This window comes from Papaver somniferum, chromosome 6 (assembly GCF_003573695.1).
Source record: "Papaver somniferum cultivar HN1 chromosome 6, ASM357369v1, whole genome shotgun sequence".
In the NCBI taxonomy this organism is placed as follows: domain Eukaryota; kingdom Viridiplantae; phylum Streptophyta; class Magnoliopsida; order Ranunculales; family Papaveraceae; genus Papaver; species Papaver somniferum.
In genome coordinates this window covers 140,036,011-140,108,099 of record NC_039363.1, presented here as the reverse complement: position 1 = coordinate 140,108,099, position 72,089 = coordinate 140,036,011, and the positions used below count along the sequence as shown (strand labels likewise).

The following is a 72,089-nucleotide window of genomic DNA, read 5'->3' as shown; positions in this document are numbered from 1 at the left end:
CGTCTTTATTCATTTTGTACTTTTATTCTGTTTTATTATTACTCTTAAAAAAAATTTAGCCTGTTTCATAGTCATGTCTCAAGATTCCGGTCTTGTTAGTTGGGTTGGGATTGATCCATTGGGTCAAATCTGGCTCAATAGAAGCCCGAATTTTTGCGGTCGTGACATTTTGGTATCAGAGCATGGTTCCGATTTACTCGGACTGTGCTTGTGTATTCACTAATTTTGAAAGTTTTGTTAAAAAAAAAAACTTGCACTCTGATTTATTTTTGCGACTTTTGATTCAAAATGATTTCTTTTTTGAAAAGTGTGTTATGTTTTTATTTTATTTGGAAAATTAAATTTATTTAGTTTTCATCGGATTTTTGGATGTTTAATTTACATTTGGGGTTGGGGTAAATAACTAAGAGCCTTATAAAATAAAATGTTGTGTGTATTAGTTAAGTTAGGTTTTCGACTTAGATATTAACATTAGTGCGTGTTTCTCTTTATTTAGAAGATGTCGCCTCGCCGTGATGTCAACGGTCCTCAACCAAATGGAGAAGAGGGAGAGGACAGAAGGTAACGCATGGAAGCTACCCTTGACCAAGTTGTTGGGTATTTTTATTCATTATCATTTTTATCATTTTCTTGGATTTGTTTCAATTATTTCATTAAGAGACATCATTTCAGTTTAACCGTTTTTAAATAATTTCTCTTACTTTATGAGTTTCGGAAGAAAAAAATTTGGTGATTATTATTTCGAACCTCTTTTATTGGAATTTAATTTGGAAAGACATTAAGTTATGCGTCTTTATTCATTTTGTACTTTTATTCTATTTTATTATTACTCTTAAAACAAAAATTAGCCTGTTTCATAGTCATGTCTCAAGAATCCGGTCTTGCTAGTTGGATTGGGATTGATCCATTGGGTCAAATCCGGCTCAATAGAAGCCCGAGTTTTTGCGTTCGTGACAGACAACGAGTGCGACTGCTTGAGCTACCATCGCTTGGTGTAGTCATCAATAAATTCTACACATGATATCTCTATAAGCGTTGATAAGTTCATGTAGTTGTGCGTATTTGGACTTGTACATATCCTATTTCTTAAAATGCTCTATAGAATCATCTATATTCTCATAAGAAGTGACTCATATCCACATTTAGACAGTGAGTCCGGTCAAGAGTGTTTCACACTAAGACTTTTAAAAAGTTAACCTTCACATGCAGTCACATAATCACATCTACGCCATAGGAAATGACAAACACAACAAATCAATTTTCTCATTTGAAACCTTGATCTTGGGATCTCTAGTGAGCAATGTCGAGTGTCCTTCATGAACAGTTTATTTCATGAGCTGAAGTCTCATCCCCTCGATGCAATACTAACTACCTGAAATACCTTTCATCAAAGGGTTGCGAAATTCTCGTTATACTTCATAAACTCAATAGAAATAACGCCGATTGAGATTTGGTGTTTTAGGGAGTTGTATCTTCTACGAATATATATAGACTTCCCATTACGAACATTGTCTTTAACTCTAGGTATAACACTTTTCTATCACAATGTATAGACATAGGTAACACATGGCCTATATTAAAGACAAATGTCTCCTAAAAAATCATCTTAGCAACTCGGCTTACTCTCTTGGTTTATTAAATGTTATAATCTTTGATTTCATAGTGTATTGAACAATTTAACCTCATCAAAGTTCGTTCTTCCAAGTGTCGTGATGATGGAGCGTCCATCAGGCCACCCAAATCATAATTTTCTTTGTCGGAGAGATGTGCGACCGGAGGTGCCTTGTCAGTGATCATCTTATTAACATGTATCCATTTTCGTCCAAGAATCATGTCATATCCTAGATCCTCCCTGATTAAGTCAAACTTGGTTATTGTCCAAGTTGAACCTATCTTTATCTTGAAAGTGATGTAGCCATAAGCATCTCTATGCGCTCCTTCATGGTCTCTAATTGATATAGGAGCGTGAGTAGCTTCTTTTCGAGTGACGCCCGCCAGCTCTTAGGGTATTCAACGGATAACGTTGACATCAGTACCAACATCAATCAAAGTTCTTCCAAATTCATTTCCTTTGAGATGGACTATGGTAAACAGTACCTAGTCATGCATAGTGGATGAAGTCTCAAGAGGCATTTCCGGGATAGATAGACATCTTCATGACACGATGTGATTCAAGGTTGTAAACATATATTCCGTTTGCATTTTTGACAAATAGAGAAACTCACATATATGTTCCACCAAGGATTGAACTGCTTCGTTGACAGGTTGCTCGGAGAGAGTAATAACCTGAATGGGAGAGGGTCCCTGTGCACTCCTTCAGTCCCCAATTGAAGATCTTCAATACGTTTAGTCACTTTTTGGATGATTGATGAACCTATGAAGGCGACAATACCTGAGATTCTTCATTTCTTCTTCAGTTGGCTCTCATCTGAAAAATTTGATTGCACCATCTTTAATAAAGACTTCTAGTAAATCGATCACTTCTTCAATGGGATGAGGGAAATTTGAGTCTATCTGATCATTTCCCCGTTTGTTGATGCTAGATCGAGGTTTGTGCATTTCGAGATTGGTTATCCTTTCTTTGCGCTTTCGGAGGATCCTCGGATGTTGTATGTTTGAGATGTTGTGCCTCTTGAGAGGTGGATTTATTTTTACTTCATTGAGAAACAACTTTCATGGAAGGTTGGACGTTGTATTGTCTGTTAATGAGACGATGAGTATCACGAGGATCTTAGTCTAAGTTTTTCCGGTAAAGCAGGTGCAGTAGTTGATGATCGTTTTGTTGCTTCATGAAGTTCCGATAAAATTTGGAAACAGAGATTTTCCAATAAGTCTCTATAGCCTGGGATCCTTCTATTGATGCATAAGTCTACGAGTTGTTGTTCAGTGACATTTAGATCATGACAATCCAAAGCTCAGACTCTGAACATTTTCACATAATCAATAGGGTGTTCAATGCTTCTCTGAAATACCTTCCCAGATCGGAGAGGATGGCTTATTCTGAAACAAGAAAGTACTTTCTGTAGAAGGCGTTAAACATCTCACACCAACTGGCGATGCTCCATGGTGCGATGTTGTTGTACCATGTGTACTCTCTGCTTGTCAGAGACTTTGAAAATTATTTTAGACGGACAACGTGGTTGTACTCATCCTCGTCCAATGACTCCAAGAATCGTGAGACATGCTCCCGGGTGTTGCTCATTATATTATAGAGTGTGAATGTTGGAAAAGTGTAACCTTTGGTAAGAGTAACTTTCTGCACACCATAAGGATATGGAGGTTGGTGAAGGTGGACCGTTTATGTCCTATGTTTCCCACGATCCTCCAAAAAGCGTTCCAAATCTTCACAAGTGATAAAACTTGATGGCTTCTTTGCTGGTGGAGTGTATGCGGTGTTGTAGACTTTATCATTTCCCAGAACATGAATTGGGGAGATTTCAGGATCAGCGACAGAGGGAACTTCCTTAGCTTTTCCATTATCCCGTCGACGTTGGTCAGACGACAATTGCTCTGTCAAAGTATTCAGATAAGCGAGAAGATATTTATGTGATGTAGCCATATCTTCTTTTTTGTGCCAAGAGGTTCATATTGTTCCTCAAGGCATTCCAGGATCTGGCATCAGAAACGAAAACTAAATATTCAACGGAAGCTAATGCACATAGAACACACAAGACACAGAGATTTACGTGGTTCGGCAATGGCCTACGTCCACGAGAAGCATAAATTCACTTTATTCATATATCAGAGAATACGCAATGCACATGACACTCAACACCCGTTCTTCTTCTTCACATTCTTAACTCACCTTCAAATCTTTCCAAACTCTCCCATCCCCAAAGTCATGACAGGATCTACATCTTTCTAAAGGAGAGATTACTTCTCTTCTTTGTGAGGAGATGTCTACAACCTAAGGGTTTAGACAAGATTTATGTAGATGATGTAGATGCCTATAACCTAAAGGTTATGCCTTTATTTATAGGCTTACAATACTTCGATTAGAAACCAAACTTTACTCTAATTTAGGAAACATAAACTAGCTAAGATAGGAAAACCTTGTTTAGATAGAAGTCTAAACATAATTCTAAAAAACATTCAAAACTGATTTAAGAAATCACACAGATGTTTCCTAAAATCTAGCCAATATCCAACAATTCTCCACCTTGGCAAGATTTCTAGGACAACTTCAACTTCACTATTCTCTTATTTCTCCACCTTGGCATGAAATCTCGACATTCACCTTCCACGCCTTCATACTCTACTTCCTTCAATCACCCGAAGGTGCCAATCATCTGTAGATGCTTCAATTCCACTAAAGGACTTCAATACTTCACTCACCCATAGGTGTCAACCATCCGAAAATGTTTCACTTCCATAAAAAAACTTCATTTCTCCAATCATCTAATGATGCTTTCATACTTCAATCATCCTAAGATGTTGAGTACAACTTCCAAAATCCTTGTGTAAGGTTCAAATGTGTCAACTGACACCAACACACCGTAAGGTGTTTCAAATACCTTTTAAGTATGCAATGTGCTTCAACATGTGCTTCACAAATTCAATCCCATAACAGGGCTGCAACTGTGTCTAAAGACACCAATACACCAAACCGGTGTGGCAAACTCAAAAGACATGATTAATTCCAGGAAGGCCTTACCCGAATTCCACCATTTCTTTTGCTACTTTGCTAATTTCTCAGAAAATCCAATTATCTATGAATTCTTGACGCGTCTTCAGCTTCATAGATTTTCACATGCACATATTCTTCAAACTTGCAAGATTCGATTTTTGCACATTTACTTCAACTTGTAGGATATACTCTTTGACTTCACCCACCACTTCACTTGTCAAATTGAGTTCTTCCTCCATCCTATTTCTTCAAATTCCAACACTTCGTCTTTCAATGCGGAGTTCAATATTTCATCACATGCAAATGTATGGTGTACCCCCATACCTACGAAGTTTTCTTCAAAGATGAAATAATTCATACCTTACAAAGTAAGTTCCTAAACATATGTGTGAATACATTCCAGTATTCCATATGTGGTGATATTCATGATATTTTCATATCTTCAAAAAACTAGAACTTTCTACTCCAACTCTAAGATTTATTCTTTCTCCACCTTCACACAATGTTCACAAAATTCTAAACTGCGTGATTATGCGTTCTTCAACTTCATGCCTTAACTGTACGATTTAGTCTTCAAATGTATTAGCGCACTATCTAATACTTCTACTTCCATATTCGACAATACAGATTTCCATTCTTCAATCCTTTCATCACTGCAACCGCATTGGAAAACTTCTTCAATACTTCACCATTTAAACAACTTTAAACCCTACGGAGTTAAATGGATCTAATGATTTCATATTCTTATTCAAAATTTGGTACACACCGAACAACTTCAAACTTCTCGAGTTGCACCTAAGTACTTCAAACGAATGCTTAATATCTTCAACTTCAAACTCCAACTCCTAAAAGTCAGAAACCATTCCCTAGAGGATGAACATGAATACATGATACACAAGCATTCAAACACTCGATAACTTCCACATATTCTTCATCTTCATGTTCCAACATTCACGTCTGAACTTGAAACTTTTTTTCTGTTTTCCAATGCTTTTTCTTATGACAAAAAGAGATTCAATTCACATACCGCATTCTTCAAATAGTTTGCGATTTCTTCGCTTAACTAAATTCTTCACATGTAGTATTATTGTACCTTACAATGGTGAAGTGCTACAATGGTACCTTGTTCCTTGCATCCGATTTTTCACCTCAAAAACATAACATATCTATATGACCAATTTGTTTTTTTCACCATGATCTTGTACTTCTTCAACTTGATGACTTCAACGGGTAAACACCTTAATTCTACGCCAAATATCATCCAAAAATAAAGGTAACAACAACCCGCCTACCTCCTCTTTTAAAAAACAGTAAATCAAAGAGGTGCCTTCAAACATCGGAGTGGATGATTCAGAATGTACCATATTTGCGGTGTTCAACGGTACAAAAAACTCTGCTCCTATATTGTTGTGTAATCAACAAAAGCTTGCAGAAATTCAATGCTCATAAGCTTACTCTTCAAAACAGAAAAAGAAACTATAGCTCCACCATACGCAATATCTCCATATAGGAAAACCAATTTACCGAGTCTCCAATCGATCATTAACAATGCAATATGCTTATAGCCAACTGCTTCAAGCACTTCTTCGTGAGAATCAAACTCTTCAACAAGAATTTACCAACTCTCTACTAGTGCTCTCACAACACTAAGACATTCAAATGATTGATAATTATCACATGAAACCTACTTATAGGTTTCTGCAATCCTCTCTACACCATGCAACTAAGGCAAACTTGAGTTTAACTTCTTCTTCAATTCCTTCGACTACGTCAAGGACAACATAACCGAATTAATGACAACCGGTAACATTCACAATTGTTCCCCTTGGTACCTCGAACAATTCAAAGGATCTTTCAAGTTTTGCATCTTTACCTCTTCCAACGTACAAACCATTCAATTTGTACTTAAATCACAATACTCTTGTTTCCTTACAACTTGGCTTGCAAAGCAAGCACATTCAAACGGAAAACCAACAAGGTATTCCCAAATAATCCACAAAAGTATCAAACAAACAAGGTAAAGACCAAAAACAACCAAACACCTTTATCAAACTAGTTAATAAGGTTATGAAATCACTTACTCGAAGCTATGCAAAAAAACATAGGCTTTATGCCTGAAGAAGTATACCAACATCAAATCCTCCTTTCAAGTAGAGATTCAACTTCAAAAGTATATCAATCAACAATCAACAAATGTGAAATACTTCAAATACATACGTTTATGAGTAATTGGTATTTCAAACGATGCTTGTCAAATCAAAAAATTCACCTCTTCACCTTGATGCAATTCAAACGACCTTGTCTTCAAGATTCTTCACATGAGGTTTCACAACGACTTCCTGAATTCCAAAATAACTTTGATCTTCCAACTAACATAACTTGATTCTATAACATGCCTATTGATGCATCTTCTTCTAGGCTTTTACTTAAATCTCTAAGTATGTCTTCTTCCACAAATCCACCACTAATTCAATGCACCCACATTTTTCCGATGGAATGGCTGCAACCTTGCACCACAATTCTCAGAACTGTTGCGATTCTTCTACCACAAATTTCAGTCCAAAAACGTCACCTCGTCTTTGTGTTCTTCTTCAAATTTGACATCTTCTTTGATATCTTCACATATCGTTTCCGACCCATTTCAAACGAGCAAACCCTAGATTTCAAGAACCTAGACCTAAGATATGATACCAGTTTGTTGTGCCAAGAGGTTCATATTGTTCCTCAAGGCATTCCAGGATCCGGCATCAGAAATGAAAACTAAACATTCAACGGAAGCTAATGCACATAGAACACACAAGACATAGAGATTTAAATGTTCAGCAATGGCCTACGTCCACGGGCAGCATAAATTCACTTTATTCATATATCAGAGAATACGCAATGCACATGACACACAACACATGTTCATCTTCTTCACATTCTCAACTCACCTTCAAATCTCTCCCAACTCTCCCAGCCCCAAAGTCATGATAGGATCTACATCTTGCTAATGGAGAGATTTCTTCTCTTATTCGTGAGGAGATGTCTACAACCTAAGGGTTTAGACAAGATTTATGTAGACGATGTAGATGCCTATAACCTAAAGGTTATGCCTTTATTTATAGGCTTACAATACTTCGATTAGGAAGCCAAGCTTTACTCTAATTTAGGAAACATAAACTAGCTAATATAGGAAACCTTTGTTTAGATAGAAGTCTAAGCATAATTCTAAAAAACAGTCAAAACTGATTTAAGAAATCACACAGATGTTTCCTAAAATCTAGCCAATATCCAACACCCTTGAGTCTTGGCTAGGGTTTCTTGCACCTGCATAAGATCAACAATGATAGGTGGATTATTCCTTACTTCTTCAGCAGTCCGTTCAAAGAGAGGATTGTTGAAAGTATTGGTGTTAGCATTAACTCCAGTATTGTTGGTTGGAGAGGTGGTATATTTAGCACCATAGTTGGGAATGGATGGAGTTACGGAAGTACCACAATTGTTGCTTGTGCTAGTATTGTTCGAGTTAGGGTTAGGATTTGTGACTGAGTCAGACCTAAGATCGACCATTCTTGACGAATTAGGATTGAAACAGAGAGATTAATCTCCCACTGTGGTCGCCAATTTGTTGATGGGTGAAAACGATTTTCTGGTTTTTGAGGAAAGGTGGGGAGATGAGTGGTTCCTCATCGAGAAAATTGCTTAAACCTTTAGCAAACAGATACACTGCACGAAATTGTTTTGAGTTCTAGAGATCAATCTATAATTCTCCAGCCTAAACCAAGACCATGGTCATTCCAGAGTCAATTCGGTCACAAAGAGGAATTAGGGTCGATTTAAAGGAGGAAGCTGGGAAGTGTGTGAGATCGATAATGATCAAAGGATTGTGGATGTATTGGAGACTTTTGCAAGTTCAGTGAACTGTTGATTTCAGATAAGATAAGTTTTAACCGATTGAGTTCTTGTTGCTCAATTATGGATTGATGAACATATTTATATTGCAGAAATAGTAAACACATTGATCTCTGGTAAGTGTGACGGTTGTAGAGGGGTGAAAGAATGGGAAAATGGAAAATCCTGGATAAACCAGTTCCACATGCGTAGGAGAATTGGTTGATTGTCCATCCACTACTTTTCTAACTCCTTCAATTTCTTGCACGACTTACTCACATTTCTCATCATGGGTATACACACGTGCCGCAGGTCGCCAGACCAAAACCCTAGTATATATTTCCCTATGTGACATGATTGGTGTCTCATGAATGTGGATTCTGCAAGGTAGACGTTTAGTTAGTCAATTGTTGACTTGGCTAGACCATGAGTCTTAGACTTGATAAGTCGAGAATAATGGATGAATATGGTATGTACTACTCAGGTGTTCGTAGAGACAAGTGTTTGAGGACGAAAACGGTTTCTGCTTATTTTGGTAATTTCACGTGTGTGGGTGAGAAACGGTTCTAAACCCTAAACAATGTACTGCACGGGAGTACTTTTGATTCGAGAGATCAATCTGTACAAATCCGGCCTAAACCAAGAAATGTCCGTTCCAGACTTGCTTCGGTCACAAAGTGAAGGAGAAGGGTTGGTCTTAGGGAGGGAAGCGAAGAAAGTGTTGAGACCAGAATAGTTGATTATGAAGGTATGGATGTTTTACGACTCGTATCAGAAAATTGGACTGGCTAGCTGAATGAAAAGCTGTCAGGTGATTTCTGAATGTAGTATTTTTCTCCTGACCCCAAACTTCTGCCTTGGTGGAAATAGGTGAGACCTATTTATACAAGTCGCAAAAAAACGTACCCTGATCTCGTAGGAAGTGAAAGCGATTGAGTGGTGGAAGAAGAGAGTAAAGGGTAACGCCTGGAATTTATGTTTCCATAATGAAGGATACGTTTCACCATTACTTCTTTCCATTACTAACCACCCCGCTTTATGACACTTTCTTGTAAAGGGCGTATTGCACGCCGCACGCTGTAAACCGCCAGACCAAGAGACTTGCCGTAGGAAAATAGCATGTGATTATTCTTGTCTTGACTGGTCGTCTGAAACTTGCCACAAGTCTGCCAGTTCGGTGGCGAACTTGGATGGCTGAGATTGCATCTCATCAGGAAGGGTAGCCGTTGATTATGGCTACCTTCTGTTGGCGCCTGATGATGGCATAGTGGCGCTTTGAGCGCGCGCCAGTGGGATTGCGACATGGCTGGCATGAACAAATCGGGATTTGGTGCCGTGGACATAATTAGGGTTTGGCACTGTGGCCGAAATTAGGATTTTGGCATTGTGACCGAAATCATAATTTTGGCACTATGGCCGAAATTAGGATTTTGGCACTGTGGCTGAAATTAGGATTTTAGCACGTTCGGCATGTCGATTGGCATGTGCGCCTGGCATGCGCGTCTGGCATGTTTGGCATGCCGATTGGCATGTGCGCCGGGCATGTGCGTCTGGCATGTTTGGCATGCCGATTGGCATGTGCGTCTGGCATGTTTGGCATGCCGATTGGCATGTGCGCCTGGAATGCGCGTCTGGCATGTTTGGCATGCCGATTAGCATGTGCGCCTGGCATACGCGTCTGGCATGTTTGGCATGCCGATTGGCATGTGCTGCGCCTGGCAGGCGCGTCTGGCTTGTGCGCCTGGTATGCGTGTCCGGCAGATTTGGCAAGCCGTTAGCATGTGGGCAGGGTTTTGGGAGGCCAACTTTAGTAGGGCAAGTTTTCTGTTTTTGCACCCGATAATCCGTGGCGGATTACTTGCTTGGTTACTTTGAGCATAATTTCGACCAGTGGTGTGGAATTGTACTGCGCAGGGCGCAAAAACCCTAATTTCTGCAAATTAGTCAGGTTCATGAGCCTTTTTTGAGTTATCACAATAATTGGCTGGATTTTGTATGCTGCCACAAAAATCCTTGTTTACTGAATGCAGCATGCTTTCCATCTGAGCATTTTGTGCAAGGGCCTTTGCTTTGGTACTTGGAGGTTCATGTTACTCTGTCGCGAGCGAACATAAATCCGTCATGTCATACCGATGTTAAGGGTTATGATGTGGAACATAGAACAAGAAAAGTACTCAGCATGCTCCGGTATTTGTGAGTTATGCAGCTAGGAGCTTATACACTCATTAGGCTCTATACTAGTGAACAATTCATATAGGAGCTTGAGTCTTGCATTGGCGAGGTGCTGAAATTTACAGGTCATCTGGGATGGTTTCTATATGTCCAGTCTAAATAAATTTCATGTAAATATATTGAACTGGTTCAATATGTGTGCTGGTGGAGAGGTTGACACTTATGGCTCCGTTTCCTTACAGAGTGACGTCACATCAGATGTAAGGTTTTATAATTTTAACCCTAAGCTAAAAACCACCATCAATATTAAGTCCCCTGCTTAGCTCGGAACAGTGGCATTATTGCGGGGTAAGTATAAGATGGTAACGGACAAGGATAAAATCGAAACGGCAATTCATGAAGAGATTGTCAGGAAAATTTGGCTAACCTTTGTCGGGAGGCCTGAGGAATTTGTGACCCTTGCATTGGTGGCTTTGCATAAATTCGGCTAGGCCATGGGTGTTGGCATCAGTGTTGCATCTTTGGCTTGCTTATCGGCAGAGGTGGCACTGCAGCCTGGTCCACGGAACGGGCACTGGCTGGCTCAGAAGGGTAGATGGCGCTGGCTATGGAGCGTACTGCTGGCTAGGACGCGGACTGCTGGCGCTGGACATAGAGCGGAATGATGGCTAGGACACGGACTGCTGGCGGGATTGGCTTGGGACGCAGAATGTTGGCGCCGGCTTTGGACGCGGAGTTGTTTGTTTGGCTTGGCCGGGCGCGGGTCCGGTTGCTTCTTTCCATGCATGTCCCAAAAATAAGAAACCTTCCCCTATTCGAACTCCAAAAGGTGACATGCCTATAAAAGGCGTCACCCATCCTCTTTACCTCGTATTATTGGTTTTATTTCCACATTGGTGCTAGTGGCAGAGCGGTAGCAATAAAGCAGGCGAGCATATTCCAGGTATGTATTCTAGCGTTTCTTCTTTAGCTCGTTCTGTGTAAACCCTAGCAGGCATATCTTTCGTAAGTTTGTATAAATACTTCACTATGAATGATGCCTCTTTACCAGTAGTACCGCAGTAATATTAGCCACCTCATTAGTAACGAAGAAAACGAATATTATGCAAAGTAGGCATGCACAGGCGGATGACTGCTATTAATTCTTTTCCCATGAAAACCTATCTTTAGGTTTCTCTTTTCTTTTGCGGTCGTGAGCATAACTTCCATGGTGGGTTGCACTCTTCCCTTTTACCGAGAGAACACCTCTTGTTGCTAGACACGACTCTGGATAAGGGCGTGTTTTCCGTGGAAAAATACGGCTTGTTGAAGTGAGCATCTGTCCCCATTCCTTCGGCTATGCGTGTTCCTTTTGGCCATGTGTGCTATGACTTGTGACCAAAATAAATTGGCATGTGACCAAAATAGATTCTCCGCCGGTGATAAAGTATGCTTCATGCACTCTCCTTTTTTTTTTAGTAACTTTTCTTCGTTTTGCTCCGTTGTAGTTATTTTGAAGGCAAAAGCAACATAATAAAATTATGTTAGGATGTCACCTGAAGATAGTCCCGTCGCCATGTCGAAAAACGTTAGCAACTCCAAACCCAACATGAGTGACAAATTTTTTACAAGGTCCGCCACAGTTAAGAGAAACCATCCCAAATATGTGGCTATCCTTCTGGGTGGTTCAGAAAATAAAGAAGACGCCCCATCGGTTCTGTCAGGGCGCGTGATACGATTTTGTCTTCTGAAAAATGAGTATCCTGATTCTCCTATTGACTTCAGGGCTTGTCAGAGTCCCATGTGCTCTTTTGAGGAGTGGATGCGGTTCATGATAAGTCAAGACCGCGTAAGAGACAGTCTGACCAGGGCACAATTCCTCGATGCAGTCATGGCTTCTTCAACACTTCAAATCAGGAAGGACATCGTGGGTTTGGTCGTTTTCATATCCAGATGGTGTCCGGACACTCATACGTCCATATGCAGGTGGGGCGAAATGACTATTTCTTTAGAGAGTGTAGCCGTCCTGCTGAATCTTCCAATAACAGGGAATCTTGACATCACCTTGTCTGATGAAGAAGAAGAAATGCGCGTCACTCTTATTGCTAATTCGGTAGGGTTTGTTCGGAAAGATTACGAAACAAAGTGCTTCTACATTTGGTGGGTGTCTGAATGGTTCTCGAAAGACTCGGAGCCGGATCAAATGAACAGTACACTCCACGTTGCGGAATTTATGGCTTTGTGGTTATCTAGAGATATTCTTGATGACGGTTCCGGCAAGAAAGAGATAAGACATGAGCTCATCAAACTGGATATCAAATTGGCGAAAGGTGTCGTCCTCCCTATCGGTGGTTTGTTTCTTGGATCTTTGTATACCCATCTGGATCACTTGGTCGCGGATATGTATGCTTCTAACGATTACATGAAAGTAGAATCATATGTCCACATCACCTTCCTCCAAACGTGGTTGTGGGAGCATTTCAAAAATTATGCTCCCAAGCCGCTGGATTCACTTCCTGAATCCTATGGTGGTTTCAGGATACTCCGCTGGTTGAACAAGCGTCCGAAATTTGGATCGAATCTCGTCGACTTACTTGATAATGCATATGCAGTTAGCTTTCGTCCTTGGGCTCCGGTCCATGCGTCCATAGTTCATCCGAACACTTTTGTTGTTGCCCCAAATATGACTTTGCTTTCTGCTGGAGAGAATATGAGCGTGGGAGAAATCATATTCATGCGAAGCTGTACGCCCGGACATGTGCCATCTTTCTTCAGAGGATCTTATGAGGCAGTCCCCTATAACATTGACAGGGCTTCTCGGCATATGGGTTTTTACCAATTCTTCGTCAGTTGGCGGCTCCGAAAGAATTGTTGTCAGATTCTCTCGATGTCAGTGTCCTTGCGCCGGGTAGAGGCCTCCGTTTTCTGCTCTCAAAACGGAGCCCATCAACGACCTCTAAATACAATGTGTTCCGGAAGGATATGTTTCTTTCCATTCATGGATTTGTGAATGACGTGGTGAAAGATTCTCGCGGCAAGCCTTCTCCTTCAATTTTAGCGGAACATCCATTGTTGAGGGAACCTTGCTCAATCAAACGAAAGTCCCCTATCCCGGACGCAGACCGTCCCTAGGTGAGGGAGAAAACGTCGAAGAATCGTACGGGCGATTTTCGGTCGGATTCGGCGACACTCGTGACTTTCATTTCTTCGAACATTCGGGTATGTATCACTTTCTTGCTGACTTGCCGGATTTCATAAATCTTTCATTCCATTACTAACGTCTGTCCTCGTTCCTTACTCAGGGTCTCAACAGTGTGAACGCCTTTACCAAAACTCGCACGTAGTCAGAAGAAGGCGTCTCTCGAGGTGGAGGGCGGCAATGCTGAGTCTTCCCATGGTGAAGAAGAATCCTAAGAGAAGGAAAGGTCGGAATCCAATGATGATGAGAATAACTCTTCTGACAGTAGCGCCGAGTCTTCCTCCAACGGTTCCGAAAATGAATCAGTGAGTCTTCCACATATTTTCTCCTTCTTCTCTTATCTTTTTTATACTGGAATAGATGTCTAATCCGTGATATCATAGGGAAAATACATTTCCGAAGATGGCCCCGAGATGGAGACTCGTGAAGATACAGCTTTGTATCCAACCGTGGAATCCGCACCTGGCGATCTGGAAATGAAGATTGATCAAGACAAAGATGTTGATGCGTCTCTAGTGGTGAATACTACTTCCAACACTGCTGGAGCGATTGTCGTCAAGGATCCTTTTACCGTTGTAGGCTCTGTTACAGGCTCCATTTTCACTCCTCCATTCCTGGTTCCTTTCCCAGGTCACTATCTGGTCGGAGGATTTAGTGTGCCAGACGAGTACGCTGCACTGTACACCAATATATGGGGAAGGTATGGACATATCGCCACAACCAGTAAGATCACTAGCCGGTTCGCGATGGTTAAGCGTGTTGAAGAAGCCATATCTTCGATCCATGAAATGTGTAATGTGACTGGTCATACCGTTTCTGACTTGAGCTGGGAGTTTCACCGTGATATGTGTGTAAACTTTGAGTTCAACGCCTCCTGGTTCTGCGATGTTTTTTCCGAGATCCAAAGGTTGCAAGATGAAGTGGTCGAAGGTCCTTCTGCAGATGTGATCAACCGACAGGAGGCATAAATCGAAAGGTTATCTCAAGAGATGAAGCTGAAACAAGCGGATCTTCAAAGCGCGAAGGATGATTTCTCCGAGAAGAACAAATTGTTGATGGATGATTTTCCTTGAATATTTTCTGTCTTCTGATCTTCATTTGCTTAGGGTTTTTTTTTTTGAAAGGCAAATGAAACGCCTAGTTCATGGTTTGATTTTCTGGATTTGATAGATAATTGTTATCTATTTGGATTATTATTTGAAACGAGTTATTTTAGAATAGTGCCTTTTTGATTATGACTACAAGTAGGACAAATATTCCAGGAGAGTCACGGAAATGTGAGTGTTATATGACAGTGGAAAGTATGGGATGAAATTTGGGGGTAACATGGTTACCGGTTTCTATTATCAACACGTAAACCCGAAGTAACAGGTCATGTATTTTGACAAGACTTACTTGCTTTTAGGGTTTCTCAACAAAATGGATCCTCTGGGAGTAAGTCCAGTCTTATGAGCAATGTCGTCCTGACCGCAAGAAGTCCCCAATCATTCCTCGTCGTGATGATGACTGATAACTGAGTTGATTGATAACTGAACCGTTTGATGACTGAGCCGTCATCCCTGAGCGGATTGTTTGCTTCTATCGTCCCGAGACCTGAGTTAAAAGATGAAATCGGGTATTGAAGATTGATATTGTAACCGAAAGATTAAAATCCCACTGTGGTCGCCAATTGTTTGAGGGTGAAAACGGTTTCTGCCGATTTCGGTAATTCCATGTGTGTGGTTGAGAAACGGTTTTAAACCCTAAACAATGTACTGCACATAGTACTTTTGATTCGAGAGATCAATCTGTACAAATCCGGCCAAAACCAAGAAATGGCCATTCCATATTTTCTTCGGTCACAAAGTGAAGGAAAAGGGTTGGTCTTAGAGAGGGAAGCGAAGAAAGTATTGAGACCAGAATAGTTGATTCTGAAGGTGTGGATGTTTTACGACTCGTATCAGAAAATTGGACTGGCTAGCTGAATGAAAAGCTGTCAGGTGATTTCTGAATGTAGTATTGTTCTCCTGACCCCAAACTTCTGCGTTGGTGGAAATAGGTGAGACCTATTTATACAAGTCGCAACAAAACGTACCCTGGTCTCGTAGGAAGTGGAAGAGATTGAGTGGTGGAAGAAGAGAGTAACGGGTAACGCCTGGAATTTATGTTTCCATAATGAAGGATATGTTTCACTATTACTTCTTTCCAATACTAACCGCCACGTTTTATGATACTTTCTTGTAAATGGCGTATTGCACGCCGCACGCTGTAAACCTCCAGACCAATACCCTAATGAGTATCCCCCAGTTTGTGACATGTTTGATGTCTCGAGTGTTTTCTGTGGAAAACATGTAGAACCTTGCTACGTGTGGCGAGCCAAAATCAAGAGACTTGCCGTAGGAAAATAGAATGTGATGCTATTAGGCTTGTCTTGACTGGTCGTCTGAAACTTGCCACAAGTATGCCAGTTCGGTGGCGAACTTGGATGGATGAGATTGCATCTCATCAGGAAGGGTAGTCGTTGATTATGGCTACCTTCTGTTGGCGCCTGATGATGGCATAGTGGCGCTTTGAGCGCGTGCCAGTGGGATTGCGACATGGCTGACGTTACCAAAGTCGGGACTTGGTGTCATTGCCAGAATTAGGGTTTGGCACTGTGGCCGAAATCAGGGTTTGGCACTGTGGCCGAAATCAGGGCTTTGGCACTGTAGCCGAAATCAGGGCTTTGGCACTGTGGCCGAAATCAGGGTTTTGGCACGTTCGGCATGCCGATTGGCATGTGCGCCTGGCATGCGCGCCTGGCGTGCGCGTCTGGCATCTTTGGCATGCCGATTGGCATGTGCGCCTGGCATGCGCGCCTGACATGTTTGGCATGACGATTGGCATGTGCGCCCGGCATGATTGGCATGCCGATTGGCATATGTGCCTGGCATGCGCGCCTGGCATGCCGATTGGCATGCCGATTGGCATGTGCGCCTGGTATGCGTGTCCGGCAGGTTTGGAAACCCGTAAGCATGTGGGCATGGTTTTGGGAGACCTACTTTAGTAGGGAAAGTTTTCTGGTTTTGCACCTGATAATCCATGGCGGATTACTTGCTTGGTTTCTTTGAGCATAATTTCGACCAGTGGGGTCGAATTGTACTGCACATGGCGTAAAAACCCTAATTTCTGCAAATTAGTCAGGTTCATGAGCCTTTTGTGAGTTATCACAATAATTGATTGGATTTTGTATGATGCCATAAAAATCCTTGTTTACAGAATGCAGCATGCTTTCCGTCTGAGCATTTTGTGCAAGGGACTTAGCTTTGGTACTTGGAGGTTCATGTTACTCTGCTGTGAGCGAATATACATCCGTCATGCCACACCGATGTTAAGGGTTATGCTGGGGAACATAGCACAAGAAAATTACTCAGCAGGCTCCGGCATTTGTGAGTAATGCAGCTAGGAGATTATACACTCATTAGGCTCTATACTAGTGAACAATTCATCTAGGAGCTTGAGTCTTGTATTGGCGAGGTGCTGAAATTTACCGGTCATCTGGGATGGTTGCTACATGTCCAGTCTGGATAAAATTCATGTAAATATATTGAACCAGTTCAATAGGTGTGCCAGTGGAGAAGTTGACACTCATGGCTCTGTTTTCTTACAGAGTGACGTCACATCAGTTGTAAGGTTTTACAATTTTAACCCTAAGCTAAAAACCACCATCAACAACAGGATAATGCACATATGTCAAGTCGAGTCTGATGAATTGTGGTGTATCATTTTACCAGTTGAGGCAATAATGATGTTCTGATAATTTGGATCGACGAACGTCCGATAATATTTCTTAATCATGGACTTATTCTGATATGTCGAGCATTTGACAGGAAATCAGATGTTATTGAGTTATGATTTATGTAGAGTGCTCATTCATGATTTATTATGTCATGAATTGTCGAATGACAAAGTAAGGATTAGAGTATTAGTGAATATTAGACGATCAGACGTCCAATTGGATGATCGATGGAAGTCTCATGAAACATTATCGTACAAGTAGATAGCCGTTCAAATGATAATGCTCTCGTACCGTTGAGAAATCAAAATGTTTCTTGCAAAACTGAACATTGAAAATATTGATTGCTGAATCAATATAAAATTTATAGACGTTTATCGAATTATAGTAAAATTCGAAACCCTAATTTTAGAGAACCCTGAATAATGAAGATGGAGAGTTGTCCAATGTGGGTCAAGGAATATGACCAACCAATGGGCATGAGTGTCGGCCATTGGTGGTGGATGGACGTTCGAGCGTGCGGCGAAATGTCCATGAACGAGGATTCATTATTGGAGTATTCTAAAAGATATGAATTATTATTTAAATAATAATAGTGAGAAACGACCGGCCATGATTGCAAGGGATCGTCCAGGTCCGCTCATGGTGGTGCACTGGCCACCATGTCCCTCGTGCATCTATTCCTGAAAGTTTTAGGTGTTTTGTTGGACTTTTGTGCAATATTTATATTTTCATAAAGAATTTGATCTTGACTGAAACTCTCAATTTTTGCATGAATGAGCAAGTAGGACTTTGCTCGCACGTCCAAAAAATTTAGAATACTTTAACGATAATATTTTAATATTTGTCATGAGAAGCGCAGACGGTCGTGGGACCATTTGACTTTTTTTTGAAGATTTGAGAAATATGGAAACTAAGGGTTTGCTCGGACATGGGAGTTTCAACAGATGTGGGAATGAATAATAATAAAATAATAAAAAGGAAGGGTGGAGAGGTGTGGGGCCGTCCACGGCCCGGGCATGGCCGGCCGGTTGGTCTGGTCATGTGCACCTTTTATTCCTATTTTTTTTTTAATATTATTATTATTTTTTATTTTTTTCCCTTTCCTATTTTGCAGTCTCCATATATCCTTGTTCGTCCATATTTTTGGGTGCTTGTTCGTGGATATTTTTGGGTGCACGTTCGTGTATTATTGTTAAGTACACTCGCAAGATTTCCCGGGGCTTACTCGGTAATGGACCAAATGCCCGAAAGTAAATATTTATTATTAACCCATAGAATTCTGCTGGGAAAAACCATGAATTTAAGTAATAAAATATTATGATAAAAATAGAATATTTTCTAGGAACTCAATTGATGACTTTTACACTAGAATTGATTAACTGGTGGCTCTATACTAGCAGGAGATCTATGTAGGAGCATTATATTTATTCGAGAATCGAGGTATGAGATAGTGGAAGCATCATACTCGTTCTGAATGTTTATTATGCATAGTCATGGAACACTTGCGACATCCTGAAGACGTTATTGCTCTATTCTAGTGGTCAATCCATCTAGGAGTCATCCAATCATTCTCGATTCTATACAGAAGTGAGTACTGGAATTACTCGATGTAAATGATGAAATACATAATATTGAAAGCTCAACTGAGAGGCTTTAATGATTGCATATGTGTGTTATGAGAGGCTATACACTCAGTCAGAGATTATCGTGGCAAGAGCTTTATGAATTTCACATACTCGTCCAAAACTAGGTCAAAAATATGCAAGTTTATGATTTTAGCCTTTGTCAAAATCCACCATCAATATTAAGTCCCCTGCTTAGTGAGGGACAATCATGTTCCGCAGTAAGCACTAGATAGTGATTTTTCTAATTATAAACAAAATAAGTAACTGAACTTAGTCGTAAGAGATGTTACCATAATTCTCTGATTTGTTTCAATGATGACATGTTCGAGCAATATCTTGGATGAAGATAGTGGAAGTATGACTCATGGTTGTCCGGTGAGGGTGGATTGATGAGGCTCCGCTGATTTGGGTGGTAGAACGTCCAATCTTTGTGAGTTTAGCACTTACGGGCCGATGGACCAAGAAAGAAAATCCTTGTCTAATTAGTTTTAGGAAATAAAAATTAATATAAAGGCGATGAGACATCATTTTTTATTTTTTTAATTTCCCACAGCCAAGCATCCCACCTCCTTCACGTCCGACCAAGAGGGAAAAAATATTCTCCCATTTTCCGGCGCTGATCAGGTAAGTTATTTTTCTAAAAGATGAACATTCAATAAAAATAATTTTTTTATATACAAGTGATCTTTCACTAAAAATTAGGAATGGACGTCCATACGTCCATTTTCGACAAACGAACGATTGCCCATAATGTAAGAGAGATTTGTTTGCCTGTGAGCTTTCACATATTTTTTTTTTTAATATGTGAGCTTTCACAAATTTTCGAGAATGGGCGTCTGTCCGTTTCAAAAGGTGGACGCTCATCCGAAAGAAGAGAGTTTTTTTTTTAATTCACGTGAGTTGCTCACGTTTCAATTCTTGTTTTCTTTTTTTTGAATTTACGTGAGTTGCTCACGTTAAAGTTTTTCTTTTTTAAAAGAAAAAATCAAGTTTTGATTTTGAATAATGAACTTCGCTCGTTTTTGTAGGTGTTTCAAAGAAACTAGCAAGTCCTTGAAGCTTCAAATCTTGTGCTATAACACAGAAAATCCCAGGACCTAATCCAGAAAGAACACTAAATTGTATTAAGCTGCTACAGTCACTAGCCTACTATCAGAACTTCGGACTGGAATGTAATTGTGCCCGAATCAAACCGTCACAGCAATTCAGTTACAGTCGCGCTCCTTACGCCTCTTGAATCCAGCCGGACTTCGCGTTGTTGATTCCCTTAGATAAATTACTTTATATCCTAAGATTTTCTTCAACTCAATTGAAGACTTTAAACCAATTTTCCTCCCACAAATAAGCTTATATGTGATTTCCGTTCTGATCAAAGATCAATGTAAGGTAGGAAATCGATTGCAATAGACAAAGTCTAGTAAACCTCAAAATCTGGTTGTATGACTCCCATAGAGCATCTAGAATCACCTCACAAGTCGAAACTTGTGGAATCACAAAGCCTAAGACGAAGATACTTTGTGATTTCTATCTATCTTGTTTGTTCGAGCAAGCTCACCAATCAAAACAAGATCAGGATACACAGACTATCAAGATAAAGATAGTTGGATCTGGCTTCATGAATCCCTAGGTGAAATCTTTTTAGTCGCTAAACCCTAGAAAGTTTTAAGGAGAGGACGACTCTAGTAATACACATAAGAATAGTTTCAGGGATTCACAGATCCCAGATGTTAAAGGTTCTCCTTGTATAGACTTTCAAGATCAAGGTTGCTTTAGGTTGAAGCTAAGATAGCTTTGGAACCAAGCAATCAATAATCACCTTTAGATGAAAAACTTGACATGAGATTAGCATAGCAGAATATATACTCTGGTGAGGATGGACCATAACCGAACCGTGTACAATGACCTATTTATGAAGGTTAGCGAAACTAGCCAATTGAATAATAAGCTTAACCATTTTCATGTAACACTTCAAGACTTTTCTTCAATCACACGTATGATCAAAAATGTCTAGATAATGTTTCTAAGGAGTTAATGCCGATTATCTCACAAAAATAATTTGGATGCATCTATAAATATTCGACAGGGTAAGTACTGTACCTAAGACGTGTACTATACTTGTTCATCAATATCTTTGTCATAGTACGTGTACTAGGTATAGATACCCTTAAGACAAAAACGAGTTCAGGAACTCACAAATCTTTTATGGTTTGCATACTGGGTATGCGTACCGTTTTCAATTTTGAAACCAACAATTTTTTTCCGGTTTGCATACGGGGTATGCTTACCTTTCCTGGTACAAGATCAACAGACTTTTTATGGTATGGATAACGGGTATATATGCATACCAAAAAGTCGATGCCGAACTATAGCTACGCTGATACGTGTACTGGGTACATGTACTGCGGCTCTGGACTTATAACAGTTCTCCAAGTATGTGAACTAGTATGCATATTGTCCTGTATCCAGATTTACATTAGTTTTGTATCTCTTTAATAATCAATTCGAAACATTACTAAATAAAATAAGTGACACATATCATTGTTCCAGGCTATTTTCAAATGATTAAATCTCGTGAAAAGACGAGGGTACCCAAATACACCACAATGTTTTTGTTTCAACCTATAAGTCCTCTACCGAATGTGATAGTCTATGGACAAAGTCGAGATATGTTACAATTCGGTTCACACTTCATGTGATTGTCTATGGATACGAGATCGAGACAATACAACGACAAGATAACTTGTATGGTTGACTATGGAGACAAGATCGAGACAATACTACAACAAAGTGTGTTGCTTGATAATAGGCTCGGTAATAACCAAACTCTATAAGATCACTATCAAGTATTATGGATTTAACGTATATGTGTATTTTACTTTATTGTAATAAACAATTATAATGCAAAAATCAAAGTAAAGGACACATCAAGATTTTGTTAACGATGAAACCGCAAATGCAGAAAAACCCCGGGACCTAATCCAGTTTTGAATGCTCTCAGAATTAAGTCGTTGTACAAAATCGAATACTAACTTCGTATAGTTTAGACCAAGCAAACTACCCTTAGCTACTTAGTTCCCTCAGTATCCCTGCGCTTTCGACTTCTAGTCACGCACGTGAATAGCAAGTCCTTTGGATCGTATTCCAAACATCAAAGGAAGAATTTGTTTGGTGACCACTCTAATCAATCTTGCTAAAAGATTTATATGAGTTGTTTGAAAAAGGCTCTTACTTTTGATCTAATAAACTCTTTTGTCTGGTTAGATCAATCTAACTTTAACTACCGAAATAGTCAAGTATAGATTCACACTCAATCAATATAAATCTCAAAGATAAATATAGAGAATGTCGATCTCATACAACTAATCAGTCGAGTAAATGTGATTCTAATTGGATCCCAGTCGATCAAGGTTTGTGCACAAAAATTCACAAGATACGAAAACTAATAACAAATCTTCTTCGTCTTCAAATCTTCTTTAATCTTCAATAACCTGCACAACACCACTTGAATCTCTTGTGATCAAATACGCACAGAAGGGATTTTGTTAACAATGGATTATCACAAGATGTCTTTAGATCTAACAACAGTTCTAAAGATCCCGTCGATACTCTGATCTAGTTTGAGTGAATCTTATATTAGACGAGAAGATTCTCAAGCATAAAAAAACTAGGTGCAATCAAAGTTTCAACAAACTTTAGTCAATCAAATCAATCGAAAATTAATAACACTGCAATTATCTAGTTTCCCACCAACAGTACTCGTAAAGTTTCTTGATCCCATATAAGTCTTTAAACGAGCGGTCATAAGAGATTTAACTTAATTATGATACTTTCCTCTCCGAATAGACGGCTCCGCCAGAAACAACAATAAATGAAGTTTTCCTGGCTCTTAGGATAGTTTGCTAGAAATGCAAACTTAGGTATTTATAGACCAAGGATGTTTGGAAATCAAGGAATTTCCAAAACTGAAAGTATTCTCAAGATATGAAATGAATGGCAAAATTCGGTTTTCCTAATTCCAATAAATTCTTGTCAAATATTTCCGAAATCTCTCAATAAAAGGTTGGTAGGTCGGGAAACAAGCCCACAATGACTTCAAGCGCACAGTGCCAATTGTGTAAGGTGCAAATACAAGACGATCCTCAGGGACAAGGTGGATGTAATGTGAAGCCTATGATCTTACTACTACTGAGTCAAAGTGAAAGTAACAACAAGGGGCTTTGTTTGTGTCGAAACCACGAGATGTTGGTGAAGATTACAAAAGAAAGTAAATTGAAGTAAAATTTGCAAATAACACAAGGTGTAAACACTGAGAATGAAGATACTAGGATTATCAAATCCACCACTAATTCACACTATATATTCAGCTAATCATACTACTCTTGTCCTTGTAACAGATACGGGAGAAGTGTCAAGTCTACCACTTACCTAAGGTGTTTCACCAATGGATAATTCAATCACAACTAAAGTATCAATCCGGAGCACTAACTGTCTAATTAAGCACAACTAGTCAAGGGATTAACAATAATCCATCAAGCATGAGTTGCAGCACAATCACCACAGTTTTTATTCTAACTACAATGGATGCCTGACATACACTGTGAGAGCAAAGTATTGATCACTAATATTGAATCTATCCTAGAACAGTTTAAGCATTCAAGAGCAACACAAATAACATGAATAACATAGCAGGAAGCTAGGGCTTCATCTAAACCCTAGAAAGAGTAATTAGAACATGATAAACATAATACTGAAAATAAACTACTAGCAAGAGTAATTAGAACATGATAAACATAATACTGAAAATAAACTACTACAGCTTGGTGCACCGGCTAATCCGGGCATGAGTTTTACATCACATTCTCATCCCTATTTATACATGAATTTCTCAATTCGACTTCAATTTGGGAATTAATGGAGATCCAACTCACCAAAATGCGTCTCCCGTCTTCAATTCATCTCTGCAACTTCATTAATTTGATGTTTCCTCCACTGTAGAAGATAGACCCTAACCCTAGCTTTCTCAATCTGATCTTCTAGGTTTATTGTTCTTGATAAGGGACGAGATAAGATAGAGAGAGACAAAGGTTATAGGCTTAATTGGTGTTTATGGTGGTGGTTGTGTGCAGAGGCGCAGGGGAGATGGAGTTATTGAGATGAAGGTATTGATGGCTCTGTGAATGGAAGAGGAGAAGAAATGAAGGTGGATATGTTTCTGGTCGAAATGGTGGAGAATAAAGGGAGATAGGGTGTAAAGCAGTTGTATCAAATATTGATGTACGAGGAAGATGAGCCGTTGGATCTGAGCAACTGAATAAAATCTGACGGCTTAGGTTGGGAACGGGTTTGGATCTTGGGTTTGGATTATGGGTTATATACCAAGCCCATGACTCGGTTTAGGCTTTGCAAACGGCTTGCGAAGCGATTGCAAACGGATTGTGGAAGCTCTTTACGCGTTGTTCCTTCGCGCTTCACGGCCTTCTCGCGAGAGCTTTGCATTGTCTCTCTTTTGTAGGCGCTAGCCACCATTCCTATGCTCTTTTGGATTATTTATTCATCCAAGCTTTATTTAGTACCTAAAAATACAAAATTAATTAGTACAATTATTTATTCTTGAAAGCAATGAAAACTCCAAAAAATGAGTTAAATACCAATAAAAAGGTGTAGAAATATGCTCTATTTGGCACTCATCAAATACCCCCAAACCTGAATTTTACTTGTCCTCAAGTGAAACGGAAATTAATAAATACTAACTATACCACTGTCACTGGTCTCTCGAATGCATTTAGCGTATGCACTAAGATTTTAAACCCTTAGGTGTCCCTAGTTGGACGAGTTGTAGTCTCGTGAGGTCCTACCAGAGGTGTACCCACAAAACCTTCTCCAACTTCAGAGCGTAATAGAGTCCCAAGCATCCAAGGAGCTATGAGGACATAGAGTTTCTGCATGCTAGGAACACGAAGTTAGAAATATCAAAGAACGCATTCTCATCCTTAAGATTTGAGCGAGAAATAACCATACATATGAAAGAATTTGGGTTCGAGAGTGATCAAAAGCCTTGACTTATGCCTCACCAATAGGTTTTTATGATAATTGCACTCAAAAAGACCGCTTTTCTAGTCTCCCACGTTTGCAGATAGGAGTAAAGAGTGAAATTCTGCACACGTTGAATGGTGGGAAGGATAACCTTCCGAAATAATTTCTGGAGACTCCACAAAATTGTGGGAAAAAGAATCTTTTTCTAATGATCTCTAAGAAAGGAAATCAATCATTAGCAAGGATGGGAGTACTCACTTAGCTTCACATTTGATCGGCAATTAACACCACTCTCACAGCATCCATAGAAACGTCTTTGTCTTCGGTCTTCAACTGTTGATGGTGAACTTCTGAACTTCGTGGAACCTTGATAATTTCTGATTTTTCTCTTCAATTTCCTTGTTGCTTGAATTTTCCTCTTAAATACTTCTTCTTTACCATGGTGTTATTTAAACAAAAATTTTTTAAAAAAAAAACTGTATTTTTTTTTCTCTTTTTTTTTTTGAATTACATGAAAATGACAAATTGAAAATAAATAATGAAACTATTAATGCCATGGAAGAAGGACTTTATAACTTGATTCTTCACAACCTGTATTGTCTTGATTTCATAAACTTCATTGATTCTCATATTTTTCTGTTTTCTTTGCTCTTGTAAAATACCTCTTCGAATGTGTATAGAATTCTGCTCTTGTACGGTATCTTCGCTTTGAATAGGAACTTTTTACTTTTCCTTGTATTGTTGCATGTAAACCTTGGACTTTCTTCAACTTTCTTCATAGAATCTGACGTCACGCTGCTTGTTGATGATGATGTGTTTCTATGGATCTGTTGATGTTGTCGAGTGAGAGAGAATGGTGTTAACTGCAAATCAAACTACAAGAAGGAGTTTTCATCTTTAGACGTCATCCTCATGATTGACAAAATTAGCACTCAAGAGATCAAAAATAGTGCTGAAAGTGGTGGGAAGTTGGGTAGCTCACTATTCCTACCCGGATTTACGTACGGTGACACACTCTAAAAAGGACTTTTTAGAAAGTCACAAAAATTGAAGGTTGGTGCCTTGCTTGATGTAAAAATAGGTAGTCTCCACTAAGGGTGATCACAACTCTACTACCAAATATCTTTGCAACACCTAATTTTCCCACCGGCATGGTTAAATCCAATTTTAACTCTCTAACAACTAAGAAACCCGATTGTATTCTCCAGTATTACCAAGTTCAGTAATCTCGGACAGACTATCTATGTAAACATAGTTAGAAGCATGCTAGTGACTCTAAGATCTCTAAAAGTTGAAGGTTTTATGCAAATACTTACAAAAAAGAATTATTAATATTTTTTTTAATGCAAAAGACTAAAAACTCTATATCCCAAATACTCCCCCAAACCTAAATCTAACATTGTCCTCAATGTTTCAAAATAAGAGCAGAATTACAACAACATACCATGATGAACATTGCAGAGTAGAGAAAAGGGAAGAGATTATCGGATGCCGGCGAAAGCAAGATAAGGGCTTCATTATTCATGGGTAGAATCCAACGGTAACTCAGTTACTGTCACATTGGATTAGCACACATATATACAAGAAGATCTATAAAATATAATTATCTATTGGATTATATACAAGAAAAATTCACCATACACCAACAACCTAAAGAGTTGAGGATCAACCCAAAAGACAGAATGCAAAAATAGTGACAGACTCACAAATTCATAACAAGACAAGAATTTAAGCGAGGCTGTCAAACCAAATGAGTCACCCCCAAACCTGAATTTTATAGAGATATGGTAGTCATCAACAGTTATCAGATCTTGAGGTACTTCCTGCACAATTACAAAGTCTAAATTGACATGTTCAGGGATGGGCAAAGAAACAGGAGGAGATTCCAGATATAGCCTCTCAATGACATGATACTTAGTAGACAAAATGTCCAAAAGAATTTGAGATGTACATAACTCTAGCCTTGTGTTGGGAACCGTCAACAACATGGATTTAGCATATTCTAAGGGAGCACTCCAGGTCAGAAGCAAGACCATCAGTTTGTGACTTAGGTATGGAATCAGATGTGTTTACGATATGCTCATTCTTGGGCTTACAAATATCACTACACAGTCTAGTTTTTCCCCAGTCGGAAACAAATAAATCATGTTCACTTTCATAGAACGAATCATAAAACCCCAATTCAGAAGCATGATCATCCAAATTTTTCATCTCAAGCATAGGATTGTCAGAAGAGACATCATATTGTGACTTAGGCATGGAATTAGACATATCAAACTTATCAGGAAAAAGCTGCGTATTATGCTCCCTTTCACAGTTCAATTGCACAATATCTAAATCAGTAGCCACATCATCCAGCAATTCAGTGTTACGAATAAGAAAATCAGAAGAAACATCATTTGTCAAAGTCACAGCAATGGAGCCTAATGTCTCAGAAACAAAAGATTCCATAACAACATTTTCAGAGTAAACATATTCTTCTAAATTATTACCATCATCATCATCATCGTAACATGAGTAGTTTATCCCATCAAAAATCATAGTATTTCCAGTCCATTCATTTGTTTATAAAACAGGTTCATATGCAATATCAGTTGCACGAGTAAGACTAGACACACTATTTTCACAATTTATTTCATTAGGACAATCAAACACTTCATCTTGAAATTCCTCCCTTCCTACATTTTGTAAATGAATCAGATTCATCCTTAATATCATATTAAGTTGTTCAATGGAAGGGGAATCTTCAATAGTGGGTATCCTTGTTTCATATGGATATTTAGTACATGGTTGAGCATGAGGTTCACTGCCGAAGGGAAATTCAGATGTGTTGCTATATGGATGATCATGCAATGCTTGTAATTCAAATCTGGCATTATTTTTTTCAATCAGTTTAAGGTTTTCCATCACAGATTGCATACAAGGGCTCATGGGAGTACAAAATTGTTCAACATTCCCTGGTGGTGGATGATACATGTGTGAATAGTCATTAGGGTTTGTATATTGAGGCTCAGGTCTATGAAAATGTTCATAATGATAATCCCTATAACTATTGACATCATGGTCTACTGGAAACTCATAACACGAAACAAGTTCTTGTGCAGGTTCTCTAATGTGTTTTGTGCGATGAAATCTCATCCCTAGTTGCAGACCAAAATGGAAAATAAATTTGAGGTGAGACAATACATGATGTCTGAATTGTTCTGGTGGGAGACATGTACTCATGGAGAGTATGGGGTCGATCGAAAATATCTCCATTGTCTCAACTTGGACAGGGTGTCGACAACTGGAGATGGGATTTCAGATGGGCAGTGTTGGTGAGGGCTAGCTAGACAATTAGTTTGGTCACAGAACCACTACCACAGCCTAGGAGACACACCGTTCAACATGTTGCAGAGGCCACAACAACAAACTCAGGCCAGAGATGATGCTCATAAAAATGTTAAACATTGTATGCAGACACAGTATTTCAGAGACTGGGAAAAGCACAGCGAAATGACAAGTTCAGCGAGCAAAGATGTTATACATAAATCACAGAATCATGCCCATACAGACCTTACGTTGCAGGATTCGATAATGCTACATGAAGTACTAGTTCAGTTGGAAAACAAAGTTATTCAAACAGTACGGGGATTGAGAGATGCATCCACAGAGAGATGACAATCACATCAGGTAAAAATTGTCATTCAGATATCACATGTTTGTAGGGATTGGATAATGCTACATAGAGCAACTGATTCTGAATCGAGAAAACATGGTATTGACAGTAACAACATTTATATTCAGGGTTCAAGAGGAATACCGCCAGTATAGGATCGGGTGTATGCACGACAGGTAAATGTATTCTGCTCCTTTTCCTTCTTTGCCTTACTTCTGCATCAGTATTGCAGGAACCCGGCGAGCTCAAGGAGTGATTTCAATACCCAGAAATGTATGAAAACATAGAACAATGACAGAGTCACAGAAGTTTAGTGCAGATGGCTCATAAACTAGAAAGCACTGAACATGACAGACAAACCAAACAGCTGAACAAGATGAAGTCAATTTTATTTAAAAAAAAAATGAACTACAAAACAAGTATTTGAGCTGGTATTTACAGGGATGTGATGATTACACTACTACAGGGTTATTAAATGAGAACTAAACACGAAATGTAGGTACATCTACAAATGATATGCGAGAATGAGAGGACGGATATATTACAGGGAATGAAAGTCTAACCCAGCAAAACTGGATTGTGCAAATGTTTAATCTATGAATCTTATTAAAACTACAAAATCTAAGTTGAACTAATATTATTCAAAATGCTATTAGATGATGAGAAGTTATAGATGGTGCAGTTTATGCAAATGAAATGCTTGAAATTTAAGACTCACAGATGCAGGGTTAAGGGAGATGCAAGGTTAAGGGAGATGCAGGGCATGTAGACAGATGTACTAAAAGAATGCAGACTAAAATGGAACCACTGGAATTAAAAGTTACAACCTATATACAGGGCTAAGATGTAGGTGATGAAAACGCAGCAAAACAGCATGGAAGTAGTCTGAAAAGATGATGCAAAAAATGGATGAAGTTTACAAACTAAGTTACAGAATGAGGCTAGTTGCAGATGCAGACAATGATGCATTTTATGCGAATGAGATGACTGATATTTACAACTTACAGTTACCGCTACAGAGCTAAGATTACTACAACTATTTATGCTAATACACTACAAGGAATAACAGTTACACAACACCTAAAGCTACTCAGAATTAAAATTGTTACAGAACTAAGATGCTACTAAGTTACAGCTACAGGTTCTAAGTCTAAGTGGAAATAAAACATGTGATGAAAGCTAAAGTTACAGTATTAATAAACAAACTAAGCTACTGCTAGCACTTCGGAGAACTGATGAAAAGTATAGACAGATGGATCAAAACAACTAAGTTATAATAATGACAACAGGAAAATAGAAAAGTCTAAACACATATATACAAACAACAAACTAAAAATCAGTAAAGTGGAACCAACAGATCAACTACACCGCTACCGAGTCCCCGAAAGCGGCGCCATAAAAGGTTGGTAGGTCGGGAAACAAGCCTACAATGACTGCAAGTGCACAGTGCCAATTCTGTAAGGTGCAAATACAAGTCGATCCTCAGGGACAAGGTGGGTGTAACGTGAAGCTTATGATCTTATTACTACTGATTCAAAGTGAAAGTAACATCAAGGGGTTTTGTTTGTGTCGAAACCACGAGATGTTGGTGAAGATTACAACAGAAAGTAAGTTGAAGTAAAAGTTGCAAATAACACAAGGTGTAAACATTGAGAATGGAGATTAGGATTACCAAATCCACCACTAACTCACACTATATATTCAGCTAATTATACTACTCTTGTCCTTGTAATAGATAAGGGAGAAGTGTCAAGTCTACCACTTACCTAAGGTGTTTCACCAATGGATAATTCAATCACAACTAAAGTATCAATCCGGAGCACTAACTGTCTAATTAAGCACAACTAGTCAAGGGATTAACAATAGTCCATCAAGCATGAGTTGCAGCACAATCAACACAGTTTTTATTCTAACTACAATGGATGCCTGACATACACTGTGAGAGCAAAGTATTGAGCACTAAGATTGAATCTATCCTGGAACAGTTTAAGCATTCAAGAGCAATACAAATAACATGAATAACATAGCAGGAAGCTAGGGCTTCATCTAAACCCTAGCAAGAGTAATTAGAACATGATGAACATGATACTGAAAATAAACTACTACAGCTTGATGCACCGGCTAATCCGGGCATGAGTTTTACATCACATTCTCATCCCTATTTATACATGAATTTCTCAATTCGACTTCAATTTGGGAATTAATGGAGACCCAACTCACCAAAATGCGTCTCCCGTCTTCAATTCATCTCTGCAACTTCATTAATTTGATGTTTCCTCCACTGTAGAAGATAGACCCTAACCCTAGCTTTCTCAATCTTATCTTCTAGGTTTATTGTTCTTGATAAGGGATGAGATAAGATAGAGAGAGACAAAGGTTAGAGGCTTAATTGGTGTTTATGGTGGTGGTTGTGTGCAGAGGCGCAGGGGAGATGGAGTTATTGAAATGAAGGTATTGATGGCTCTGTGAATGGAAGAGGAGAAGAAATGAAGGTGGATACGCTTCTGGTCGAAATGGTGGAGAATAAAGGGAGATAGGTTGTAAAGCAGTTATATCAAATATTGATGTACGAGGAAGATGAGCCTTTGGATCTGAGTAACTGAATAAAATCTGACAGCTTAGGTTAGGAACGAGTTTGGATTATGGGTTCTCTACCAAGCCCATGACTCGGTTTAGGCTTTGCAAACGGCTTGCGAAGCGATTGCAAACGGATTGCGGAAGCTCTTTACGCGTTGTTCCTTCGCGCTTCACGGCCTTCTCGCGAGAGCTTTTCATTGTCTCTCTTTTGTAGTCGCTAGCCACCATTCCTATGCTCTTTTGGCTTCTTTATCATCCAAGCTTTATTTAGTACCTAAAAACACAAAATTAATTAGTACAAGTGTTTATTCTTGAAAACAATGAAAACTCCAAATTTGGGATACAATAGAGAGTTAGAGCACAAAAAATAAGTTAAATTCCAATAAAAAGGTGTAGAAATATGCACTATTTGGCACTCATCAAAATTCTCCAATTACTAAATGCACGTTACTAGTTTTTATTCTCTAGAGATATGCATTAATTGCTGGTAATCAAAGCATAAAAAACCAAAAACCTTAATTAAAAGATTCTTGATTTATTTCGCCACAGGATCACCTTAAGTACCAAGGAATATCTTTGAACAATAAATGATAAGAGTTACTGCTCGTGTTCAAAGGATGTTGACATATTTTCACTGCAAATCCTTATATCATATTTACATGGATTTGCATTCTTGGAATCGGTCACACAACATTTCCAAACATGTTTAGAATTGGTTCGCCTGTTTTCCAGGAATACTATGTGATTTATCAAATACAATCACATACATGGGTTCGACCGGTTTTACCAATCACTAGGATCAATTATACCTAAATATGGAAACACTTGTGATCTGTCACACCAGTCACTAGGATTGGTTACACTAGTTACAAGGATCGGTTCTATCTACACATGGTATTACTTGTGATCGATCACACCAGTTACCAGGACCGGTTACACCAATTATAAGGATCCGTCACACCAATTACAAGGATCGATCATACCATCACATGGTGATTACTTAGGATCGGTTACACCAATTAACAAAAATCAGTCATACCAAATCATAAGTCAGGCATTGTGATTGGTTATACCAAGATACATAACCTAAGTTAAGATCGATTCTACTATCTCACAGATATTGGTCATTTAAATATTTGCAATGAATAGCCGGACCAATAAGCCTATTGATTTCCCTTCGATTCACGAGACAAGTTCATGAATGTAATTCCTTTAAGAAAATGTAAAACATTGTTTCCTAGGATGAAATCTTCAACATAACCCATTCACATAATCATAACACTATATACAAGATTATGTCGATGCCATATCTACGAAGTTCAAAAGATAAGCGTTATACTTCGTAGTCTAACCCCTTAATACTACGATCATACTATTATGATCATGTCACATCACTAGAGTATCATACAATATGTACAATATATACAGCTTCGCAGTTATGTTTTCAATATAGCACGATTTGAAAGATGCGTTAAGAACGAAAAAGTTTAAGCCAATATTACTAACCTAAAGTAGGAGGATGATGTCGTCGTTGTAGTTTTTTACTTCTTCACATTCTTCAGGTCTTCGGAGTAATACTTGTATGTCTTAACATTCCTAGACTTTCTAGTCTAGCCTAAACGAAGTTGACTCTAGTATTTAATCAAGCGACTCTATATGACTTTTGATATTAGAATATGACAACCAAACTTGACATACCAACGCTTGGTAAGTTCAACCGAGTTATGTTCTAACATCTTGAACCCTGATTAGGTTACAAACAATAAATTGTTCTAAACCAAATTCATCAAGTATGAACAAATGTTCTTAAGCGTATATAGTCATATTTTGAGAACAATGTTTAAGATAAACTTGACTCGAAATTTCTACTATGTATGTACCATCTAATTTAGTATGCGACAATGTCTTATAGATATAAATGTAAAAACTTGATCAATAGGTGGTTCAGTCTTCACTTAACTTTTGATGTTGAAGTTCTCCAAAGCTCTTGTTGATATTCGCCTTCAATTGGTAGAACACAGTGATATCAGATTCTCAACCACACACTTCTATCCTAATCCGATACCTGACTAAATATAGACTAGAAATCAAGATATAGTTTTGAAAATTAAATTTTACAACAAGCTTGGGATATCAACACTTGTGAGTTTGACCGAGCAACGCTATAACAATATCCCCCTTTGTCAACTTTAGTGTCAAAAATATTAATACATATGGGTTAAAGAATAAAGTTTCAAAACTCCAGAACCCATCATGCTTGATTTCCTTGGTTCTTCGACTCCATGAATTCTTCGTGACTTCAAATTGAAATGATTTTGAACGTGTTCAACTTAGCATCGTTTTTGTTGAAGATTCGTAGCGATAACAACTTTGAAAACAAATATTCTCGATTTTCGTTATACATAAACATAATATTATTATCTTCTCCAAAGTTCAATTGTATCACAACTTCGAAGTAATAATACAATGATATGTTTCTCCCTCTTAATGTATACTTACATCTTGTGCATAATAGGTGAAAACTATATATATTAATTTACTCCCCCTTACATAATAATCTGTAACCAATATGTATGTAGTGCGAAACTAATAATTAATTCCCTCTCTTTTTGTCAATAAAAATTGGCAAATGTACCAAAAATATGGGATCGTAATGAATTCAATGATATGATATTCGAGACTTAAAGGAAATACATATCAACTTTTATTTATATGACATCACAGAGTATAAAATACTTAGCGCTCATCTGGGAGATTTAAGATACAAGCATCCCCTGTAAATTCCACATCTACTCTCCTCACAAAGATACAACAATTAAGCACAAGTTCAATTAGGAACTCTCCCCCATTTGTTATGTCATTCCCAAGAGAACAACATGAATGACCTTATTTATATGAAAAAAGAATTTTGTCGGACATTAAATCACTTAGATTTGTATCCTGAACATCGACATAAATTAATCTCATCGCTAGTTACGAACAAATATATGATTTTAATAGGTATGACTCAACATAAGAAAATATTATAGAGTGGATAATGCAGTAATTCTCACGAGTAGATCAATACTGCAAAAAATTCTCACGAAGTTTGTTCTATTTTTAGTTCAGAAAACATAATAGATTTGACTTTTGAGCATATATGAGTATCAATTCAATTCACATAAAATAAAGGACACATATATCTCATAAGACTTTGCAATACATTAACCAATAATGATTAAATATTGCAAGTTCATATTCCAAAAACTTAGAAAATAAACCTAAAAATATGCAAGATGAAAAGTGTTATACCAAATCCTAGTTATCCTTCTCGAACACAAGAATAAATTCTCACAAGAAATTTTCTAGTAGTTAAAATCTTTGAAAAATCATTTATCATCCCTGAACTCTTTATCAACGACATGCATAGGAACATACGGTTCATGAATGAAGGAGTTAGTTCCTGCAAACCTGTTAGGTTGTTTTTTGACAAGTGCTTCTTGTAGTTCAAGATATTTCTATAGAATCACTATCAGTCCCTGCAGCTCCTTCTTGGTTTTCTTGAGTTCTTCAAGAAGAGTTGCAAACCTTTTCTGATTGGAGCGGTCTGCTCTCAGTTTCTTCATATTCTTTTTTTTTTCTTTTAAGAGATGAGTCAAAAGAATATGACATCTCTTGTTCATTTCTAGTTGGATAAACATCAAAAACCATTGGATCAGGCTTTTCTTTCTTCTAGAAAGATTACGGATAATATTGTAATTGCGCATGAATTGGTGAATACCATAAGGAAAAATAGGTCTAAATCTGGGATTACGACAATGAAACTAGATATATTGAAAGCTTTCGACATGATAGAATGGAAGTTTGTGATTGACATTTTACGCATGTTAGGTTTTCATGACCACTGGTGCAAAATTATTGAGCAATGCATAACTAAAGTCTTAACATCTATCCTTTTGAATGGTTCGCCGGGTGAGGTTTTCTACCCTACAAGGGGTCTCAGACAGGGAGACCCAGTGTCTCCTTATTTGTCCATAATATGTATGCATATCCTTTCAAAAATGTTGATAACAACAAAGATAAATAAATAAATATAGGGGGTAAAGGCTTATAAGACTTGCCCTCCAGTTAGTCATTTGTTTTTTCCTGACGACTGTTTGGTGTTTGCTAGGGCTACTATGAAGGGTGCTAGGAGTATGAAGAATATGTTACGTATGTTTAGTAAGTTATTTGTACATGATGTAATTTTTAACAAATCATGTATAGCTTTTAGCCCCAAAACAAATCCTAGAACTATTAGTTAGATTGTTAGCATGCTTAACATTAAAAAAACTAGGAATTCATAATAAGTACTTAGGTGTGTCATTGTTGATTCAAAGGAACAAGGTAGAAATTTTTAGCCATCTTATGGACAATTCTGATAAAATATTAACAACTTGGAAAGGAAAACATTTTAACCAACCTGGTATAACTGTTTTGACTCAGTCTGTTCTAGGAACTATGGTTTCGCACTATTTAGCGGAGTTTCTGATGCCCAAAAAACTAACTGATGGGATAGATGCTATACAATGTAGGGTTTGGTGGAACAAAAAAAAGTTCAACAAGAGGAATATACTTAAGAAATTGAGACAATGTTACTAGGTCAATAGTCGTAAATGGATTAAACATTAAAAAAAACAGAACACTTAAATTTTGCTTTGTTAGCTAAGTTAGCATTGAAACTAGTTACAAAACAAGATGCTTTGTGGACAAGGATTTTTAAGGAAAAATATTTTCCTAATAGTAATCACCTATACACTGTCAATGAAGACTCCGTTTCTTGGATCTGGAAAGGGGTTTGTAAAGGGCAACAGATTATTAGGAAATATTATTGTTGGGAAGTTGGTGACGATAAATCGATTAAAATATGGAATGGCAGATGAGTCCTTAATATAACTGGTTTACTGGATTCCACTAATGCATCTTCTAACATGAAATTCGTTAGTCAGTTAATATTACCAAATGAATGCAAATCGAATGTGGATCTGTTAAGCTCTTTGTTTGACAAGAATACAATATGAGATATTTGTGACATAAGAATCCCTGCTTCTGGTTCTGATATTTTGAGATGGAAACCATCCCATAATAAGATTTTTAGTGTTAAATATGCTTATAGAGTCATTATAAATGATGTGTATGGGAATGAACAGTCTGATTTTCCATGGAACGATCTTTGGAAGCTTGATATGCCACAAAAGGCTAAACATTTTTTGTTGAAATGTGTCAATGACTGTCTACCTGTTAGACAGAAACTTTCTAGGTATGTGGTGAATATAGATAATAAGGGTTCTCTTTGTGGAAATGAAATTGAAATTTCTTATCACTTATTAGTTGACTGTCAAGTCACAAAAGATTTTCTTTGTGTCGTTAATCCTAACCTTGCATGTATTGTGGGAAATAGGTAGTTGAAGGAATGGATTACAGATTGGTTTAATAGAACAACAACAAATACATGAATTCAAAATAACTTTATAACTCTTATGGATTTTGTTTATGACATGTCTGGAAACTTAGGTTTGTATTGGTTTTTTAAAACACTGTGATACAAGTTGATTTCTTTGTTAAGTAAGTTAACAATGATGTAAATGATTGGAAAAATAATTCAGTCAGAAGAAGAATAAGTAATTTGTCAAATGGAAATGCTCGGACCATTACACCATGGGCACTTCCAAATATTAATTTTGTAAAAGTCAATTTTGATGCATCCTTTATAGAGGAAAACAAAAATATGAGTATAAGATTAACTATGTTTTATGATACAAGGGATTATGGAGGAGCAATATCAATAACGGGCATAGCTCAAGATAAGGAGCAAACAGCGGCCTTAGCAACACTGTAGGCAATCAAGTGGGTTAAGAAGGCCACAATGGAGTGTTTGCATTTGGAAGGAAACTGTCAGAATGTGGTTAAGGAAATAAATGTTGGTGTTGGGTCGATTAGATGGACAAATAACAGTGTCATCTATGATTGTAAAGAGATATTTTTAAGAAAATTTCAAGTATGCAAATATACTTATGTATGAGTCAAATGAAATCGCAAATTGTCTAGCGAAATCTGCTAGAAAAAGTAGACTGCCAGAATCATGGGTCTCAGATTTTCCCATATGGTTTAAAACTCTCATTAGAGAGGGATTAGATGTAATCGTTTGAATTTTATCAAAGTAAAATCTACTTTTCCTATTTTTTTTGAAAAAAATAAAATATTATCAATTATTTAGAGGTGGTAGTGTAATAATATAAACCCTAGCATCTTTCTCTCGTTTCCCCTTCTTTCTAAGAAAAAAAACCCTAGCCTCCATTAATTCAGATTTGGTACTTTTTGGACCAGATCTGAGAAAGATTTCTTCTTTTTTTAAGTTTTAATAGGTAGTTTTTGAATAATTTTATATTGGATTTTTATGTCCTTCGACATGTTTCTTCGCTAGTGAATTTTCTTCGTCATTTGGGGCGATTTTTTCTTCGCTTTGAGGGCGACTTATTCAAACCTTGATTGCTGGTTCGTGGCTTGCTATTCTCGATTTAAAAACATCGATGTTTCAGCACGGTATCACTTTGAACCCATATTCAACCGAAGGGATTTAGCGCATTCAGGTACGTTTGGATTTTAAAGATTATGGGAAAATTGCTCATTTATTTTAGGAGCATCTCTTATCCAAGAAGAAAAATAATCAGATTAAATGGTCGGAATCGATTCCGGAGAATACTATTATTGTTCCCTACTACATTATTCTGGAGAATACTATATACTATTGGATATCATTGCGGTTTACGGATCTTTCTCCTCGCGATTTACTTGTAATTGGTATCTTTATTTGTATTAGGGTTTTGATTATCTTGTATTTTGATTAGGGCTGCACATGAACCGTCCCGTCCCGTGAAACCGTACCGGAACCGCAGGAACCGTACCGGTACCGTCCCGGAACCGCGATCAGATGGGACAAGTACAAGTACCAAAAACTGATACCGTGCCTAGAATAGGTACGAGTAACGGTTCTATGCTATTTCCATCCGGTCCCATAGTACCGAGGACTACGATGTGAATACTACGATGGAGAACAATCAAAGGTTCCAAAATATGGACCCATATGCTGTAGACCTTGAGAATTACTGGCCTTCCTGCTAGAGAAGAGAGAATCTTATAACCCTATTAAAACGAGGGGAGCTTCGTCAATTTGAGTTAGCTTGATGATCAGCGAATGTTAGATTTAACTTCTTATGATGGGTATTTTGAAAATGAACTCCTGATTTGCAACTTTTATTGTACTTATAACACTTGTTTAGACTTTGTTATTGATTAACAGGAACTGCGTGGGATGTCGATATATGGATTGGATCATTAGACAGTATATGGTAAGGAGTAATGACGAAGCAACTAATCCTCTTCTCCACCACTCGGTCTGTTTTCTTCTGTTTTTTTAGAATAAGGAGTTTGTATTAATATATTCTCAAATTAAAGATTTTAATTCAGGTCTTAAGACTCTTAACAGTTAAAAATTTTAAACTTAAAACTTTCAAGATTTTTTGCTTTGCTTTGCTCTTTTTCTTTTTACATATACTACAGGTAAGAACCCGTCCCGTCTCGTACCGAATTAAACAGGTATAGGTCCCGTCCCGTCCCATACTGCACAAGGTACAGGTACCGGCCATAGGGAGGTACAGGTACTGAGCTAGACAAAAACCCGTACCGTCCCGTCCCATGTGCAGCCCTAATTTTGATTAACTACTACAAAAGATGCACAGATGGTCAATGAAGAAAGATGCAAGCTTCATGCCTAGAGTTCGAATCCCACCTCCCACACATATTTTAGGAGTTCAACTTCCGAAGCTCTCTTGCCCTCTTTGCAATGAAGCTTTGGAAACTGCGGACCACCTACTGATTCATTGTAGTTTCACTTTCAAACTTTCAGACTACTTCATAAAATCTATGTGAGTTTCGTGGCCTTTACCAGGTGGTATAGAGAAATTGTTTGAAGCTTGGAATTTGAATGTTTCACATGGAAGATGCAAACATATTTGGAATATTTTGCACTACGCAATCGTTTGGAATGTTTGGAAGGAAAGGAACAATAGAGTCTTTAGTGGCAGGCCAAAAGATTCTTATGAAATTATAACTCTTATTAAGCAAAGTTTGGTCCTTTGGAGCTGCGATACAGAAACTTTCAAGTTCATTGACAACAACCAAGTTATCCATAACTCGGAGCTCTCAATTCATATGTAATTTTTGTTTTGTTGAGTCAGTTTGCTTGTAGCTGTTTTGGTTCAGTCTGGGTTTGTACTGCCTTTGGATTTTTCTATTAATACAACCTTTTTTATTCGGAAAAAAGAAATTATCTTGTACTTTGATGTTTTTGTTATATGTTTTGATTTTTTATTATTCTTGTAAGTGATCATGTTATCACGACTAGGATATGACCCGTGTCGTAACGGTCCGGATTTTGATTAGTTACATTTGAAATTAGAAAAGTTATAGAGTTTTACTAATGTGATATTTCACTGAATCGTCGAATTCCAAACATCCCCGTTGTTGGAAGGTTATACTATAATTTTTATTGCAATTATTCTGACGATTCCAATATCCCATGATACGGTGAATATCTACCAAATCATATAGTTCTTGTATTATTAAGCATCTCTAATGATATATCCAAAAGAAATCTTACATGGAGGTCAATATTTAATATATTCTTTTAAAGAGGGTGTTTATGCATGGCCTAAATAAAACTTAGCTCATACTTCAATGATTATGGTTGAAATATAATTTTATCCAAACATAGACATTTTAACGAATAAAATTGACGACAACAAATAAAATTCACGACATGAAAATGTTCGAAGGTCTAAGATATTTATTGGGAAGCCTTAATCTTAGACATTATATTGTCCATTTCATCATTATTACTTTGCATAATTTATGAAAGGGGTGAAATTCGTTGACATAGTTATAATCGACATAATCTTCACATTTTAACGTCATTTTTTCTACTGAGCCCAATCGGCAGTGAATTTGAAGCTAATTTTTTAGTGATATGTTTTTCTTTTAAGTCTCTACGTTCAAACCAAAAATGAAAGCATTCTGAAATGTATAAAACCATCTATGATTTTGAATATCATCGTTGAAGACTAACGGTTGAAACTAAAATTTGTGGATGATGAAGTTTTGTATTTCGGAACACTCTCATTCATTTTTTGTAGGAATATAGGTTTTTATATTTGGAACATGTCACCAAAATCTTAGCTTCAAACTTATCGTCAATTATATTTTATATAAAAAACACCATATAAAGATCATGTCCTTAAAACCATGTCAACAAATCCTATTCTTTTATCAAAATGTTAGAATTTATGAAAAACTTTAGAGGAATCCCATAATCCTTTTTTGGACAGAAGTCAGTGCCATGGGATGATGGGCCATTTTCTAGGTGTTGGATTTTGTTGCGAGATATTCATATGTGGTTTCCTTGATCAACTAATCATTTCCGATTAATTGTGGATCTAAATTTCTAATCACAAAACTGGTTAAGAAGACCAAAATCAACAATTCCTGGGTGAAAAAGACATCTAAATTTTGATACCGTTTAAATGGAAAAAAATGTAAAAATAGTCAGGATGTAAACAGTTTCATCCTACCCATTTTTAAATACTTTTTCTTATTTTTAATTTACATCAGGATGCATCCAGTTTCATCCTTGCTATTTTTTTGGTGTCCATTTCACCTATACTAATTTTTACTCGTCCATTAAAGCCATGATATAAAAATATTTGGACAAATAATCCATTTTTCGGTTTCTAATTTGGCCGAAATACATGAGAAGGTTTAAACACAGTTTGAGAGGGTTGGTTCAATCGGTGGGGACGCAACCTATGGGGATTACGTTGGCAGAGGATATCATGTTAGTTTATCTAGCTCTGTTATTTGTTGGTTTCTTTATTCAATTAAAGTTTAATTTGATCGATTCATTTTGTACATCTGTTTGGGTGGTGGTGGTGGTGCGTGGGGTGGGAACGCTGTTCCAGGCAATAATTACGGACTACTGAACGGTAACACAAAAGTTTTATATTAGTTTTGTGGCAGTGGCTGAGCGGTATGAATGGCATTAATTGTGTAAATTCCACTGCCTAAACCGATCACCCATGGTAAAAAATCTTTGTTTAACAAACTATTTTTTTTCATTGTTACCCTTGTTAACAAAGATTATCCATGAATTAGAGAAAAGATGTGTTAGTTCCGAACTACATGGTTAGTTGGAATTTTGACATACCATCCATAGCAGTACGCGATTAGACTAAATCTCCCATGAACTTTATTTTTCAAATATTTCGAAGGAAACCAATTACTCAATTAAACGGTTAAACACCATCATGAAACATAGCAGCACATGGCAAAGACCGCAATATTTCAACCAATGTAAAGTAGTGGCATTTGAGATATGATCACAACTAACCTAGTGGCAAGAACCCCAAAATGTATGTGACATGGAGGAATAATTTAATGCTTTAGGTTTAAGAACGATGTAAACGGCCAAACTTGTTTATACCAAACTCTGAAATTGACCACCGAAATAATGTTCTGCAAAAGAAGAATAATAAATAGTTATCTGGTAGATTCCTCGGTGTTGTGTCTTTCAATAACTGTTGGTTAAACTCAACAATAATCCATTGACAGAATTATTATAAATAGATTAGATCTTAGAATAACATTCGATAAGCTTTATAAATGACCTATAATGATGCAATGTATGCGTCGATATACATGTCCCGCACTTGTGCCTCAAACCACATCGTATTTTGGATCTTGTGTGTTGTCGATCATTGCCACAATGATGTGTCTGAATCATAAATGAACAGAACCGTGTTAAGAGAAGAAACAAAATGATCTAACACACAATGGCGTACGAATTGACATATAAAACCACATATTCATATATCATCTTATACGAAAAAGAATTGGCGATAACAAAAGGAGTTCCTTAAACACGAAGATTAAGATGCGTTAGAGTCCCCATCTATTTCCTAACATTTTCAATTTGGGATCAGTTTAGTTGACTAATCATTACCTTCCAGCTGCAATCATAATTTTTTTTGTAACTTCCAAGAGACTGTGTGGTGTTAGTCATGTTTTCAAGAATGCATCGAATGAGGAACAACACGCTAATGATTCAATCTATGTTCTCAGTTCTGGGTTTGTATAACTACTGCACCTTGTGGTGATGTAAAAGTGTTGATTCGTACAAAACACTAAAATATGTTGATTAAGACTTCCTAATACTTGCATGAGAGATAAATGAAATGGGTTCAATAACGTCAGTTGATTCAGAAAACCATATTAGTTCTCATTTCATATAAAAGTGTCAACCATATCACTTTTGTTAGCACTATATGGATCCCTGACAACAACAAAAGGATTATTAGTTCAACTCAAATTTATCACACCCTTCAGCTTCTATAAAGACAAATCTAAAGACAAATATTTGCAATGTTTTATTTTTCATAAATAATTAGACAGTTAATAACTAATTAAAATTGGATTTACAACTTACCGATATTTATTACCATCTAAACTTTGATAAATTACAAATACAAAAGGTTACCTTATCAGAGTCGGACGCTGCATCATTAGGAGCAGACTGAATAAATGGTGCCAAAATCTGGGAAAAACTAAACAGGAGATAAAGTAATAAAACTTGTTAGTAATGACGTCGGTCAGAGGAAGTTTTTTTCCTTGTTGACAGGACTGGACTCTCTTTATCTAAACCGTCTTTTTGCACCTCAGGTATTTCTATGGACAATGTTGCAAAAACGACGGGAGTAAGTCTTCCACAACTTGGATCTCACGATGTTTCCTAAGCACACAGAAACAGAGAGCCGAAAGTTAATTTATAATTTGGAACTTATAAGAGTCCGCAAAATGATTAAAATACAAATTAATGGAAAAAATGAGGAGATATATTAAGATTTCATTACAAATTACAAAGTAATATGTACTCTTAATTCATGCAAAGGAAATAAAATCAGAATGGGATGACTGATGGCATGGCGCATGAAAGAGAATATAAATCCAAGTTATACATACCTTGGGATATGACATCCATATGCCTTTGCACCTTTAGCAAGAGTTGCTTTATAGGAAATCACTGTACATCTCCCTTGCATGAGATTATGCACAACAATGAACCCCACAATTCACTTTGAGGAGTCAAAAATCCATGAAACTGCAGTTTATATCAAGGATAGGATGGTGCAGGTTAAGTGAGACTGAAGTAACAAACAAAAAATGCTGAATTGTAGCTGCAAAGTTCCCCAAGAAACAACATTGCATCTACTAACTATTTAGGAGATTGAATAAGTCATAAAATACGCAAGATACGGTTATCATCTCCATCTCAAAATGATAAGCTTAAGGAAATAATGATATACTAAAAGAGTTTTACCTGTTGCTGGAGAACCCAAACTTTCAATCAAACTCTTGTGACCCACACATTTAAAACAATCGATAATTTTCAGACTGGCAATTTAAAACCGGAAAACTCAACACCATAAGATGGATAATGATAATATTGCTTTACATGAGATGAATGGTAGTGATTTTCTCGCAAAAAATGCTGCAAGAATATAACCAAAAATTAAGAAAATCCTAATCAGTAATCAAATACAAATTAAGAAGGAAAAAAAAAATCAAACTAAACTAATAGAGTAGTGATCTAGCAGTGTTGAGAGAGTATGGTGAAGATAAAAATGGAGAATCCTGGGAAGACCGTAAATTTCTCTTGAAGTTTATATAGGGGAACATTTCAAGGAATTGATGTTAACGAGTATTTTGCATGAAAGGGATGGTAACCTAATCATAAAACCCATTAATATATTTTCAAAATAGTACACATTTCTTTGAGACATTTCATCGAACAACAAAACTCAAGTAAAACCAACCTAACAATAGGAATAAACTTTAGCTGGTGCATTAAGTTCAAACAATCTTTACTTGATAAGAAAATACATATTATTCATGAGCGGGGAAACATGGAACAACATATTTGTTCGAGTTGGAGGAATAACGCAGACCAAAGATTACAGTTGGATGTTAACAACAACTCATGGAACAGTGGAACCAAAAACAAAGAGAAGAAAACAACACCGATAACCAATAACTCTTTTCGTGTTGATGGAGGGATACTCTGGTAGAAGTTTTGATCGAGCGTTTCAGAAACCTTAAGGATTGACATGAATGAGGCATAATAGGGTAGTTAATGCCTTTGAATGTAATTTTGATGCGTAAACGGAAAATATATGAATAATAAGTTTTGACCCGGTGAAATATATGCTTGAATGACTCATATACGTTGGATTAGGGAGTAGAAAATGGGTGCATCTTGAACCGAGATTTATCTCTTGCAATTTTCCACATTTCAAAAAAAATGGGAGCCGTCGATCTTTGATCTTTGTAGATGGTTCATGCATAGCTGTCGGATGGTCAAAAAACCATTTGTTTTTGTAAGAATGATTTTTTAATATATGAATAAATTGAAATTTGTTAATTTAATAAAAAAAAAAAGCTATATTATGCGGGGAGGTTTTGGCGAAAAAATGTCACATAAGGTACTCTTCTTGAAATTACTTTAAAAGTCCCTCCATAAACCCAGAAACACATCACCCGCCCCATTCATCGAAGAAAGCTTCTTTGTGACGCTACCATTCTCGTTCTACCGCGTAAGACTTACCGAAGTCTACAGAGAGAGAGAAATAAAAGAGAAAAAACCACACAATAAAATCCCCAAACTTTTTCTAATGCGTTCTTCTTCATCGATTACGAATATTCATGGGGGATCAGAAAAACCCTAATAATCACGAATCCTCTATTTCACCACTACTTCCACCTGGTATTAGATTTTATCCAACTGAACATCAGCTCTTATCATTCTATCTATACAATAAAAATAACAATCAAAACCCTAATTTATCATTAATCCCTTCTGCTTCTGGCCTGCAGAACCCCATTTTTGGCATTGATTTTATTCAAGAGATTGATTTTTATAAGATTGATCCTTGTGATTTATCTGAGATTTCTTCTTTTTCTTATGGTCATGGCGGAACTAAAAAACACTCTTATTGTTATACTATGAGAATGGGTATTGAAGATTTGGAGAAGCGGAAAGGTAAAGGTGGGTTTTGGAAGTGTAAAGGAGCAAGAAGGAATGTTTTGAGTGTTGGTGGAGAGATTATTTTAGGAACTAAATGGAGTTTTGTGTTTTATAGGAGAAATCGTTCTTCTCGTTCTTCGGTGAAGACCAATTGGGTTATGATTGAGTATGCCATAATTGATAATCGACAGGTATGAGTCAAAACCCTAATTTTTGTTATTTTCACTGTTGGTTTATTATGTTATGTTATGGTTTGTCTGTTTTATATGTAAGTTGATTCTGTTGCAATGCTGGTCTGGTTTATCACTTTTAAGCTATGTTGAGTAGTTAGGTATAGTTAGTGGTGAACTTGGAAACAGTTTGTGTAAATTGAGAGTAGTTCAAATGTCAAAAGCTCTATTTCCAGTTTGTAAAAATAGTTTAAGCGGCCATGCTATGTTTAGCTGTTTTAGTAGATCAAAACTTTTAGAAATTTTGGTAATTAGTCGAACCATAGTCAAACTCAGCAATGTTATGAAAGTAGAATGCAATATATGAGCTGCTGAATACGATCTAAGCATGTGAGTTGCTGAAAGGGTCATATGCGCGTTGTTACTCTGTAGCGTGTTCGATTCTATTTATTTTCATGTCATAAAAATGAGAACCAAAGGGATTAGTTTTCAGTACATGTCCTATTGCACATCTCTTTTGTAATGATTTTAGGTACACAAAAAAATAAATAATAATCCACGTAGAGAAGCAGTACTGAACCTGGGATCTTTGCTTTTACCAACCCTGCCATTGTTTTCTAGATAATACATGCAGGAGAGGGTAATAACATATTGCATCTCTTGTCATTTGATCTTGAGTTGTCATTATGGACAGGATGCTTTTGTTCTGTGTCGGGTGTTTCTGAAATCTGCAAGGAAAAACAGAGTTGAACATGTCCCTCGCCCTTATGGTGACAACGTTGCCACAACGCACAACATTCTTACTGATGCTCCTTCTAAAAAGCTTGATATACCGGTATTATCTGCCAGTGGAAAGGTTGTTGCGCATGAGGACAGATTTGCTCAGAAAGATGAAATTGAGACGTGTCCATCAAAATTGACTCGTGAGCTGAATGATGTGATTAGTTCCCAGCAAGTTTCAGATGGCGGATCTGGGTCACCAGTGGGCACTCCTCAGGCAAACAACCCAGTAAGATCTATTACATTTTTCTGTTTCCTACAGTACATTCAACATTTTATGATCCTCACTAGTTTCAAACAACACATTGTTAATATATTTCTTACTTCCTCCTAAAGGACTGTTATTTACTATATGAGTTAGGAAGCAAGATACGGTTAAAGGGTTTTGATTCAGTTGTGGGATTGTGCTTCTCATGGTTAGGGCCTAAACTTTAAACGATATAATGGTCTTCTGTTTTTGGAAGAAGGGGTAGGTTTGTCTTATAGTCACTTGTAGTCTTGTAGATCTATCTTGTACATTTAGGCATCGAGTGACATCTTAAGTACATTTTACGAAAAAGGGTTTGTCTTCATAGTCACTTGTAGTCTTGTAGATCTATCTCGTGCATTTTAGGCATCTAGTGACATCATGTTCTGAGTAATGATGAAGATTTGGCAGCTTTCTTGTGTTTGAAGCTTCTCATTTTTCATACTAAGATCTACGTTGTGTCATTTTGGTTAATCTATTGTTTGAGTATCTTATTATGTAATGAATGATATGCAGGTGAAATTGTCGGATGGGATTATTGGTGGTGGCATCATATCCTATGATGCTATGGTGGACAAGTTTTGTACAGATCCAACAATTTTCGAGGGTGATTTCTTAGAGTTGGATGATTTGTTGTCCCCTCTTGAGGATGCTGATGCTTCAGGTTAAAGGCGGCTGGGAACTCTTTATGAAGAGATACATGGAAATCCTTCGTTTGATAATTTGACTAAATTATTGCTTACGACCTCTGGCTTAGTGTGGGGTTAAAAAAGGGAAAGAGCATCAAAGGGATGCAAGAAGAAAACTGAGACTGATAATGAGTAGGAAGACTTTACTTCCAATTTTGCAGTGTACAGTGGGGTCTTGGCAGATTCTGTGCACATAGAAAGGTAATTCATTACCTGATATCAAGTCATATCCCAATGTGATTTTCTGTGGGTATTGAAGAATATCTCCGTATACATTATTACTATGCTGGCGTTCTCAAGATTTGTATCGATCTGTCTCTGTGCAATGTAACAGGGCACATTGCTGCATTCGGGGACGCTAGGAGATTCAAACTACTGATTTGCCAGAGAAATACATGATTAAAAGGCAATACCTATTGCCTTACATCACCACTTCTGACTTCGGTTGAAACCTGGCCACTTTCTGTATGGCGGAGGTAGTTTTATTTTATTTTACTTTCTTGTAATATCCCCCTGTATCCAGGATTCAATATTAGGAGGGAAATTATCCACATATTCAAAAGAAGTACCAGAACTTCTACACTTCTTTGCTACTAAGTCTGCCACTATTCTTAGTTCTTTATATTGATTTGCAGGCAAAATAATCTTGGCTTTGAAATAATAACTTAGTGTCTAAGACAGTACTATGATTTAACCAGTGAACATAGGAAGCTTCCTCCATTATTGACTTAACTAAAACTTCACTGTCTTACTCGAAAATAACTTTTGAAAAGTTATTTGATATTGCCCACTTCACAGCTTCATGCATTGCAAGGCATTCCAGCAGCTCCACTTCTTGGTCCTTGATCATTCCTCCATTGAAGAACTTCCCTTTAGCTCCATAGCATTGACCTGCATAATTTCGAGCTATTAGTCCTATGCTTCCTATAATATTCTCCTTGAGAAAAGAAGCATCCATGTTAATTTTGATGTAATCTCCAACAGGGGGATCCCAGTTTTGAGGCTGCTCCTGTAAACTAGTAGAATTGTTAGATACAACAGAAACATTCTTCCTGCAACTATCGAGTAAAGACATAATACTATTTATACTGAAATTCATGTTTGGCTTTTTCCTTTGAATGCTATGGAGCTAAAGGGAAATACAGGAAATGCACATTATCAACAGAATGAGGTGTAGAATTAGAAACATTTGGAGTAACCCAACTAAGAATCCAGTTAAACAAGCTGCCATGCAAACTCTTAATATTGCTAACATTCACATTTAGTCCAAGCCAAATAGACCTAGCATAGGGACAATCTAAAAATATATGCTCTGCAATTTCAAAAGTAGCATCACAAACACTACAATGCACTTCAATGCCCTGTTTGTACCTAGCAACCTTATCCCTAGTATGAACTATGTCCTTAAGACATTTCCACACAAAAAGTTTAACTTTATGGGGAAGTTTACATTCCCACAGAGCTTTCCAAATATTACTGCCTACCTGCTGAGTACCTGAGGCACAGTAACATAATTGCTAAGTACTTTACATGCACTTTTGACAGTAAAAACACCTTTTTTATCATGAATTTGCATAGAGACAATTTTATCTGCAGAGTTCCTCTCAAAAATAGCATAAACTAGTTGCACATTCCAAGATCTAGTTCCTGGCGAAAACAACTCATGAACATAGACAAGATTAGAAACATTATTTGAGTTAGGCATAGGTTCAGGGAGATGATCTAGACCCACTACCCATTTATCAAGCAAAATCCTGATTTTGGTACCACATCTAACAGACCAAAAAGTGTTATCCTTAATGGTCTGTATCTGCCTATATATACCTTTCCAGACTCAAGAACTCTTATCATTAAGTTTCTCCAAATGAAGATGATTAGTAGTCTTAAAATACTTGGCTTCTAAAATCTGGACATATAAATCGTCAGAGTTAGAGCAAATTTTCCAGGCAAATTTTCCTTATTTGCTTTATGACCCCATCAGAAATTTCTCTGTAAAGTGTCAAGTTTATCCATAATAGTAGTAGAATCTTAAAACAACCCATCTGGTATGTTGGAAGGGAATTCAGAACAGACTTGATCAATGTAGTTCTACCATCTTGGTTCAAAGAAACACTAAGCCAGTTGTTTAGTCTAGACTCAAATAATTGGGCTATAGGTTCAAAAGATCTAACTTTAGAATGACCTAACAGAAGAGGGGCACCTAGATATGTTTCTGAGTCACCAACAATATTCATGTTCAGCTCTTTTGCCAAGTCTTCGCAATCAACATGATTTAAGTTGCTGCTAAAATAAACATAGGATTATCGAAGTTGAGAGTCTGACCAGAGAGTTTGCCAAAATCATTCAGAATGTTTAAGATACCAGTAATGTTCGTCATATCATATTTTACAAAAATGAGAATGTCCTCTGCAAATAAAATATGACAAAAGGAGCTCTTTTAGCTACCTTAATACCTGCAATTTCTCTGTTAGTTTCAGCAAGACTTAGTTTTCTAGAGAGAAATTCCGTTGCGGTGATAGAAAGATAAGGAGACAGAGGATCTCCTTGTCTTATACCTCTTGAGGGTATATATATTCTTGACAAGGGGAACCATTCAACAAAACACTTATGCTTGTTATGGAGATGCATTGCTGAATTAACTTACAAAATTCCATGCTAAACCCAAACTGAGATAGGATTTTAATGAGAAAAGGCCATTCTAATTTATCAAAGGCTTTAGAAAGGTCAACTTTAAAGTCATAGTACCTCCAATACCTTCTTTTTGTTGCATAGTATGAATGATCTCATGTGCAATGATATTATTATCATGAATTGCTCTCCCTGGCACAAAAGCAACTTGATAAGGAAAAATTAGTTTCTTCAAAAAAGGTTTGATCCTATTAGCTAGGATTTTAGAAACTATCTTATAAGAGACATTGCAAAGACCTATTGGTCTAAATTCAGATGGTTTCTTTGGATCTTTCACCTTGGGAATGAGACTTATATAAGTCTTGTTCAGTTCTTTATGTAAGTAACTAGAGATAAAAAATTGTCGGAATACATCAACCACATCCTTACCCACAATAGGCCATTGAGATTGGTAAAATCCATCTTGGAAACCATCAGGACCTGGTGAGCTCCAAGCTGACATATATTTAACAACTAGCAATTTCATCAGCAGAAGGAACAACAATCAAATTAACATTATCATCATCAGTAATGACAGTACGAATAACTTCAAAATCATTATCAGGAAGAACATGATTACTAGAACAAGCAATTGAGCTAAAATGATTAGTAATATGGTACTAATACTATCCCTTTCTCTATACCCACTACGGGAAAAATATGCATTGACAACTCCTGAAAAAGGTTGTAGTAGACCTACGACGACTCTTTCCTATGGGTTGTGGAAGGTCCGCGATTTACTACGACTATCAGCTAAGAGTCGTAAACGTAGTTGTAGTTCAAGTTTGGACTACCTTTTGCATCAGTTGTGATTCTCTTTCGAATTTTTTTGAAAGCCTAACACAACTCTTATTTATATTGTAAGAATTGATTTCACAACCTTCATTTTGTGTAGTAAAATTCTATAACACAACTTCCCTAATAGTTATGAATAGTACTACTACCACACTTGTTAGAGTGGTTGAAGAATCTTGCACAACTCTTATTTATATTGTTATACTTTCTTTCACAACCTTTGTCTAGTGTAGTCATAATCTCTAATACAACATCCATAAAGGTTGTAATATTTGAAGTAACAACTTCTGTTTTCAGTAGATGAATGTGTAACTACAACTTTTGTTAGAAGATGTGCATAAAACTGTTTTGAAAAAAACATAATATTAAAGTTGAAACCGAATTGCCGAAAGTAATTCACATTCAATGAACCTTTCAGTGTAACACATTTACATTCATTCAAGTTAACCTGCCAGTGTTAAACACACACATTTAAAAAATGGCAGTGATATAAATGTTTGTTACCAAAAGTTAAGTTTCATGAACACACTCCAAAAATATTATGAAGATTAAGATGCCTGTGAGAACACTATTCGACATCATCACTTACATACTTGAACTATGAAGTCGTCCTGTAGACATGAGCATTATCCACATAAGGAGTAATCACACACATAATGTAGGCTCATCAGTTCAAAAAAGTATGTGCAAGGTCATCAGTACGACAAAGATCCTAAACCTTCACCCTGCAAATGCAAACCAAATGCCAAACTTTAACAAGGCAATACATTCCATTATAGCAAATAGTTAATATGTTATAATTAGGTAAAGATCTTAAGTTTTCCATGGACAACACATATCATATCCAACACATATCTTAGCAAATAGTTACCATGGTTGTTACAAGGAAAGTACAATAAATAACAAGAATTGCCAACACATATCATATCCAATTACAAGTCTCACCTTAAGTTTCCCGTTGCTGATGCCGTAACTTCATCAAGTCTCCATGAAGTATCAATTGACATTTTGTAGCCAAATTGAGAATATCTCGGCACCAAGGCGCAACGACAAGTGGTATCTGTATTGGAGCTGCATCTCTTGAACACATAGGAGATTGTACACCAGATCTCTGCCATTTGAAAACAATGAAGCTAAATTGCAAAACCACTGATTTAGGTGGTGGAGGGACCACAATTAGATTTTCCAATAATTTGCATAAAAACATTAGTTCATGATACAAAGTTGCACAAAAAGTTATACCCATGTAGTTAAGTTTTGTTGTTATTCAAGTGTTTTGCTTGTAATATCCAAAATAGAGTCAAACTAGGGATAACGCAGTTGTCTAGGGTCGACCTCTCGAGTTGTTAGGTCAAAGGTTCGAATCCCGTCGCGGATCGTGTCAAAAAAAAAACATTAGGGGAAGATTCGCCCATCTTCTCCCATCTCAAAGCAATCTATATAAGAGACAAGAATTTAAAAAATGGTGCTTACAAAACTTGTTCAACTGAACGCTTGTAAAATTACATAAAAACGCATTATTGAAGTTGCATAAGCATTAACCTTCCAAGTTGTTGCTAGTTCTTTTATCCCAAACTTGCTGAAATTTCTCTGAACGGCAACTATTTTACCTGGATGTCCAGTTACCTGAAATTGGCACCAAACCGCTTTAGCCAATTGAGAGCTTAATACAGACAAACAAAGAAATTCAATTTTCAAAGATATCTTCTTATCTTTTTACCAATATAAACGAGGAGAAAAAAAATAACTAAAAAATGGAGCACTATGTAAAAGAAAATTCCATTACTATCATTACAACAACATTCCAAGTAATTGCATCTAAGCCGATTATCATTCTGAATACAAGTTAAGATTCAAAGCCAACCCTTACTAAATAATTGTCACCACATAATTCCCAAAACTTAGATTTTTTAAGCCTAACAAATGACTACATCATAACTCATAAGTCCAAAACAAATATGAGACAAAAAAGAAACAAACTTATGAAATCTAGAAAGGCTACACAACAACCAACAAGTGGATTTTCGGAAATGCATTACGTGAAGAAACTGGATTGAACCTTACTAGAAGGAAAAAGATTTAATTGTGACAAGCAATGAAACTTTAACACAAATTTTAAGTGACTACCTTGTCTTCCACAAGATTACCATACTTTTCGAAAGCACTTTTAAGATCTCTGTCAGATGTTGACCATGAAAGTCCTCCGATGAAACAATGGTACTCCACCGGTTCAGACATGTATTGAACTGCAAATTTAGAGAACATAATACATCACAAAAGGAAAAATGAACATTTAACAAGACCAAATTGTACATGAAGTTTTGACAGCTAGTCATATATGTTACGTTAGCATGCTCATAAATTAATCCAAATATGATCAGATAGTGCAAAGTTACCACATGATAGACTCACATTGAGAAAACTATATAAACTGAACTCAAAAAATAAACCCAGCTACAACAGAACAATGTCTATGAACCCTAAGAACACAATCCCAGCCCTAAAAAAATGACGTGCCTTCATGGCGTCATCTAATAAAAAGTAGATATTAATTCTTAAATCGAAACTTGTTTGTACGAAATGTGCACACCAAAGTACATATAAAGCAATACAATACGGTAAACACATCAATATCATGTACCCCTAATTATTGTCCTTCACACACTAGTTTATATCATCAATTTGTAAAACATTTAAGGAATTGAGTTATCCAATGTTTCAATCTCCGACCCTCCCCCCCACCCACACTTACAAACATATTTATCAGTCTAATAAAATCCTAATTCTCTTGGTAATCCTTATCAAGGTAACGTCTTTTATATTTCAGAGTTACCCAAAATATTTCGGAAAAGTTATAAATCTCTGGATTACCAGAGATTGAATTTGGTAATCTCAAAGATTGAACTTGGGTAATCCTTATATTTCGGAAATATAAGGATTACCAAGAGATTACCAAGTTCAATCTCTTGGTAATCCTTATCAAGGTTCATAGCTAAGGATTCCGAAATAGTTAAAGATTTCTTTTATATTTTCGAACTTTAAGTTACCCAAGTTCAATCTCTGGTGAGAGATTATTACCAGAGATTGAACTTTGACTCTGTAATCCTGAGATTTCAAAAACAATTCCATTTTAACTTCCTTAAAAAATCAGATTTAATAAACTAGATGAAAAAAGGAAGAAAGTGATCTACTGCTAACTTTTTGTATAAACAGAAGGGGGTTAGGGTGGTAAGTGAAGAACGAAAGTAATGAATGAAGGTGGAGTACCTTTTGTTGATGAAGTTCCTCCAAAATCCCCTTAGTTTATCTCCGTCTTCAATCGATGAACGCTGTGAAGTCTAAAGCTCAACTACACATTCTATCATAATCCGAGACATAGTTATAAGAAGACTAGAAATCAAGACTTATAGTTTTGACAACTAAACTTGACAAAAAAGCTTGAGATAGCAACGCTTGCGAGTTAGACTGAGCAGCGCTCTAACATTTACAGATAAGGCTTCACGTTGTTTGCGGCTCAGTCACCTGAGCGTTACTTTTGAACATCATATTTTGTTTTTACAACTTTTATGAAAGTTGTCAAAGGTTGTCATAAAGTTAGTATAAAAAAGAACCATAAACCTGGCAGAATTATGGTAGTCTAGGCATGGTTGATGGGGACTAGCAGGAGGGAGGATCAAAAACCCCCCAACCCCCACCCCAACCCCCCCCCCACCACCCCCCCCCCACCCCCCCCCCCCCCCCCCCCAATTTCATTTTTTCAACATCAACAACTCTTATAAAGGTTGTTATACATTTTGATAAAACAAATTTCATAAAAAACCCAAACTTGTGAAGTGTAAGGATGGTTGATGCGTTAGACTAACACATAGTAGGTTCATGTTCGAAACCCCTCAACACTATTTTTTATCATCATATTTTGTTTTTCTTCAACAACTCTTGCGAAAAGTTGTGATAGGATTATTCACTATATTTCCGGAGGAAGGTTGTTAAAGCTAAAATGTCGTCACAACTCTTTTGCTTAAAGAGTTGTCTTCTTGTCGCAACCCTTTGGTCCAAGGGGTTGTTAATGCCATTCTACAACTCTTCCTTTGAAAAATGTTGTAAAACACGAGACGTTCTACGATTTTAGCAAAAAGTTGTAAAACCACGGTTGTAGGTGTATATTTTTCATGTGGTGACCAATTGTCATTGTTGTCACTGAGATCACTAATATTTTTCCTATGCAATCTTTTATTAACCAAGGTATCGAAATATTTTGTATTATTGTCCAGGTCATGAACATTTTTATCTCTAGATTTCTCGCTGTACAAACTAGTTTGTATCTTATACCAATTTTCCAGATCAGGAGTAATGTTCTTAACCCTCATTTCTTGACTAACAGGGTGAGGTTCTTTTTGAGCTATCTCCAACGGATTTTGCAGAGATTCAATGTTCATGTGAATATCTCCAAATTCAAGCTTATTCCACTGAGACAAAGTGAATCTAGTATTTTGAAGCTTTAACTTAAATTTGTTAGCTGGACTACTTGAACACTAATGTTCCAAGCTTGTTGCATCTGCGTGTTAAAGGAATCATGTTGCATCCAAGTACCAAAAAATTTAAAAGGTTTCCAAAGCTTCCTAGGAAGAGGATCAGTAATAAGCATTATAAGACAATGATCTGAAGCAATATGATTTAAATGAACAATTTTAGCATTAGGAAACTGAAGAAACCGATCAGTATTCATATATAGTCTAGCTTTTCTTTTACCAGTACCATAACTATTTCTAGTCCAAGTATAGTTATTACCTTCATAACCAAGATCAGAGAGGCTAGAGTCTCTAACTCTATTTTGAACCCAAGTATCGGAACTATTACTATTTCTAGCCATGTGAAAGTTTAAGTCACCTATTACTGCCATGGTTGACAGACTACTTCACTAAGACCATAAAGAAAGTTCAATTCTTTCTTTTTAAGTTCAGTATAGGTGGAACCATATGTAAATGACATTAGGATCTGGGGTTTACTAGGGTCTACTCTAATGAGAGCATGAATAATATTATCGACAGTACTAGCTATGTCACAAGTTATGCCATCTTTACACATAAGAATAAGTACACCATCTAAAACAACTATATCAATCCAAGTATAATTGTGATAATGCAGACAATGAGAAGTATTAATCATTATCTGAGGATCGAATTTTGTTTCACTAAGGAAGATGAAATCAGGACTTAAGTTTTACCAAAATTTTGCAGTTGTTGTAAAGTAAAACACCTTGAACATTCCAAGACAGGAATTTTATTTCGAAATATAGAATAGAGGAATTACATGCAATGGAAACTTATACTGAAAGTGCAGATTATTACTTAAATGAAAAAACAAAATAAACAGATTTTTTGAGTAAGTTATAGATACTTGATTCTCCTTATCAGTGTTATCAGTATGTTTGTCTCAAGTTGTGATCATGTGAGTATTCTGGTTGCCTGTGATGTTATCTCGAATGTTATTATGGGAAGAAGACTCAGCTCCAGAAGAAATGATATCTACATCCTCAGTTGTTCTGCGTATTTTTCCAAGTTTCATATTCTCTGAAACTTCAGGCGAACTCTTCTTGAGAAGAAAAAAAATATTAACAGCAATTCCATCCTTAGGTGGAACAAAAATAGTGTTCTTAACAAACTTCTTATAACTTCTTGATGATGCAGGTGCAACACTGGAATTAGTTGTTGTAATTTTCTTTCTTAAAGCTGTAGCCTTACCAAAAAAAAATGGTTTTTCATGTGCTTTAACTAAATAATTAGCTGCATCTTTACATGCCCCTTAGAATGATTAATAACATAGCATTCAGTACATATGTCACTGGGCTGCCTCTCATGAAAGAATTTATACCAACGAGTAACTCCAACATTTATAATTGCTTTGACACATCTTCGTAATGGCACAGAAAGATCAACATTAACACATACTTTGACAGGGTCACTTCCAATAGGCATTGCATCCTTTGGTTACAGATGCTACATTCATATGCTCTGGCAAAAAATAATTCATATGAATCCAAAATTGATGGAATCCCCAATGTTTGTTTAGTATAAACCATATCCGGAATATAATCATGCACAATTAAGAGCTGCTTGTTAATAATCCATGGCCTTTCATCAATTACTATATTCAGATATTCCCACTTGCTAAACTTAAAAATCATCATATTTGGTTCAATCTCAACAATTCTTAAATATTCTGGAGCTAGAAATGGCCAGGTGAATTTGATGTATTTCTCAACTGTATCATAACTCATTCTCCATTCAGTGATTATTTTCCCAATGGCACTTGCTTCCCAGTTTGAATCTTCTTCTTCACCATTGTTACTTTCCTTCCGAAAAACTACTATTCCATTAGTGTCTCCCAACTCTAACGTAGCTTGCTTAAATTTTTTAACAAGCTCTCCAAGTTTGCTAGTATTTCCTTATTCCATATTGAAGAGAATGTTAGGGTTTCCAAGGCTAAAAAGATGAAACTTGCTGGTTTTTGAATAAGTATATAGAAAAGGGTTTGTGGAAAAGTTAGACTTGAATGCTAAGAGATATTCTGTCGATAATCAAGAAAACATATTGGAACAGAATATTGGTTGTTTAGGAAATAATAACAGTTGGCCATTAACCATACGATCAAAAATAGGCAGCGGCTTTCCTTGGTAACCAATTTTTTGAAATTTGAATTTCCTTGGTCTAATTTGAAAGCGGGATAACCAAAAAAAATGATTCACTGAGTTGAAACGGTATCTGTCTTTCTTCCCAATAACATCATAGATACCAGAGATAACATCACTGACAAATCCTGCAAGCAAAAGCTTAATAATATACTCTGCAAACGCTTGAAACACAACATAAACTATGGAAAACGCCACGAGAGGCAATACACACTGTAAACACATGGACCAACACATAAGTTAGTTACTCATAATCAAAGAACATAATTTTGTAAAAATTATTGAAAATTAGTGTAGAAGAAGAGATTTTCTGATTAAAAAACAACCATAGACAAATCAAAGATGTGTGAAAAGATTATAATAGAGAGTTAGAGAGGAATAATGGATGAAAATGACTGACTCAAACATATGTAAAAAGTTGAAATTTTTTAAAACTGAGTTAACATCTGTAAAAAGTTGAAATTTTTTAAAACTGAGTTAACTCGAAATATCGCCAATCCTCAGAGAAGAGAGAGAGTCTACTCTTAGACATCTGTTGTATAATTTTTTTAGGAGTAGTTTTTTTTTTTTGTGGGTAAATAATTGTGGTGCTGGCGAGTTTCGAACTCAAGTCACTGGTATCATCACCCCGTAACTTTACCACTGTACTACAGTGACATCGGAGAGGTAGTTTTATTTATTTGCAGTGTTTGAGACTCCATTTCCTCCCTGAAAACCGATCTTCTCGAGTCTTTTTGCTCCCTGGGTTACCTTTAGCTGTTCTAAAGTGTTTCTTTTTAGTCACAATGGTTTTACCAAGTGTTTGAATACTATAACTTGGAATGGTATGGACAAAAGCTTTTAAGATTGTTATTTTTCTGCATGATATTGCGGTTCAGTCTCATGTTGGAATGAAAGTTACCAAAGCCACCTTAGATGATGCCTGAAAGATTATTTCCCCAAGTACAGGCCCGGTCCTATGATTTTGATGCCTCAAAGCAAGCTACATAAAATGCCCCAATAATCCATGATAATGAACAACATGTGGCTTTTAAGAGAAGCTACAAACAAATATTGTGTCCGACTTGTTATTGATATTTATAGCCAAAGTTGAGTCCTGTTAATAGCAGGGAAAGAATGGATTTGAAGAGGGAAAAAATGTGAAGAGGGACATAAAATTGTTAGGGAGGGAAATAATAATTTGAGGAGAGAGAAAATGTTTAACATGTCCTTGAAATGTGTTAAAAGTTCGAAAATGAATTTTCGAAAGTTATAGTCTCTTGAAAAGTTGAACCTCATCATAGAGATCATCATAAAATACCATTATATCAAATTCATCATATGCTCTCTGGATAAGTTAGAATCAATCCCCTTTGATGGACATAAACCATCTGTAGTTGATATTAAAAAAGAACAGACATGTTAAGCTTTATCTTTACTGAATTGTTCTTCGAAGATAGAAGATTTTCGGGTTTGTTATCAGGTCGATGGTGTATTGGTTTGAATACTAGGGTTTTTAGTTTGAATAAAAAACTTCAAGCATTGATGGGTATTAAGATGTGAATTTAACTGCTTGAAATTGTAATTTTCGCAACAAAATCAGTTGATTGTATTACTGTTGTATCAATTGTTCTTGCATATAATAGAACAAAAAGTGTAACAATCAATAAACATCATGGATCGATTATCTTATTGGTTTGATAGGAATATGTAGGGCTGCACATGGTTCGGTTCGATACGGTTGTTGGCTAAAAAACAACCGAAACCGAAGTACTCGGTTTTCAAATATTGGAAACCGATGAAACCATTTAGCCTATTCGGTTTCATATCGACTCGGTTCGGTTTAAAACTGGTCGGTTTTCGGGTTTTTTTGGTTTCTGCTAGTTCCACAAACTTGACAGACAGTTTAAAAAAAAAGAGGTGTCAATCCCATATAACTGACAATAAGAAACTTGTAACATAATAATATTTCAAATACATCTTCCAACATACATCAGGAACAAAACACACACAGTAATTTCCCCTTGACAATAAAATGAAATTCAAACACATAACTGAAACTTGAACTGCTGGTGACTAATAATTACTATTATGGTTCTGCAGATTGGCATGGTAAGATTGGACCAATATTTCTTTTGTTGGCGCTTGCTCCTCTCATAATTAGTGAAGCTATAAGATCCAAATCCAACAAGTACAACAATCTTCTCACTATAACAAAGAGAACCCCAAAAAGGCAAAAACACTCTATCAAATCCAAATCCAACACAAACCCATCATTATAAATCTAAAAAATATCATGAAAGTAGATATTAATTTCTTAATCTTGCTTCCAGCAATCAAATTGGTACCATGTACAACAACAAAACATCATAATCTAATCATTAGATGTTAGGGTTTGGAAGGGGATGAGAGTGTACATACCAATTTTTCCACCGATCTCCCATTTTACAAAGAACCCATTAACCTAAAATATAAAACAAGACAAGAAACATACTATCAATAATCAATCTTTCTTATCCCCATCATAATACATGAAAAAAAAGTGTTAAATATAGAAGATGAGAATGAACCTCTTTTCAGATCTTAGGATATCTTGCATGGACATTTGGCATCGGATTAGTTGATTCTAAGATGATGAATAAGAAGAAGAGGAAGAATAGAATAAGAACGTGGCGATGAATCTGATGATGGCGGTGAATCTCTGTGCGGAGTAGCAGCCGAGAGAAAGAATGGGACTGGTTCTGTAACTTTTGTTTGGAAAGAAAATGAAGGAAGCTAATAAACCTAAATTTGATGGTTGTGATTCACTTACAAACATGGATGGCTAAGATAGATCTAAATACGTCTATTGTTATCTGTATAAAAGTGACTATATTTATTATTCTTGGTTAAGAAGAATATCTGTACGGTTTTATACAACAACCTAAACTGAAACCGAGATTGTCGGTTTTGCGAAACTGACAATCTAAACCTAAACCTAAATCGTCAGATTCGATTTCACTTTGGTTCGGTTAATAATCCAACGGTTGCGGTTCGGTTCACGGTTTAGGTTCGGTATTGTACAGACCTAGGTAGGAACGAAACTTCTTTGAAAAAAACATTTTTTATTATTTTGTTTGACTTGGACTGGATATTGACTAGAATTTCACTAGTTTATTTCCCCTCCTCAAATATATTTTTTCCCTCATATGAGCAGGATTCCCAAAGTTCAAAACATCATAGTAAAACATATGAAAGACACATAATTGGTCATTAAAATATATATTATGACGTGTCCATATAATATGGTCCATGCAACATAATAATCCAATATTGTATGAAGATAAAAGACTAATCTTTCTTTATCTCGTACGTGAATCAGCCACATTAGATTGAGTTAAAGAGTAAGTTTAAAATATCTTGTAGGTAAGCCAGCCATATCAAGCTGATAATACATAACTCCTAGATAATTTTCTTTTGACGAACGTTATCTCGCCAAAATCTTACTGGTAAATTTTAGTGGGATAAAATTCGGACAAAACAAAAAGAACTCCTACAAATGTAGTTTTTTTCTCTCCAGATAAATGTACTTATATAGATATTGGCTCGTCAAAAACCTTGACAAAGAAATACCTCGAGTGTCAAAAACCTTGACGAAGAAAAAAAGAGTACAATGCGTCAAGATTTAAAGTTAACTCCATTTTGTTAGAGCATAGCTCGATTGAACCCACCAAGTGTTGGTATGTCAAGTTTGGTTGTCATATTTTAGTGAATCAAAACTCATGTTAAGAGTCGCTTGATTATGTACTAGAGTCAACTTCGTATAGGTTAGCTTGAAAGTATTAGGATAATGAGATATTACAAGTATTGCGAAGACTTGAAGATGTGAAGAAGCAAGGAGCTACAACGACAACAATCATCCTTCCACTTGAGGTTAGTGATATTTGAGTTGAACTGTTTCATTCCCTAAAATATCTTTCAAGTTGTGCATATTGAAAACAAAACTGCGAAGCATATTTGAACTCTAGATAGACATAGTATTAAGGAATACAATACGAGGTTTATTGCTTAACCATTAAACTTTGTAGATAAGACATCGCCATAATCATTTGAATGCTATTGTGATTATGTATGGGTATGAGGTGAGGATTTCATCCTAGGGAACAATGTTTTACATGTGTTCTAAGGAAGTAAGTTCATAAACTTGTTTGTGAACCGAAAAGGAAATTTCCAGGCGTTATTGGTTTTGTTATTCATTGCATATCTTATGAACAACCAATATGTGTGATTGAGTATAACCGTCCACGACTTGTTTGTGTTCTTGGTAGAACTATTAACAAAGGCCCGAGTTATGTATTGGTATGACTTTTATTAGTGAAACCGATCTTAAGTAATCACCTGAGATGGTATGATTGGGTTTGTGATTTTATGTCTGACCAAATATGGGAAAGGTGAAACGATCCTAGTAAGAGGTGCAGTACATCACAAAGGGGAACCGATCCTTGTATGGGGTTCAACAAGGTTTATAACAGAAAGGGGAACCGATCCTATGAACATGTACAACACGTTTTTAGGCAAAAGGGAACAGATCCTATGGACATGTCCAACACATATAAGTTAGATACCATATATATGTGGGGAACCGATCCTAATACCTAGTCAACCGAATTTCAGAAAGCTAGTGTGACTATGAACAATACTCACATGGAGGTAGAACCGAAACTTGTTTTGGTATATCCGTTAAACCCATGATTATGATTGAATGTTATTTGATCAATCACATAGTTCTTGAAAGTCAGATGAACCAATTCTAAACTTGTTTGGAAGTGTGACAAATCGGTTTCAAGGTTGTAAGTGTGAAAGAGAACTTACAAAGTAAGGATGTCGACATACTTTGAACACGTGTTATGTATGTTTATTTCTTTAATTGTTCAAAGTTATTCCTTAATAGCTAAGGGGAGAGAATCCCAGGATCGAAACATAAATAAGTTAAAAATCTTTTAATTAAGGTAATTAACTTTATTTTTGGGAAAATAAGAATTAATAATGTGCATTTACTAATTAGAGATTTTCTGAGAGATTTCGATCATTAATTTTGGACAGAGCATTTCCAGGAATTATGAAAACCGAATTTGTGCTTTAATGAATATCTTGAGAATATTTTCGGTTCTGGAAATTCCTTGGTGTCCAAACTTCCTTGTCTATAAATACTTGAAGTTTTCCTTTCTAGCAAACTAAACAAACTTCCTCTTTGTTGTGTTGTTACTGGTGTAGCCGCCTATTCGGAGAGGAGAGTAACCTAATTAGGCGAAATCTCTTACGACCGCTCAGTTTAAAGTCTTCTTTGGGATTGAGAAGCCTAGCATGTACCGTTGGTGGAAAACTAGATAATTACGGTTTATCTTTTGTTTTCATTGATTTAATAGACTAACGGTGGTTGAAATTTGATTGCACCTAATTTGTTTATGCTTGAGAATCTTCTCTTCTGATATAAGATTCACTCAAACTAGTTCAGAGTTTCGACAGGGATCTTTAGACTGTTGTTAGTTCTAAAGACGATCTTGTGATAATCCATTGTTAACAGACTCCATTCTATGCGTGATTGATCACAAGAGATTCAAGTGATTGTGTGCAGGTTATTATTGAAGATCTAAGAAGATTTGAATACGAAGAAAATATTGAAGATTTCTGATTTTTGGGTTCATAATCTTTGATGTGCACAATACTTGTTTTGGTAAAAGAGGATCCAATTAATAATCAGTTTATCCTTGTGATAGATTGGATTGATTAATTGAGTAGATCGGCATCAACACAATTCTTTGGATTAATAGTGTTGTTGGCTTAATCTTAAACGATTACTTGGGTAATTGAACATAAGATAAACTAAGGACCTGACGAAGGAATTTATGTTAAGATAAACAGAAGAGCCTTCGTCCGACTCATATCACTTGGTTGAATAGAGTTGATACCAAACAAATTTGTTGTTCCTTTACTGTTTGGAATACGAACCAAAGTAATTTTTCCAAGTACGTGACTTATTTATAAGTTGGAGGCGTGGGAATACAGACGGAACTAGGTGAAATATAGGTTTAGTTGCTTGGTCTCAACTATACGAAGTTAGGTGTAATTTTGTGTAGCGGCTTAATCCTGAGAGTATTCAATTCTGGACAAGGTCCAGGGTTTTTTCTGCATTTGCGGTTTTCTAATTAACAAAATCTTGTTGTGTCATTTACTTTATATTTCCGCATTATAATTGTTTTATTATAATTAAAGTAAATTACACAAACGTTAATTCCTATTTACTTGATAAGTGAATCCTATTGTGTTTGGTTAAGTCCGAACCTTTTTATCAAGTAACATACTTCGTTGTTGTATTGTCTCGATCTCGTATCCATAGACGATCACACAAAGTGTGAACCGATTAGTTGTATTATATCGACTCAGTCCATAGACAATCACTTTCGGAGAAAGGACTTATGGGTAGGAAAAGTTTTAGCTTGAGGTATATTTGGGTACCCTCGCCTTTTCAATTGGTATCAGAGCAGGTAAAACGAAAAGATCTAACAATCTGTATTTGGTGCGATCCAACCTATAAGAATGAACTCGATTTCTCATGAATCGACTCTAATTAACGTACCACCAAGATTTGACGGAATAAACTATCTATGGTGGAAATCTGTTATGAGATCTTTTCTTTAATCACGAGACTTTAATACTTGGCTATTAGTCGTCGATGGTTATATTCGTCCAAAGATAAAAAATTCAGAAACTGAGTTTAAACGCTTAGTAGATTTTTCGAACGAAGAAAAGGCACTTGTAAAGTAGAATTCAGATGGTTTCAATGTTATTATTCATGTTGTAAGTCGTGATTTACAGCATCATGTGTCAACATGTCAAACTTCGAAAGAAGCTTGGGATAATCTTCAGAACACATTCGAAGGAAATTCATCAGAAAAAGAAGCTAGACTTCAAACTCTCACTTCCGATTGGGAAAACCTTCGAATGGATGACAACGACACTTTTGAAGAGTTTCATATTGAACTCTTTGAGATAATTAATGCTTCTTTCTCGTTAGGAACGACTATTTCTGAAAAATATATAGTATGCAAAACTCTCAGATCGTTGCCATCTAGATGCGATTCTAAGAAGCATGCAATCATAGAAGCAACAGATATTTCAACTCTCTCACGAAGCACACTCGTTGGTAAGTTAAAGATCTTTGATCATGAATCACAGTCTTTTCAAGGTAAAGGAATCGCTTTTAAAGCTGCAAGAATTCCAAAAGCTCCAATGGAAAGGAATAAACAGATGGATGATTCAGATGAACAGATTGCAGAAAATTCTGATGATTAAATTGAACAATCATTGTCATTAATTACTAGACAGTTTCGAGATCTCTTAAAGAAAAGAAACAAGAGATTCGTTAAGGATACTTATCGATCTTCTCGCCCACATGATCGAGTTCCTGTCACAAAGGATCATGAAGAAGATGATGAATATCAGCCGCAGTGCTTCAAGTGTAAAGGGTTTGGTCATATTGCTAAAGACTGTCCCAATCTTAAGAAATACACTGGAAGCAAGGCATTGGCTGTAACTCTAGATGAGACCTCTGATTCATACGATTCTGAAGAAGAGGAAACAACTAATATTGCATTAGTTGTCAATCTTATTTCTTCCTCCTCCATTAGTGATTTACCCATTTTAAGCATGAACATGTCTTCCGATGTTATTAAATCACCTAATAGTAAAGGGAAAAATAAGATAAGATGCAAAAACTGTCTCAAAAACAGAATTGCTAAGAGTTGCATATGCAATTCCAATCAATCCCAAGATACTTCGTCAGTTCGAGGTAACAAAAGGAGATATTTTCATACTATACTAGATCAAGAACACTCTGGTTGTTCAGAATTCCATAATGAGAGAAAATCTCATACTAATGCCACTTGATCGGTATTAGAATTCTTTCCTCACCATGTGTGCCAAATCTTTGAGTGAGGAAGAAGAAAAATCAAGGCACTTTTGTGTAGATTATGGAAATAATATCTAGTATTTGAAGATATTTGATATATTCGGATTTTTAGGAATATTATATTTTTGGTAGTATGAAAATTATAAAAAGATTCTTCTTCTAATTTGGTCATTCCTTGTCCGAACTATGGGTCTGGATCAGATGGTTTCTCTGGAGAAGATGCTAGATCAGAAATATCATCTTAAAAACTAAGTCTGGATCGTCCCTTGATATTAAGAGTACAATCAGAAAGGAAGATTGGCTTAGCAAGAAGGAAAGAGAGAATACTCTGAAGAAAGATCAGTGTATTGAGGCATTGACATACTTTTGTATTCAATCAAAGACAGAATTACATGCTCTTGCAGAATCCTTCACGAAAATTTCTCATATGCAAGAGATTCTGGTCAAGCAACAAGGTTTTCTACTTGAAGAAATTCAAAAGCTGAAGAGTAGTAATCCACCTTCATTCATCTCTGATATGAAGGACTAGGTTGCAAGAAAATAGACATCAATTTTTGATTTCTTTCAATGATTGTATTAGTCTATTATAAATAAAACTATTATGAATAAATTTATTTGATTTATAATTTTTAGTGTGATAGTTTTCGGTTTACATAGCCTGTGCTTGAATGCTTTTATCTTATTGCCATGTATATGGGATAATTGATTTCGGTTTTACTACCTTAATATTCAATCTCATATGTTGTGAACGCTTGTGGTTTGGGTGACTTTTGATTTAGAAAGATTAAGTTCTAGCCCATGTTGGTAGGATTTATCAAAGAATCATGAGGGGTTCTGGTAGAAACAATATGTTGAATCGGTTTTGGTTTAGCATAAAAGCATATGTGTTTCGACGGTTTTCAACTTTTGCTTGCAATTGTTAAAACCGATTTTCAACCTTTCACTGGTAAAGGTTGGTTTTTGTTATTCTTTTGTTTTTGCATAAGGATGACAACATGATGATATTTCAATATCAATTCTCCCTGGACAAAGATGCAATCATATTGGAGAAGTGGATGTGAAATTTAAGGTAATAATCTTGTTAGTTAATTGTTTTCCTGTTTAAGAAAAGCTTGAGTTTATATTATATACATTTATTGCTTTTGCATAACGAAATTTCGGTTCAATTGATGTTTATTCCATGATGTGTGTGTGGATGTACGTGATTCAATTAGTTCCGGTTAAGAAAAACTATTGTTATCTTGCTTTATTGTGTGGTATCAATTGTTTAGGCTTACAAAATTTCGGTGCAATTGCGGTGTTTTAATGCTTATGTTGATTCAATTGCTTCCGGTTGAGGTGAATAATTATGCAAGTTGATTTATTTTGTTTGTATGAATCCCGATATTACTTTTTGCTGTGTCCAAGTTGTATCTAGAATCGTCCTCTCCGGGAACCCTTTTAGGGTTTTAGCGACTATCAGAGACTTCATTGGGATTCGTGAATCCATGTCCAGTTATTTTTTATCTTGATAACTTGAGTATCCTCATCTTGTTCGATTGTTGATTTATCACTTCAATAAGATAGATAGATATCACAATTTTTTCTTCTTATCAACTTTGTGATTCTGCAAGTTTTATACTTGTGAGGTGAATAATAATCTAGGATGCACTTCGGGTTGCATAAGTATGAATTTTGAGGATATCAAAACTTGTGTCAAATTGCTATCGATTTCTGATGTGATTTTGTTTTAGTTGTAGAAAAAGGTTCTTTTAAGACTTGTGAAAGTTTGATTCTAGATTTAAATTATAGAACTAAAACAACAAATTTAATTGTTTTCAAGATTGTAAAAATACTGAGACTTAGGATTCCACTATTTTCCAATTTTCATGTGATTCAATTAATAATAGTCATGCAACTCATACATTCAAGTGTTTCTAATATATTGCAATAATTAGAGTTTTAGAAATAACAACTGTTTATCAAAACCATAGAACATCAAAACCCTATGCAAGCATGTTTTATCAAAAGAAATCACAATCGTTTAACCAAAATCAATAAATCAATTTTCTCATCAAGGCAAATAATCGTAAAAAAATTGCAATAGTTAATTAAATAATTTGTATCCGTTTTTCATGATATTATGCATAAAAATTACCACAAAAATATTGGAAAGTAGCTTCCTCCGTCGCCTCATCAAAGGGGTTTATCTCCTCATGTTGGAAATATGCTCAAAAGTTGATTTCATTGCTCAAAAGATGTTCACAAAGAGGAAAAGGTATAAAACAATGTATTCGTAACAGATATAATTGTTACCGAACTCTCTGTTACAGAGAAACGCTCACATAAGTGTTGCGAACTCGAAAAATTATTGCAAAATTGTTACAAAGTTATTGGATTTGAAATAATAGGTAACGAATTGTGCGACCGTTCTTGGATGTTGTTATGGTTTTCTTCTTCCTTGTAGCAACAGTTAAGTTTTCTTCTTCTGAGTCCTATCTCGAGCCTCTGCAAACTTCCTAACCTCTATGAAACTACCCCAAAGCATACGTACCCCGTCCTCGGATTACACACTCCTATTTATATAGAAACAACAACCCTAAACCTCCTTCAAATCTTCCAAAAATAATCTTTTCTTCGCTGTCAAGTGTGAGAGTTTTTCTTCTCTTTTCTTGCGCGAGACCTCCCTCTTTAATCCAAATACTCTATAGATATGATAGAAGCAAATCTTCTGACAATATTCTTCCTTTAATTCTACAAAACTTTCTAATAACTTACTCCGTGTTTAAACGAGATATACGTAGAAACACTCTTTCTTTCCAAAACAAACTTTCTTACTGTTTGTACCCAAAATAAATTCTAGGCACTAAACACGATGACTTGATGATGATTATGCGAATTAGGGCTAGAAAACGATTGCAAAACGAATAAGAAGACAAAGGTTTAACGTGGTTCGGCAAGTGTTGCCTACATCCACGGTGGAACTGAGATATGTTTTATTGATTATGATGAAACAAAGGATTTTCTCCGGGTTAGCTAACTTAAAATTCCATGTCCCATTAGGGTTTAGGATACATGTATTTATAGTGTTTATGTAACCCTAATTATGGTGTAAACTTAATATGCAAGCAACTAGGGCAACAAGTCTTCTAGAAACTTCTGGATCATCACGGTTAGACGGGCTTGATTAATGGGCTTTCGTGTATTTTATACACGGTACAAACATCGCCCCCTCTTAACCACCAACTTGTTGGGGGTTAAGAAGTTTGTTTTTCCTTCGCGTCGATCGTCGATGACGTAACTCGACAGACGCCCCCAAGCGTGAGTAGAGACATTACACAGACGCCCCCAACTGTGATAACCTGCAATAAAATTTGCTCACGTGCTAGATGAGACTTTTTGCCACGTGGTAGACTTCTGATGCTCGAGAGCTATTCGAGTCTTGAAAGTAATGTAGTGTGTGCTTGCGGCTGGGGCAAGGCTTTTTGCTTGCAACGTAACAAGTCTGTGGCGCTCGCTGCCCGGGGAGACTGGCTATTGCTTGTATTGAGTACGAGTCTTTGGACCAATATCGGGCATTGGGCTCGTTGTTCGACGAGACTTTGGACCAACATCGGGTGTTGGGCTCGTGGTCGAGACGAGACTTTATGCTTGCCAAGGTGCAATTCTTAGTACTCGCGTTCAAGGTGAGATTTTATGCTTACGATAAATGCAAGACTTATGTGCTCACGTTCAAGGTGAGGCTTTAGGTGATTGCGATGTGATGTAAGGCTAAATATTAAAGGGTCTAAGCAATCCTCATCTCGTACTCACCTCGAACCTCGAACTCGATCATGTCGCTATCTAAGAACCTCGAACTTGATCATGTTGTTGCTCCAAGTGCACATAAAAGTTTCTTGAATATTGGATGTTTTGCTTCCATGTTGTAGTGAATTGAAAGGCGATTCCAACGAGCCAAAAATCACCCAATTCGGACATAAAACGAAGAAGTTATTGATGAAACAAGATTTGGACGAAGCACGTGTGTTGTTGCATACGTGGAAATGCTGACTGGATCAGAAGATGGCGCGGGTCTGCTGACTTGGACAACCAGTGATGATGTGGCATCCGAACTATGCTGATGTGGCAACAGTGCTGACTGGACAACCAGTGATGACATGGCAGCGGACAATGATGACGTGTCGTGATGAGTGTACATGCACCTCACGTGGCGGATGAGTGATGATCTGTCACTGCTGACTCGACCCGATTTGCTGACATGGCATTCTGACTGGACCAGGTCTGATGACGTGGTGCTGCTGACTGTGCAGGTAGTGCTTATGTGTTGCTGACGTGGAGCTGCCATGGCGCTGAATGTACACTGCTTAGTCAGCGTATGAGAAGTACTGGATCGTTGTGTACGGGAAGCTGGATGAAATTTCAGCTTCTTGCTATGCTTTTATGCAACGCTTATTTCTGTTACTGTTTTCTGGATTTTGCAACTCTTCTGCTATTGCTTTCGCAATAGTTTCTGCAACGGTTTTTCAACCTTTATGTTAGAACCCTATTTTTTTTTTCTTTTTCCCTGCTAATTTTTGCTGATTCTTTGCTCGAAATTCGTGCACGATTTTTGAGGTTTTTGACGCACCTATCTTAATGGAAAAACACGATCATTTTACACGAATCCCCTTAGTCGCCGCCAATGTTTGTACCCAAAATAAATTCTAGGCACTAAACACGATGATTTGATGATGATTATGCGAATTAGGGCTAGAAAACGATTGCAAAACGAATAAGAAGTTAAAGGTTTAACGTGGTTCGACAAGTGTTGCCTACATCCATGGTGGAACAGAGATATGTTTTATTGATTTTGATGATACAAAGGATTTTTTCCGGGTTATCTAACCTAAAATTCCATGTCCCATTAGGGTTTAAGATACATGTATTTATAGTGTTTATGCAACCCTAATTATGGTGTAAACTTAATATGCAAGCAACTCGGGCAACAAGTCTTCTAGAAACTTCTGGATCTTCACGCGTAGACGGGCTTGATTAATGGGCTTCCGTGTATTTTATACACGGTACAAACACTTACCAACCCTGTTTCAATACACTGGATAATTCGCAATCAATATCCAATAGAAAGTACACCAAATTCTCGTCGCAATTCTTCCCAGAGAATCACGCAGAAACTCGACAATACTTCAGTGCCTGTTTTACGTAAACCCAATGATACAACCTAACTTGATCGAGTCTAATGGACCTACCAACCCTGTTTAGTCCAAACAAGGTCTAAGCAAATTAAATTCGTGATTGAATCTCGCTAACTCTCTTTCAAAATCCGATCAAACTTTATTGCAGGTGAAACTTTATATTTCCCGCCATTTTTCTACATTTAAACCGAGAAGATGGAGTCCTCCTAACCACTGATGGAGTGTGAATAGCAGTTTGGTTACCATTTAGTAATTGAGCGGCCCCTTATACAAAGTAAGAGTACGAATAGAAGATGTCCTCCGGGGGATCTAGACAACTTTTCGAGCCGATTTTTCCAAAAATGTTTATTGGCCAAAAATACCTGCACACACATAAAATACCATAATAAGTACAAAAATGAGCACTATCAATATATAGATTCGAGACAAATCGGACACAAAAATGTGTCTATCAATTTCCATCACCTTGATCATACGTTTGATTTGACCATCTGTGTCGATAGCAAATCAGGAAATCAATTATAGGCTTAATCTGTGGGAGGAAAATTTGGTTTAAAATCTTCAATTGAGTTGAAGAAACTCTTAGTTGGTGTGACGTCATCTAAGGGAATCAATTGCGCGGAGTCCTGCTGGGATTCAAGAGGCGTAAGGAGCGCGACTTTACCTTAATCGGTGGGATACCTTTTAGGGCTCAACTATATTCCAGATTGAAGTTAATCGGTAGTATGTTAGTGTCTGTAGCGGCTTAATATAGTTTGGTGTTCAATTTGTGGTTTCCTCGTTAACAAAATTTCCGGCTTCTGTGTTATTTCTTTTTCCACAATAGATTGTTTATCGTTATAATTGAAATATCACAGGTTGTGCGTTGATCAATCACAGTAGATAAGTCTGACCTAGTTTGTTGGATAAGATTTGATTGATCCTTGGATATTAGTCTTTGGTACCGTCCAAGAACTCTCTTTGTAATTAGGTTCACGAATCCAATTTTGTAAAAGTTCTTATAACAAGAGAGAGAGAGAGATATAACTCTAGACACGTTCCTTGATTGAGTTTTTACACTCAGAGTCGTGTTGAGTTTGTCCATACAAATTTCCTACCAAAAAGTGGTGGTATATTTTGGTACCCCATTGTTTTCAAACACCTTGCAAAAGTGATGCATCGACTTGGCATTACAAAGCTAATGCATCATTATGCTTGTCGCAAAAATAGAGAGCCTTAGTATAAGGCCAACAACTTCCAAATTTCCTAGGGCGGATACGCGAATTAGACTTATATAGGGAAGGGACGTTGGCTAAGAACTAAAATG

The 72,089-nt window shown here is 36.7% G+C and overlaps 1 protein-coding gene and 1 long non-coding RNA gene across 4 annotated transcripts; one reads left to right on the top strand and one right to left on the bottom strand.

Moving 5' to 3' along the window:
* The first annotated feature begins 45,193 nt into the window (after nucleotides 1-45,193).
* On the top strand, nucleotides 45,194-48,157 carry LOC113289539 (protein CUP-SHAPED COTYLEDON 3-like). Of its 3 annotated transcripts, XR_003331064.1 has the most exons (5): nucleotides 45,549-45,670; nucleotides 45,765-45,840; nucleotides 46,514-46,828; nucleotides 47,363-47,736; nucleotides 47,870-48,157. XR_003331064.1 is itself a non-coding variant. In XM_026538811.1 (3 exons), exons 1-3 carry the CDS (start codon nucleotides 45,328-45,330, stop codon nucleotides 47,513-47,515), a joined length of 981 nt encoding a protein of 326 aa, XP_026394596.1. In that variant the 5' UTR covers nucleotides 45,194-45,327; the 3' UTR covers nucleotides 47,516-48,157. The 3 variants fall into 3 exon arrangements, 1 of the variants encoding a protein (XP_026394596.1); XR_003331063.1 differs by having other exon boundaries at nucleotides 45,194-45,840; XM_026538811.1 differs by having other exon boundaries at nucleotides 45,194-45,840; nucleotides 47,363-48,157.
* Nucleotides 48,158-59,591: 11,434 nt separating this feature from the next.
* Nucleotides 59,592-60,400, bottom strand: LOC113286249. Its single transcript, XR_003329189.1, has 3 exons — nucleotides 60,235-60,400; nucleotides 60,086-60,128; nucleotides 59,592-59,872 (listed from the first exon to the last, which is right to left on the bottom strand). It is a non-coding gene; the product is annotated as an uncharacterized LOC113286249 (long non-coding RNA).
* Between the last annotated feature and the right edge of the window lie 11,689 nt (nucleotides 60,401-72,089).

Excerpts from the sequence above, each read along its gene's own strand:
- LOC113289539 (XM_026538811.1), top strand. The coding sequence starts at position 45,328 with ATGGGGGATCAGAAAAACCCTAATAATCACGAATCCTCTATTTCACCA. Across the intron at positions 45,841-46,513 it reads CCATAATTGATAATCGACAG|GATGCTTTTGTTCTGTGTCG; the intron begins GTATGAGTCAAA and ends CATTATGGACAG. Across the intron at positions 46,829-47,362 it reads CTCCTCAGGCAAACAACCCA|GTGAAATTGTCGGATGGGAT; the intron begins GTAAGATCTATT and ends AATGATATGCAG.